We start from the raw sequence: 65,220 nt of genomic DNA on the forward strand, positions 1-65,220 counted from the left end.
TCTCCTCTATAGAGGAAGGGGAAGAGGGTTAAGGTTGTAGCCAGAATAATGAGCACCCAAAGATTTTCATGTCTTAACCCACAGAACCTGTGAATGTGTTACCTTCCGTGACAAAAGGAACTTTGCAGATGTGATTAGTTAAGGACCTTGAGATGGAGAGACTTTCCTTGGTTATCCTGCAGGCGGGGGACAACATAAGAGAGCAGGGGGTCTTCAGGGTGAAAAACTTTTCTTGTTGTCTGAGGGAGATGTAACTATGAAAGTAGATTTGGTAAGAGATTTGACATTGCTGACTGTGAAGACAGAGGTCAATGAGCTGGAATGCAGGCAGCCTCTAGAAGCTGGAAAATATAAGAAAGTGGCTCTCTCTGAGAGCTTCCAGAAAGAAACGTTGCCCAGATGACACCTTGATTTTAGTCCAGGAAGACCTGTGTCAGACTTCAGAAAATAAATTTATGCTGTCTTAAGCCACTAAGTTTGTAGTAAGTTTTATGGTAGCAATAAAAAAACTAATATAATAAAGGACTCAGTTCTGGGAATTTTCAATATTTAAAGGCCAACTTAAGGAAAAGTCAGCTAAAATGCCTGAGTACAAGGAACAAATACAAGAATAAAAAATCCAGGAAAGGGTGACATCATGAAACCAAGAGGAGAAAGAAGTGAATAACTGCATCAAATGTGCCTAAGAGGTAAAGTGAGACGAGGGCCAAAAAGAGACCATTGGATGTGCCAATATGGAAGTAGCTGGTGATGCTCACTGGTGCAGTTTCAGTTTCAGCGGTGAGGACGGAACCCACTTGTTTAAGAAAAGTATGCAAGAAGTGAAAATGGATGTGATGATCACCAAAAACTATTTTAATGTGTTTTCTTATGAAGAGGAGCAGAAAAATAAGGCCAATATTTCTGGCTGAGACAACTGGGTAGATGGTAAACTTGAAATAAAAGGAGCAGTTATGGGAGAGAGATAATGACTTTGTGTGAACATGTTGCATTTGACGTGCCTAGTAGAGCTGTCCAGGCGACCCTTGTAAATGGCTTTTGGCCACTTGGAATTCACTGTGGATCCAGAGATAAAGATTTTCAAATCACAGAAATAGAAATTTTAGTTGAAGTCCGGAGTGAGCATATGAGGCCAGTCCGAGAGACTCAGAAGTAAAGAGGAAGGAAAGCAACATTGTATATAAACGGTATTAACCTGGATAGAAATTTACAATTTATAAAGCGGAAGTATATGATCTGGCTTTTAAAAAAAGATATCAGTGCTGTTTTAGAAGCACTCTTCAGAGCTTTGAGATATGAAGTAAATGATCAATAAAGCACAAAACTGGCGCTGAGGCAAGATAAAGTAACTTCAACTATCAATATAGCTGCTGGAAGCCTTATTCTGCTAAAGGTAGAGCATCAAACAGTTCTTGACATGCCCTGCTGATAGTTTCATTGCTCAAAAGGCAGAGAGTGGTAAAAGCACCAACGAGAGTAAATGCTATTGGCACCTAATTCTGATCAACAATGAGAACTGATGATGGCAGTAGAAGTTATGGGAACCTGGAGAGAAAATGATTATGTCATCTTTGAGTTTATAACAATGTAAGAAGAGAGATAATATCGTGCAGTTATTAAGGGTTTACCTCTGGAGTCCAACTTGCTAGGTTCAAGTTCTACCTCTGATACTAGCTGGATAGCCTTGGGCATGAACTTAAATCATTCTATGACTCACTTACTCTTCTGTAAATATGAATAACAAAAGTACTTAATTCATTGGGTTGCTGTGATAACTGAATGAGTTCCTACTCATGAAACATTTAGGACAGTGTACAATAAAAATATTCAATAAAAGTTAGCCAATAATAGTAATATCAACTGACATACACCTTAGATTTCAGGAAAGTTATTTTTGGAAAAAAAAAATGTAGAGAACGTACAATGAATTTTTCAGGAGATGGTCCCTCTTCACTTGATGTCAGAGACTATTTACTTATGATATCAGCTAGGTCATCTAACATTGGAATCAAGGAGGTGTAGTAACCTGCAGTAGTCAAGAAAATGAAGCACCAGAAGGGTGCAAGGTCAGGGTAGAGGCAAGGGACAAAGCTAAAGGATGAAGAAATAAGTGGATTCTGGAGCAGAAGAGGAAGCACCAATAAGTGGGGAGGGAGGCTTAAGGGCCCAAGACAACTGAACACCTTGGACTTGATGTTTCTAGAGTCTGTTTTATGTCCTTAGCCGTATTGTGTGACTGAAAATCATGTAGCTTTTGATACTCAGTAAATCCTTTTAACAATCAGAGGATTTTACCATAATGGGCCATCAGTACTGCGTGGCATAGTCGCAGGTGGATGAGTGATGACTGCTCTTTCTGAAGGTGCATCCTACCCTCTCTAGTTCTCCACTATTACCAGCTGGGTCATTGCATGGTTTGAACCATGGTCTAACACCAAGAGTCAGGGGAAAGAGCCTAAAACCAAAAGCAACTGGCAAAAAACGAAGAAGTTATAAAAAGAGAAAAAAAGCAGTTAACCACTGTGGCTTGCGTGTGTATACTAAAGAGCATAGGATGGATAAATGGATTGATTTGGTTTAAAGGGCCACAAGTACAAAATCCTTTGTAGGTGCAAAGAACACCATTTGATGAACTCAGATTTTAAAGGAACATGGGAAAGGGATTCAAGGGGGAAGAAGGGTCACAAAACTCAAGAATAAATCAGAATATTGGTTGGATCTCTAAGAAGGAAGTTGAGGCAAAGTGGTGGACCATTTTTCTTTTGCTGAATTCAGAATAAGAAGATGAAGGAAGGCCGTCTGCTGGTAACAGTGCAATGACAATAAAGCAAACAAGACTAATCAACTAACTCCTATTTAGCTTTCGTCTTCTCCAGCCAGGAGAATAATTTTCAAAGTGGCAAAAGGAGAGCAAACAAAGTTAAGAAGAAATTGAAACCGAGTTAGGTGAAGAGATAGTATGAAAATATAAGAGCCTTTTTAATCCTTCAGTCTCAGAAAAGTCACATCTCAGGGGAGTGAAAGAGCTAGAGATATTATTATGAAACCACCACAATCTTTGAGAACACCTAAAAAAAAAAAAAAGAAAGAAATTGGAAGTAAAAGAAAAGCAATTTTTTCTTTTCCTTTCAATTATTACTATTTTTCTCTTTATTAAAATAATTCATCTTAGAAATAGAATATTTAGAGCATACAGAAAGATTTTAGAAGGAAAAAAGAAATCATCTCTAATTTTACCTCTTAGAATCAAGTCTGATTCACTTCAGCAGATTTTCTTTCTAAAGTTTTATACGCACTTTTACATAGTTAGATACCACTGAGTACTCAATTATTCATCAGGTTTTATGTATTTTAACATTAAATAACAAATATGTTTTAATGCACTGATAACTCTTCAAAAACATCTCTTTAATAACTATATAATCTCATATCCTATATATTATATACACACGTAAATATATATAATTTATTTAGCTCTTCTCTTCAGTATTGTTTACAGTTTTTACTGTTACAAGTAAAAGTGTGATGGACATCATTACATATAAATATTAGTTGCTTTTTCAGAATTCATCTTAGCATTTACTTCTTTAATATAATTTTGGGAAAAGTATATAAAATGTCTCTATGCATATTATTTAACTGCTTTCCAGAGATTGATTCAATGTATATGTGTGAAAATGAGTTTCCATGAGCTCCTCAAATGAATTATTACAATTAAGACTTTGCAACTTAAGGATTGCAAAAAGTGATATCTTGTTATTCTGATTTTTATTCATTTGAGTCTAAGCAAGGTAGAAGAGTTTTGATATGTTTATTAGCCATTTGTATTTCCTCTGTTAAATGTCTCCTCTTGATAAATGTCTCTATAAAATACTTTAAAATTTTATTCTGTTTTAGAGTAGAAAAGGTTATCAGTATAAAGAAAATCCAATCTCCCTTAATGATTTTTTTACTTGGATATTTTGTCTGATATCAGGAATTGAATTTCTTCTTTTAGGTATCTGACTTTCTGGTATATCTTTGGTCTCTCTTCTTGTAGCCATTCTATTAAGTGTTCTTCTAAGCAGCACAGAGACAATTTTTTTAAACCTTCATAACCATTACTAAAATGATTGCTATTATATCTCTTAATTTGTTTTATACCTTCTAGTTTGATGTGTTTTCATACACTTTCAAATTAAAAATAATTTTTAGTTTTTGCTAAAGTATATTTTTTTGTTTGTTTTATTCTGTAGTAGTTTGGAACGTGGTTTATTTTTCTTTTACTAAAAGTAAGAAATGTGATAACATTTCCTATATATATATTTCTAAACCTGTATTTCTCTATTTTTCTAAGGACAAAAGGAAATTATGACCTTTAAGTCACTTCTTTGCAAAAGGAATTTGACTCTCCTACACTATTCTTTTCATAGTCCTTAGTTTTGTTTATTTTTTTTTAATGAGTTACGAACCTGGCGTATTATTATCTATTGCTTTACAACATAAAACACCATTTTTGATAATTCGTTTGGTATTTTGCACTCATACTATTATAGCTATTTATAGTTCATCAAATTAGTTTGCTTTAAATTTCACAAGTAGTCCTTTTATTTTACCAAATGGCTATTCTTAGCTTATTAAAGTGACTGAAGAATGTCTTTTTCTGAAAGGATATGTAAGTCTTATATTTAATGGAGCTTTTAGTATCTAAGAAAATTATTCTGTTGTCTTTACTGTTGAATGGCATTTTAGATGAGTATATGACTCTTGAGTCTCTACTACCTAACTTCAAAAAAATTCAATACCAAACATTTTTCTATCTTGAGTTATCCACTTAAGGATATCTTCAATCACAAGGAAAGGAAAATAAGGAATACATTTTCAGAGTCTTTAAACACAGCTATTCTCTTTCTTCCAAACTAGATTGGCCATAGTGCTACACATTGAACTATTGGGGTATTTTTTTCTATAAACTTAACATTGTTGTTTACAACTTAGTACCATATAATGAAAGTCTGAGACAAGTATAATTTTTGTCCTTTTTTTTTGTAATCTTTGAATTCCCTGACTATATAATTAGAGGTTTTAACTATGTAAAAGTGTGAGCTTCTTACTATTCATTTTACCTCAAACATATGAATCACTCTTAATTGACAGGCTCATGTCAATTTTCACCAATGAAAATATTATTTCTCAGGTCTTTGATTAGCCCTTCATCCATTTTTTTTTCCTTTGCTTTATCATAATAAGCACAATTTTTAGTCTATATTCTCTGTTTTCCATATCTTTTCTTTTTTAACTTTCCAAAATTTCTTTAACCTTTTGTTCAGCACACTGGGACAATTTCTTAGCTTACAATCACCAATTCATTTTTTTCAATTTTATTGCTGCTATTTACTGTTTCCAATGTGGATTCTAATTTTTCTATTAGGTAGTTCCCTTCTATAACCTATTACTTCATCCCATCTTTTTCTCTCTGTATGTCCCTGTAATAAATGTCATAATCTCCCTGGATAATTTACCTAAGCCAGTTTTAGTTATTTTATTTTCTATTTCAGTAATTGCCTGAGGAACAGTCATATAATTCAATTTAGGTCAATGTGAAGAGATTTTGACTGGGAGCTTCTGTAAAATGCTTTTTATCTTTTAAGATTGAAACTTGGGAAGACTAATTCCTTTTTATCATGTGCATGTTAATATGTGTGGATGTGACACATGGAACTGCTGCAGCCATCTCGAGATCTTGAGATAAACCAGACTCAAAACAAGCAACCAACACAATTAGCTTGGAAAGAAATAGAGGCCCTGAAGACAATTTGACTGCTCTGATGAGCCTACATGAGAATCCACTCTGCCTCTATACTTCTAGTTATGTGACAAAATAATGTACTTATTGTTTAAGCCATCCCATATCAGAATTATTACTTGCAGCTGAAGACATCCTAATTAATACTGGTCTCTGTTTCTACTTTACAGAGGCTATGTTGTTAGACTTTCCTTAGGAAAATAAGGCAAATATTCTCAAACATTTCCCCTTTGTTCTCATAGAAAAATATTTCAGAAGTATATCCTTTCTCTGAATCTTCAGGATAAATCTTTATCTTTATGTTGAGAAACTTCTCCATAAAACCCTATGACATACTGTTTAATACCACTCTGTTTATTCATCCTTGAGATTTCTATACCGATGTTTTATTTTACAAAATTCAGGATACATATATGACTCCTAATCAGATAGCCTTTTGTGTACTGAATTTTTGCTTTTAGATCTAGACCTGCCTGGGGTAATGTGTTCAGTATGAGATAATGTGTTCAGACTCTGTTGTGCTTATAGAGATGATTAGATAGATGATAGATAGATAGATAGATAGATAGATAGATAGATAATAGATAGATAGATAGATAATAGATAGATAGATAGATAGATAGATAGATAGATGATAGATAGAAGTTCCATCAGTCTACAAAAGAAAAATTTTTTTCTAATTAGCCTATTTAACTATGGTAAAGACTTAGACAGTACTATAGGTCTTTTCGTAAAGGGAAGTACAATAAAAACAAACAAACAAACAAACAAACAAACAAACAAACAAAAAACTATACCTAGCAGTGCATGCTTTCTAGATGATCCTTACTGCTCACCTAGAATCAGTATATAAGACTTTTCCTGAGGTAATTGTATAATACCAAATATAATGCAACACTTGCTTTTTGTTCTACTCTTAGTCATGTTGTATGCTGGGAATTGCAACTTCTGAATGAAATTAGAAAAAAATGATTGCTGGAAGAAGTAGAGAAAGGTGCATGACACTATTTTACAGCAGAAGATCATTCCCCTAGAATGTCAAGGACTCGACCCTTTCCAGATTAATGCCATTTCTAATATTAATTTAATGTCAAAGAAGTAAAAATCATGACAAAAATAGTTTTAGCATATAATTATGAAAATGAGATATAAAATATGGTACAGAATGAATAAAATTTAAAATCAAGTTTTAGAAATCTTGTTTGAATAAAAAAATTGGTCACCCAAATCAGCTGAAGACTAGATCACTTATCTTTTGTTTGTTTACCTGAAAAGGGAGGAAAAACAACAACAACAAAATATCTGGTATGCATATTCTGGGCTTCTGTGTATCATCACAGATGGTTTATTTACAGTTTGCCTATATTCTACCATCATACATCATTCGAAAATTTTCTTCAGTTATTATAATGGTGTGATTTTATAGGTTGAGGTTCATTTAGAAAACAACTTTCGCTTGTCTCTTTTGTATGTATTGGTGTTAGCATCTTGAATAAATTATCTCATACTGAAGTTCTCGTGCATCAAGGTTTGGTTAGCTCCCAGATTTTCTGGTCAACATAATTCTTAAGTCACAAAGTTAACAGCAGACATTGGAGATACATTTATCCATGCAATCCTTGTACAGTGAGTAGACTGGATCTATACTAAAATGTGTATTTCACATCATTGGAAAGTCTCCTTACTCAGTAGCATATGGTCCTTTTTTATTTTTAGTTTCCTGTGCCATTACCATTTTTGTCCCTAAATAGAACTTTGTGTTTTATCTAAGAGTTGTAAGAGGATATAACAGACACTAAGATCTGGCCTCTGCATTAAATATAATTCCTCTATTAGAAAAGGAAAATACGTAGATTGGGAGCTCGAAAGTATTTTTCTTAGACATTCTATAATATAATAAAATTATTAAACAGATTCTAAGGAATACTTCAAGTAGAAAAGCATTTGAGTTCAAATACTCAAAAGTATGAGCATGTGTGCCTTTTGTTTATACCATACCTATTTCCACTTCCTTTATGGTAAAGCTGACTTTAGCTATTATGGGATACTACTAATCAATGTCGTCAAATGTTTCCCTTGGAGCTCTGAGGTTTCTGGGCAGCTGTGGCTTAGGAAGGACTTGAGAGGGGGTGATGAATGTAGGTGTTCTGTCTTTCACTTGCATTTCAACCACAGCAGGTTCACTTTTTTATATTCTATAAATTATAATTCTATATAAGACTGTATTTGAAAAAAGTAATTATATTGCTTTAAAAAAATCAGATAACCTTCCTATTGATGAAGTATTTTTTCTATAGGAAGAAGTTTAATCAAACCTCTCACAATATTCTTGAGACTGTGATAATAAAATGTGAACTAGACAAGAGTACAGTTAGCTAGTTTGCAGCTAGCTAAACAGCCTCACCCACCATGTCAACCTTGTCTTTGATAGCGATATGGCACTGGGATACTGACCATTAATATTTTGTTTATCAAATTGAAAGGAACTATAAATGACATACTATTTAAATTTATGGATAATTAAAAACTGAGTTAACCAAGTAATATATTGAGTAGTAATCAATATTTAAAATTATTTTAACAGACTAAAAACTGATAATATTAAGTTAGAGATATATTTCAGGTCCACCCTTAGCCTTAAACATAATTTTCTCAATTGAAAAATAGATGAAGTGTAGTTAAGCAGTTCATTTGAAAAAAAAAAAAAAACATCAACATGTATTTATGAACAAACTCAATGTGAGCCAAAGACTATTCTAAAAATGTAAATATAATTTTAAATTACATTATGTGTAGAATTTATAACATTCCCTCTGGTCTCTATGATGACTGGTCTACATCTGGAAAGTATATTTGATCTGGGTTTGTGAAAGTCAAGCATCTATCAAGAAAGGTGAAGAAAATGTTGAGAGATCAAATGGGTTCTGTGAAAGAGGGCTGTAGGGATTGAGGATTGGGACTAGAGAAGATGAAAGACAACATAAATTGACTTCGAACACCTGAAAGACTGCCACACAAAGTAATACTTTTTTGTCAAAAGGACAAAACCAGGACCAGTGGCAGAAATAACAGAGGCAAAGATTTGGTTCAATACATGGAAGAAAATTGTAATTAGGACCATCCTGAAAGGAGGGGCCAGGCTCACAAAACAGACGTAGATCTTCGTAAATCTTCAAGTATCATTAGATAAAAGATCAAAGTAAAAAATCCTACAGCATTTCTTTTAGAACTTAAGCGTCTATAATTTCATACACAATAGAAGTGTAAGAGAAGATCTTAATTTCTCTGCAGCAGTTTGTGCACATGAGAACATGGGAGGCCACTATGATTCATTCATGGTTAAAGACACGAGATGGCTGCAAGCTAGAATAAGCTCATGGTCATTATTTATCACTTTATTTATTTTTAAAGAAAATAAACCATTCTAAACTATATAACTTTAGAAGAAAAATAAACTCTTGATTAATACGTTTTGAGTCTATAAATTATTTATGACTCCACTTGCTGTTTTTTCATTTTTGTTTTATTGAAAGATGACACCAACTATATTAGACATTTTAAGAGTAAGAAGTGTCATCTTCATCTCTAACACACTATTTTTTCATGTCATCTGACTATTTTTGTCCTCATACATTCATATTTTTGTTTTCCATAATTGAATACACTTTGTTTTCACATATAGTATTAAAATCATTATCATAATGTCTAAATGACCAATTAATAACCTCTTTGCACAATGTTTCATAATTTACTACTCAATAATAGAGATGGATTTTTTTTTTGCTATATAATGTAAAAAGAAAAAGCCTTATGAATTCTAAATTTTTCTTGACTATTATAAATCTTTACACTTCCAGAAAAATCTTTAGGATCAATTTGTAAAGTTCAAAAAAGTTCCCATTGTAATGCTGACTGAAATTGCATTGAATAAGTATGGTAATTTGGAATAAATATTACCTTTAAAACATTGATCTTTCTTTTAAGGAACAACATACATGCCTTTAGTTAATTAAGATCTTTCTTAGAATTCTTTTTATATAATTTTACAGTTTTGTTCATGTAGATCATAAATATTTCTTAAACTTATAATTTTGATGCTATTGTGAAAGATATCATTTTAATGAAATTTTCTAGTGTGTTTGTTTGTTTAAGTACAAACCTTTTGTGATCAAAGAAGTTAACATAAATAATTCTATCCTTTAATCTATTAAAAGAGAAATTATATTAATACATTTTCTACTCCTGAGCTGACCTTGCATTCCTGAAATAAAAATTATGGTTGTTTATATCATGTTATTAATTTAAATTCATTCTTAATATCTTTTTAATATTTTATTTTAAATTTTACCTCCACGTTGATAAGAGAGATTGCTCTGAATTTTTCCTGCCTTGTTTTAATATCACAGTTAGGCTACCCTTTTTCCTGCCAGACTTTTTCCAATAATAATGGGGATTTCTTTTACCTTTTTGGTTTCTTCGAGCAAAAGGGCAGTTCTGTATTATTTTTATGGTATTGTATAGAGTATCTTAAATTTATTTAAAAAAATATATTTTAAATGTTTCCTCTTAATTGCAAAACCAATAATATGTATAATCTCTTACCATCTTACATAACAGGAGCTCCGACAAACTCATTTTCCCTGTCCATCTCCCATATTTTGTTAGATTCATGTCAAATTCTAACTCCTCATTGATTGTAATTTTATTGTCTATCTTACCTCACATATTTCAGGAATTCCTTCTTAATCATTTTAAATTTCATAGCCATAATATCAGCAACTATCTAAATTTAATTAAAAGTTTTAGTGTTTACCTCTCTTATCATTGCTTTTTGCACCCAATATCTTTCCCCTTGAATTCCTTTTGTTGCTGTTTGTTTGCTTTGGTGGAGCATTATCTTGAATTACTTTGTTTCTGGTAAGCACCTATGCAGCACATTGATTTTATTTTGTAGTCATTTTTTGGTTTAGAGTTCTGTGATCAAATCCTTTTATGTAATTGTAAACATTGCCCCATAATTCTTTAACATCCACCTAAGAATTCATTTGTAAGAATTCTCTTTCTTTTAGATTTTCTTTGCAATTTAGAATTTACAGATTTTACTAAGATTTACCAAAATTGTATATTTTTCTTCTCTTTCACAATATTATTTGCAGGGCTCTTTCAATCTGAAGAAAGACTTGAATTTCTTCCATTTAGGAAAATTTTCTTCTAATATACTCTTTTTAAAATTGCTCACATATTTTCTTCTCAAACTTCTGTTAAACTGATATCACATTTTAGATCTGTCCTCATTGTCTTTTTTCTCATAATTTTATCATTTTTCATTATTGCACTTATACTCAATGCATTAGCCTCAAATTAATAGTTTAGCTGTCAGTCATCATGTCCCTTTTGCAATTCAAATTTTCTACCGACTTCTTAAAATGATAATATGCTTTTAATTTCCCCCAAATTTCTCTGTTCTCCAATTCTTTTTTTTTTTTTCCTTTTTCAAACAGCTTATTCTCGCTCTATGGGTATAATATCTCCATAAAACATTCCAAGAATATCAAATAGGTGTATTAAAAGTTTTTGTTCATTTCCTGCATTAACTGTTTCTTCAGAGATTAGATCTTTTGTTTGTTCACATTACTTCTTCCTTTTCCTTCAAGTGTTTTTTGGTTCTCTCTTCATTTTACTTATTAACTTCTGGAAGTTATCAGTTTGATAGCTCATATTTCCTCAGCACTTGTGAAAAATCATGCTTCTCCTTTCAGTGAATATGACTCGAAATTGCAGGAGACCTGCAGTTGGAATGGAGATGGAACATACAGACAGACAAGCTTCCTTTCATGCCCAAGACAATTCCATGACATGAATTCTAGAAACCAAGACATACCAGTCCTACTTATTTCCCCAGGCTCAAAACTCAGGCTAGCAGTCCACTTTGGCATATCCCTTGCTTTATTTTATTTAGAGGTCTATATTCACTAGCGATAATCTAGAGGCAGAAACCTAATCTAGGCAACTCTGGAAAAAATGAGTGGTTAACTAGAAATCTTTCAGTGATTTTTCCTGTAATTTTCCTGTGCTTAACATCATGCTTTGCTTACTCTAATCTTAGAGTCTCAGTGTTCTTTTAGAAATGGTAACACCCCCTCTACAATGATCTTTCAATACTATGGCTCCCCTAATGTCAATCCTAACAGATTTTTTTTTTCTAATTTTTTCAGAGTTTATGATCTACTAATGGTATTCTTCTTAGTTTTTCAGTATTTCTATGGATTTCTTTATATCACTTCAATGAAATTTGAGAAAAAAATTAGAATTAAACTTAGGTGCTGAGATCCTCGACTTGAACCTGAAGTCTCTGTTAAATTTTATGTTCATTCTCAAGATTTTTTTAATGGTCCCAGCGATAATTACTTTCTATTTCCTTTGGAATTCTACTATAGCCATAAGTAATAAGAATAGAATATAGTGATTTTTGATAATAATAATGTAAAAGAATTAAAACTAGAATGACTCTATTCTTGTTCTGTCACATTGCATTGTAATTATGTATATATTTTTCCTCTCAAATTGACTATGAACTTTATGAAGATAGTGACAATTGTAGTCATGTTTGGATTTTCAAGGCCTAATGCAGTATCTGGTGTAGAGTAGGTACATAATAGTTATTTAACAAACAGATGAAGAAATGCATAGTTATTGTAGGAAAAGTGCTAGCATGAGATGCCAAGATAATAGTTTTGGAAGATTTCTATGAGTATATTTTGAGGCTGCTGCAGAGAGTAGAATTCAAATTTATAAACCTGCTTATATCATAATTCCTTATAATTTTAAATATTTATGAAACATGAGTGTCAACTGCAGTTACCTGGACTTTTAGAAGAAAGAATGATTGCCTCAAGCCCTTTCCCTATTGATGCCCTGAGGGAAGATGAGTATTCCACCAAAAATTTGTGCAAATTTCTAGGGAGCTCATATTTTCCTAAATACCTCTGACCCTAGCTCTTGCTTCTATAGATACGTAAGAAAAATTTGCCTGTCTTTTGTGTGTTATACCTTTTCTTCACTATATCCACACAAACACATCACTTGATAATGATTATTACTTAAAAAAGCCAACAGACAAAAATCATCCATTGAAAGCTATTGTATGAACATTAGTCCTTATTAAATGTTAGGGTTTTTCTACTTCAGAAGACCCTTAATTTAGCCTGTAACTGGAAATTTTTTATTAGTTACATGACCCCATGGAGCACACAGGCTTTTGTGACATTACTGGCTCCCACCTCCCTTAGCCCACGTCTTTCTCTCCATTGCCTGATCCATCCCTCCCAGACTGCTCTTAACTTCAACTTTTCCTCTCTGTAATATTCATCTTTCTTTGGTTCCATCTTTTGAACTCAACCCCAGGAATGCCTTTGAATATCTAAAACTGATCCAAATGTTCACATGAAGGAAATCTATTAGCAGCTCAGAGTCAGCAATGACCTTTAGATTTATTTAAGGGTTCATTTTCCTTAAAAGGAAGCTGTGCTTTTAAATAATAAAGTTTTATATTTCCATTAAATATAAAAATGACTGGCATATTTAATTATCTGCCTATTTCTGAAAATTAGAATCTTTACCTAGAACATAAACCCTTAAAATCAATCATCCACACAGTAAAATTTGTTGACATTAATTCACATCACAGGCTACATAACATTAAAGAAGACCAAGAAATATTCATATAATCCATACATAAGAAAGGTAGCTATTTTAGATTATTCATGTTTAATTTTTCCACAAGCTAATCTGTCCGCAAATGCCATAAATTTAAATAATTGTACAGGAAAAATATAAAAATCACATTGTCATGTCTTTAGTTGACAATGATAACTCCTGGATGCCAATGCACAGAGAAAAAAATAGTGCTATTTTATTATTTAGAACATATATTCATCATGATATTTTTCTACCTAAAAAAAGTGTATGAAATAGTATGCTCAGGTTTATAACAGAAAATATTCTTTTATGCACAGTGCTACTAATTACTATAAAACAAAGAGCCTGTCAATGATATTTACTGTTTAAAATTTTTAATTAATAAAAATCAATTCCTTTTCATTATTCTGTAAAGCAAAACATTACCCAAGTGTGATCTGTATTAAATATATTCTACATCTGTTTACAATAAATACTAATGGAAAAGGAGTGTTTCCTCTCTGTTCATAAACCATTTGCTATCTCTAGGGAAAATACAAAATGGTATGCTATTTCACTGCAGTATAGAAGGAGAGAGGAAAATTCAGCTAGCCTATGCTTAAAGATCTTCCATTTTTCCATTAAGCAGTAATTACTTTCTTAAGAAATGTTATTATCTATATTTTTACTGTTATAAAGATAATATTTATTTCTTGTTAAATTTTCAAATAGTGCAGAAGTAGATAAAATAAAAATCATACCTACTTCTAACTTTATTTCATGTAGTCTGTTGTGCCCTTATAATTTACCATTTTCAGTGAATAAACACATAGTTAACATCATATACAAAATACAGTTCTAAACTTAGCAGTAAAATGTTAGTTTATATCTCATTAGAAAGGGTCTTCTTTAATTAAAAGCAATATGTTCTTTTTTTTTAAGAAAGGGTTAAGTATTCATTTATTACCTGTGATAAGCAACAATTACTCTTAATCTCTTTTACTCTTTCATTTTGATAAACTCCTCCAGAAAATTCTAGGACCCAGTGAAACAATAATAACAGGAGTGCCAAAACTATTGTCTCTCCTATCATACTATCTTTGATGTTGAGATTTTCTTTGCATTGGATAAACCCAGCTTCAGCTCTGCATTTAAGAGTTTTGTATATAATTTTCAATATTACATGTATTATAATAGACTTTCATTTTAATGTATATTATTGCCCTATAGGACATTATGTTGGAATTTGACAATTGTTTTCTATTTATAAAATTTCTCACGTAGTTTGAAAAAAATTTTTTATTTAATTAAGTAATTATCAATTACTTACTGTTACTGACCAGTTCTTAAAGTTAATTTACTGTTACTGACCAATTCTTAAAGTTAATTTATTATTCAATATATTTCTTAAAGTCCTTGGCTATTTTAGCTAATATAGTCTGTAAGTAAATCTGTTACAAGCATTTCCACTCGACACTTTCTTCTTCAGATGACAAATTAAATTTTAGAATTTAGAAAATAAAGCATCATTTATTGTAATCTCCACTCAACTACATTTGCAGCAAACTTATGTCAGGTGAGTAGAAAATAAGTCTTTTTATATTCATCTTACAGCAGCATAAATGTGTACACTTTTCATACAAGCAGGATGAATTTGGAGGGGGGATTTATTTAGTCAATCAGCTAATATGAAGAGGCAATTAAAATGCATAACTTTGGTCTAAAATATGCACAAAATTAAACGTGAAACAAGAATACAAATTTATTTTATGAGAGCAGACAGAATTTTGTGTGACAAAGATATATCAAGCTTTTCTAATAAAGATTATGCTATAAGACTTCGCTGAACAAGTAACTGAGAATAATTCAAATCTATCTTCGTAACAGAGGCATCAAAATATATCATACAATTCATTATTCAGTATTGTCAAGGAAAAATCAAGGTTATATAAATTGGGCCTGTATAAAAAACACTCTGCTAACAACTGCATTTTCCTTACATAAAATGTTATTTTGATTGCATCTGTGTAAAAAATAGCACACCTCTTTTTAAGCACCCACACACATGTAATATAGTTATGTGCTATGTGGTAACCTGTTTAGGACTCCAATGTCAGAAAACAATATTAGCAACAATAAATGATGATTCATCAATTGTGATCATAATAACCCGATTCCTTCATTTTGTTTTCTAGATATCTAGGCATATAGGCCCAAACAAGACAATCAATGCATCTTTAAATAGAAAGATGAACAAGAAATGACATTGAAAATTCCTTGGAATAATATGTAATTATGAAACAAACCAATTTTGCTAACAAAATTCTATTTTATTAAGTTAAATGTGACCAAGTTATGAAATTCAATGAAGTCTTTTTATATATACACACTAATATTTGATTAAACATGTGTTAAATTAAGAAATAAATAAGGCCTGCCAAAGAACAACCAGTCTGTCATCTTATGAAGCTTCCAATACAGGAAATAGTCTTGACTTACATAAGCAGAAACTCTTTTGCCCAAATTTGAAGAATCAGTCATGTTTTAAACTCTGTAATAGGAAAGCATAAATAGAATTAGGTGAAGAGAATATCACTGCATATTAAAATAGCTTTTTCTTTTCCTTAGAGGATTTCAGCTTATTTTTGCAACCTCTAGATACATGGTTTGGTTCCAGGCCCATGTAGAGTAGCAACATATCCTTTCAAATAACCCAGGAGAACTATACTCATTTATCTCATTTTCATGGAGAAATCCAAGTTCTTCTACTTTCCCCACTTGCCTTCACTGACAGGCCTTTCCAAATCCATCTTCTCCTTGTGACCAGTATAGCTCTCCTTAAAATAGTAGGAAGACTAGATTACCATCTAATAAATGGATTGGTTCCTACTGTCATCATCTTCATTTTACAGAGTTAGAAAATGCTAAGAAGGCATCATTTATGAGAGGATAAGTTCATTATTGGATAAAGAAGGGAGAGGTTTAGCAAATACAGAATTTGTAAAAGAGTGAATGAATTCTAGGTTACATGTAGAGTTAGTAAGACTAATAGAAGAGATAGAATGAAAAAGGTTGCACCATAAAATAATTGCAGTCACAAAAGTGGAATGAATTAAGCACAGATTTTATCTAATGGAACAGAACCACTCATATTATCTTTCAAAATAACGACAATGGGTATCATCATCCATTATGATGGCAGCATATTTCTGATATTACAATGAGAAAAAACACATGCAAATAGAATGCACAAGTAATATGATGCAGTAAAATATTAGGTCTAGGAAACTTCTTGATAAAAGGCCTAGAGAAAAGTGTAGGAGGGGTTTGTGCTACAAAGAATGACATCATGAAGGGTAAGAACTTGATATGTGGATAAAAGGTTAATGTAAGTATTCTATTCTGGGTACTACTAACCTCTTGTTTTTTTCCACTGACTGTAATCAAGTCAGTACAGGAAAAGAATTATGCAGTTGTTTATCTGACACATCTGGCCTATTCTACTTATTTGCTTGGGTGTCCAGGAATGCATGGGTGCTCTTTCTTCTTCTGGTTCCCTGGATCAGATGGCCTGGGATGGTATAGCCCTTAGTATCACCCTCTATATTGCTCAGAAAGGTTGGGCCCACCCATAGAGGTAATTAAACAGATAGTCAACAGAAAATGATTCAGAAATTTATTACCCCAAAACAATTCAGTAGTGAAATCTTTGCTTAGATTATGGTGTTTGATTTGCATATCACCTAGATTTTCTGAAGCACAGAGCCTTGCAGAGTGTATGACACCTATGAAAGACTCAGGGCATCCTAAATAAAAGAGTATCATGTTTCCCGAACTATCATTTGCTCCCAATATCTTACCTAATAAAATTGATGTGCTCTATCCCAGTGGGCTAAATTAAGCACTAAATTAACTTTCCAATATTGTCTTTCTCAGTTTTGGTATTGAAATATTTAATTTACATATCTCCTGAAAGGATATTGTAATACTACGTACTCCTCATACCTTTTTAAGTTGGTGTTGAAAAATTTATTATAAGTTTAAATAGTTATAAAGTGTAATTCTAAATATTTACATCTTTAATAAGTGTGTTATATAATTATTATACTACTTTTTATGTAGCCAATGAAATCTAAATAACATAGTAATTTGATAACCACCATGCCCATTTAAAATGCACTTGAACATGATCTTTAAAAGTCAGAATTTTTACATCACTCACTTTTTTCATTGAACTCATATTTCCATTATTCTCCCTTGAAATTTTATCCTACTTTAGTTTTATGCTTGAAAGTCTTTTATTGATCATCTCATTATATGTCCCTGCAACAACTATCTATCTAGATATATAGGTTTTTTTTTTCCCTTGTGACCACAAAGGACTAAACATTAAATATTAAATATCCAGTAATCTATCCTTTTGGTAAAAGTAGATGGCAGTACTTTTCTGTGAGTCTGAATAACTTTTCAATGAAATACAAAATACTAATTTGACTCTCATATGTGTTCCTTTTTCTCAAATACATAACAATTTGTTAGAAGTAAAATTTTAGGTTTTTCTCCCTTTCCTTGAAATGATGCAAAATATATACCTGAGACTCAGACAGAAATAAAAGTAGATTAAAACCCTCGCCAAGTTTTCGACTGAGGTTGGCAAAAATTCAGGGAGGGCACTCTGAAGAGATTGATATTTTCCAGCATATCTTTCACAAATCTTGATTATTTTAATTCTAAGATAAGCGGATATATTGAGCATTGTCATGAGTGTGTTGCCTGGATGAAGAAAGATGCCATAACCTTCAGTACTTCTTATCACCAGGACTGATCTTCAAGCAAAATGCAGTATTTGACATTTAGGGGATGGAAGAAGCTAGCTTGTTAAATAAAATGTGTCACCACTAATTCTGCTGGCCAATTCTATACTATTTCTATTCCTATCATCTTGACCCAGGCCCTATTATTTTGTTTCTAATGTCAAGCTTTGCCTTAACCCAAATATGTGTTAGATGGGGGAAGATAGGTAGCCCTACCACAAACCGACGATGACTTTATTACAGAAAGTTTTCAGACTCCAGTATTTAAAGCATTTGGTTTGTTTTCTGTTTGGCACCTCAGAGTATTTTCACTCCAGGGCAATGCACTAGAGTAAGATTCAGGATGGGTGAGAGTTGACCTTTCTTTGTCAAAATAGATGTAAGGTGATTGTGAAAGAGAAGGTGAAAAAAAAACCCAGCACATTTTCGAGAAAGACTCATAGGTGCTGCAGATCTGGCAAATTATTCCACCGAAACTGTCTGTGTCTGTAATGCCCTGGAAAGCCTTTGTCTATCTCAGGAGCACATATACTTCAGTTTAAAAACCATAATATAATCTATGTTTGAGTGTACTGGTTTTCTGTTGTTGTGTAACAACTTAGTACAAATTTAGCAGCCTATTCCCATTTATTATCTCACAGTTTCTATGAATCAGAAGTCTGGGAGAGGCTTAGCTGCGTCCTCTGCATAAAGTCTCACAGGCTGCAATTGAAGTGTTACCCAGAAGTAGAGCTCAGCTGAGAATCAGGATCCTACTCAAAGATAACCTGGATTTTGGCAAAATTCATTTTCCTGGAGTTAAAGAACTCATGGTGGCTTGCTTCTTCAAAGTCTGCAGGAGAGCTTCTGTGCTGCTTTGATTTCTGACCGCTAGACCCGCCTTTAAAGCCCTCACCTGATTAAATCAGACTCACCCAATATAAGCTCCCCTTTGATTTACTTAAATTCAACTTATTAGGGATCTTAATTATATCTGCAAATATCCCTTTGTCTTTTCACGTAATGTAACCTAATTACAGAATGACAACCATCATATTTGTAAGCTCTATCCATACTCAAGGTAGAAGATAATATAGAGCATGGACCCAGAGAGCATGAATTTTGGTGAGCACTTTAGAATTTTGCCTATGACAGATAACCAAACAGAATTTCCTAAATTTCAAAAATTGCTTATATTCTCTAATGCTATTCATTTATAAATAGGTTCTATACGGGTTCTTTTTAACCAAATACCCTGTTTCTTTCTTCTCTCTCTCTCTTTCTCTCTTTCTTTCTCTCTCTCTCTCTCTCTCTCCTCTTCCCTTCCTCCCTCCCTCCTTCCTTCCTTCTTTCTTTCTTTTTGTAGCTTTTTAGCATTACCTATCATCTCATCATCAAATAATAATAATAATGCCATAATAATAACTACAACCACTATATATTAACTTATATTTATGAATTGGCCTGGTAAAAACTTCTCTATGTGGGACTGCCAATGTGTTTTAACATCAAGCTCTCCCTGTCCTTTTTTTCATTCCTTAGTCTGCTAGTTGTGTTTAGTCTCCACGTAGGATTGCGATATCTTCCTCTCTTTTAGGGTAACTATCAGCTTCTTCTCTGAATCTATGGGGCTGTTTCTGTTTTGTTTATTCATTTGTTTTGTTTTGTTTTCAGATTCCACATCTAAGTTAAATCATATTTTATTTGTCTTTCTCTGTTTGACTTATTTCACTTAGCATAATACCCTCTAGATCCACCCTTTTTGTTGCAAATTTCAAGATTTCATTCTTTATTGATGAGTAATGTTCCACTGTATATATACATACCTCCTCCTCTTTATCCATTCATCTATCAATGGACACCTAGGTTGCTTCCATATTTTGGCTATTGTAAATAATGCTGTAATGAACATAGGGTGCATGTATCTTTTGAAATTAGTATTTTTGTCTTCTTCAGATAAATACCCAAACGTAGAATTGCTGGGTCGTATGGTAGCCCTTTTTAAAATTTTTTGAGGAAACTTCATACTATTTTCCATAGTGGCTGCATCAATTTACATTCTCATCAACAATGTATGAGGGTTCATGCCCTTTTTCTATTTGATCCAGCTTTCAGGGCCTAGTTCAAATTCTTTCTTCTTTTCACAGCCCTTTATCTGTACTTCCCAGACAGTAGTCTTGTTATTTGTGTAAATATTTTATTCCCTTTATGGACAAGTAACTGTTTGAATCATGTCTGATTTATCTTTACATCATACACAGGATCAATGCAGTGCCTTGAAATAGGAGGCACTGAAAAATGTGATCAATGATTAAATGGATATATAAAAATGTGCAGTGTCTAAGCCTGACAATGTTTCTAGCTCTGACTTCTCAGCTTTTCTCTATTCTTATATTTAGCTACATTTATGACTAGGTTGTCAATGTATAGAGAACAAGGTCAATGTCTTATCTGTCTTTCTTAATACATTTCATTACAAATCTTAGCTCTAATTCCTAGTTTCATGTGTGTGTGTGTGTGTGTGTGTGTGTGTGTGTGTGTGTGTTTATAACCAAGCAAGTTTATCTCACTGATATAGACTAATTCTAAGAGCAATCAAGCATTTGCCTGGTGTGGTTTATGGTAACATGTTTTTCATCGGTTCCATTTATTTTGAAGTGGAAGAAATTAGTTTTGTTCAATATTATGAAGAAATAGAGATGTTTGGTGTTACAGGTCTCCAATATTTAGCAAGTATCTTCCTACTACCAGATTCTCATTTGAATAGAATACTCACTACTGCAAAATATCTCTCTTCATGTGGCTGTGGCCACAAACGTTCTGTGGAATCTCCCAGCTCTGGCGAGATATACCAAATCACTTGCAAGCCACAGTGAAAATATTTGGCCTTTAGTCTAAAACCCAGATAAAACAAACAAAACTGAAGACTTCTTGGAAGATTTATGACAGACTCACATCCTAATCTTTACCCTCACAGTCTTGTCAGATGGCCATTGGGAATACCAAGGTTCAATGGAAAAAAAAATATATATATATATATTTTGAGCTAAGAGCAGAGTTAAACTAATTTACACATTGCTGAGCCTTACTAGCTCAGGAAGGTTCCTTCCTCTGGGAAGGAGCCCAAGGCCTATCTATAACAAAAGAGGAAGCCAACAACCATTGCAAGTAATTCCAAAAGAGAAGCATTTTAAGGGAAGCAAGTCATGCAGACATGCACACTTTAAAAGTTTTTGTCAGGAAAGAGAGGGAAACATACTTGCTCTGAATTTGCAGATTAATATTATACCCGAACATTGCAATTGAACTTGCTCCATAGCAGTCACTGCTTTCTTGGGTAGAGAGAAAGTTTGGGGGATATCTGTGAGAGGACTCCCACCTGCCTAGTGATCTGAAATGATAAGAAATCTTCCTTTATACTTCATGAATCATGATTTATTAGATGTTTACTGGTTTTGGTGACTGACTCCCTCCATTTCCTGTTTTTCTAAGCACCTGTCAGATATACATGAAAAAATTGAGTAAGTTTGACCAAACAAAAAACAACTAAACTAAATAAAATATTTTAGGTTAAATACACCACTCTCTATGATACAGGAAGTTGCACATCAAGTAAATATCCTTGAGAGAAAAAAAAAGAGAGAGAGAAGCATACATGCAGGATTTAATTGCCAGAGTCTAATTAGCTTTTGACTAGTGCTATAAAACTTAGAGAGAAGCAAAGATAAATATTTCATCTAATTTCCCTATGTACTGTGAAGAAAAAAATGGAAATGATTCTCAAAATTGAATGTTATGAAGTCATTTGCAAAGTATATAAAGTCAGTTCTTCTAGGTAATGAAGTGTCCTTTACAATTTAAGAGACTTTCCAAGATCTGACATTTCTCTCATAAAGAACATGGCTCTTGTGGCTTCATTACGACTTCTTGAAACAATTTGAACTTTAGACCTTTTCATCTGCCAGATGAGGACACATCCACACACTAACTGGTGTTTAATAGCAGCACCAGGCACCAAGGCTTAAAGTTATTTCAACTGTCATGACCTAAATCTCTGGCCAGGTGACAACATGTTGAAAGCCTACTTGATAATACTTAATTTCTTTTTTCTCCTTTCACTCACTGAGAGAGTTGCATGTTGTCCTGATTTAAAAAAAAAAAAAAAAAAAAAGTCAAATTGCATGGTGGAAAGTCACCAAGAAATCAATGTCATTATGAAACGATGCAATGAATCACTTTCTTTCCTTTGATGGGTTTGATTTCCTTCGTGGGATGCTCAGATACCTCCCCAAAAGTGATCTCCTGTGCATGATACCTTGAGGCAATCTAGATAATGCTATATTAGGAAGGTGAGAAAGAGTGAATATCAAAACAGAAATTACTGTAAGTTTACAAATGAGTCAATAATGCCCCCTTTGCCACTTTTACTAAGAAATAATTTTTTTTTTTCCATTGAACCTTGGTATTCCCAATGGCTATCTGAGTGGCAAGATCGTATTTTATTTTGAGGTATAGAAATTCTGTTGCTCCTTCCTTTAGCTTGGTGGCTGATAAACCTATCCAACATACTATTTCATTTTATATACTAATTACTTTTAATGGATCTGTACAGCTCTTATATTAGTTTCTAGGGCTTATTCCTACATGTCTGTGGAGCAAAAGAGTGTATTTTCTCTTATAATTCAAAAGGCATTCATGGTGTATTTTATTCTGGAATAATATGTTTGATTTATAATAAGTGTTTTCTCATATTATGTATTTAGACATTTATAATTTGTTGATACCACCTTTTTTTCAAGTACAATTCATTATTTTTATCTAGAGTAGAAAACAGAAGACAGAAGAACCTGCTACTAGGCTATGAGTTCCTTAGTGGGATTTAGGAAAACCTCATTCCTAACATGATGCTTGGGAAATAGCAAAATCTGAATAAATTCTTCGTTAAATTAGTAAAAAAATTAATGTAATAGAAATACTTTGATAATATATAAATATACACAAAACTTTTACTAAGTGAATTCATTGTACTTAGGAATTAACTATATAAATTAACTGTTGATAGCAAGTGACTCAAGATTAGACTTTCCTATATTTGGAAATATGAAATGCAATTTAGAGACAATTAAATGCTATTTTTCATAAATATTTTAGGAAAAAAGAGAAAAAGTTAAGAAAAAATGACATAGTTTCCAATAATGGAAATGCATAAAATCTTGGCATTTACCTCCTAATGTATTCATAATTTCACTTTTATAATTTAATTTCTAAGGCAAGTAGACAAGTACAAAAATTGTCATCAATTCTTAGATAATTAAATGGAAATATTATATGTTAACATTATTCATCTATTCATGCAACAATATATGTTGTTTAAATTGTATTAAGTTGAATAAATTGTTTGAAACAAATTATATTAAACTACCTTCGATTTTGAGTGTCTATAATTCTGTGATTTTTATTCCCCGAAACAGACTTCCAACATTAAAAAATGAACTTCTTAAGATCTGGGAACACATTTCATTTATCTTACTGTTCTCTTCACCTTGCACCTAAATTTTTATGAAATAAAAAACAGCAAAATGCTTATTATTCTGAGAATTGAGAAAAATAGTCTAGTCTTCTTATATAGACATGAAATTAAAAAACTCGTTTAACAAGTTGTTAACATGAAATCCTCACATCATTATTTATTAGGTTACCCAGAGAAGCATGAGGATCATGCCTGCCATTATTTTGTTTCTAGTAGAAACCACTTGATAAATGCAGTATCAGGGTTAGCGGGAAGAGTACTGGCCTAGGAGCTGGAAGACTTAGGCCTTTATCACGGTCTTACCTACTTAACTTCTTTGAGCCTCTATTTCCTCAAGTGGAGTTAAGATAGACTGAAGCAGATATATAGCTGTCAATATTTTAATTCACAGTAGCACTTTTTCAAACAAAAGTCTTTTTAGAACTTACATAGGCAAAACAGATAGTGGCTGAGATGCTGCTATTGCAGTGGGGTGAGGGTTCCCTGCCCTTCATAGCTCACCCCTCATTTACCCATCTGTTTTTCACCTACCCTAATTTCCTTTGGTAGTCCCTTAAGTGGTAGGGGATCTCAAGGAACTCTTATGCACCAGATAGTATCCTATGTCACTGAATTGCTAAAATCCCTTTTAGTTCTAAAATTGTGATTTTACATTTTCAGACTAATGTTATCCTAGGATATATCTCTATAAACATGAGATAGATATAGTCAGTTACTCAATGTGGCTGTTATTCAATACTGTTGTTTTCTAAATCACATATGCTCACTTACTACATTTTGACCATTATGAGAAAAATAATAAAAAAGTATATGAGAATAGAGAAAAGTGATAAAACTCAGATCCTTTTTATTTATTAATTCTAGTAACAATTCAGTAATGACTGAATATCTCACTTTCACCTTTTGAAGGGTAGCTAAAACTAACCAACCCAGGCCTCCATTCTGGGATGACCTGCTATAATCAGATGTGGAGTCTGAAATTCTCACCAAGAGAATAAGAGACAGTAAAGCCTTAGAAATAAGTAAAAACTATGCAATAGTGTCAAGGTCCAAGCTGACAGAGAGAGAGTCAGAAAGATCATTTAGCATTCTGAGACCAGAGGTTGAAATGTAAGAATAAATTTTGAAGTCAATCTTCATAGTCATAGAGATAAGAGTAAAAGAAAAGAAGTCAGAAATGCTTGAATTATTCCAAAGTCAGAGACAGCATTTGTGAGTTATAAGTAAGCTGTGCATTTGAATAGGTTTGGCTTAAAGAACCAAGAATGTAGGAAACAGTTTGATTTTTTTTTCTATGGCTAAAATGATTATCAAAGGATACTAAGTGTCTTAATTTCCCCCCTTTCCCTATTACCACTGATAATTAAGAATCAGTGCTAATTAAATATACCAATTTATAATTCAGCAAAAACAAAGATGTCCATTATTTAAACAGGACTTATCAATAGAGAGGGAGATCATGAAAGATGGTTTCATTTTCTATCAAGGGTCTTAAAAAGTAAAAATACACATAGTTCTTTTAAAATTCTGTCTTTAGGATATGGAGACTTAGAATAGCTCAGTCTTGACCTTGGGTTATAAAATCTCAAATCTCAATACCCTGAACTTTTGCATTGGATTCAAACCTAATCTTTTTCTCTTTTGCTAATGACTACTTATAAAGTGCACAGACATAGGGCTTCATCACCCTTAAACACCCCTTATCATTGCAGAAATTTAACCAGCTCTGTCAAAAATTCATATTTTAGACTGGATCATATATTTCCCCCCTCAGGTTAAAATGATGTACTAGAAATTCAAAAGAAATAAAAGTAGATTGCACAAAATATAGCTCATTTCCCCAGAAGGAAAATGTTAAAGGCTGATTTTCTTTTTAGTAAGTGAGGTGACTCCTTTTATGATATATATGTGCCTTTGCAAAAGCCTTTAATCTCTTCAAGTCTTGATTTTCCTGATTGAAAATGAAAAATCAAAATTAAAGTAGTAACATCTCAGCTTCAATAAGAAGTGGAGATTTCGGGCTTAATTTCAGGCTAGACTAATAACTGCCTCTCCCCAATTCCCTCGAGGCACATACCCACACAAAGATAGTCTATTATGGTGTCCAAATGCGAACACCTACAGACAACCACTGGAGATATTCCTTCCAAAAATAAGGCAAATGTCAATTGAGAAAGAAAAAATTAGTAGCCTAATATATATACACATTTATTTTTTATTTCCTAAAACAGCACTCTCACATTTCTCAAAGAAGGTAGGAAAACACTCATTGCTCTCTTCCTAGATCAAAAATACAAGGTCCTTACCAGCAATTCTCAACACTGGTTACATATCAGGAGCCCCTGTAGATGGCCTGAAATGGGTAGAATTTCAAAGATTTTTCATCACTACTCCAATATTCCCATGCCCTGATTATCTACTCAAACAGCAATCTAAGTATGGCTGTGAAAGAATTTTGTGGATAGAATTAAATCTAGTTAATTTAAAATCAACTAATTTTAAATTAAGAAATTATCTTGGATTATTCAGGTATATCAGTGTAATTACACGGGCCCTGAAAAGCAGATAAGAAAGGCAGAACAGTAGGAGATATATTACAAAAAAGAAGGCAGGAGAAATGAGAAGTGGAGATTAGAATGATCTGAAGCATTTGAAAGACTCAACCATCATTACTGATTTTGAAGACAAAGAGGACATGAGCCAAGGAATGCAGGAGGCACCTGAAAGTTGAGTATGAAACCTGAACACAGCCAGCAAAAAAAGAGATACCTCAGCTCTATAGCTACATAGAAACGAATTCTGCCAACAACTTGAATGAGCCCATAAGCCATCTCCCCAGACCCTCCAGAAAGGAACATAGCTCTGCCTACTACTTCATATGTCACTTGTGAACTTGGAGCAGAGAAACCAGTTGAGTTTACTGGACTTCTGACTTATGAAACTATGAAATTATAAACCAGTGTTTTTGCAAGCGATTCAGTTTGTGGTAATTTGTTACAGCAGCAATACAACAGTATTACATGGCTTTACTCAAAAAAAGAAAGAAAAAATCTTAATCAGTATCTGTGGTAATAAGGTCAAGCACCAATACTTTTCAAAAGTTTCTTCGATCAGGGCTAATCAAACTTTAATGTGTATAGAAATTCCAGGCATCATATAAAAATGCTGATTCTGATTTTTAGGTCTTCAGTGAGACCTGACCTTCATAGAAGCTCCAGATGAATGCTAATGCTTCTGGTTAGGAGACCATAATTTGGGAAGGCAGGCCCTAGGCGATTCTAAATTCACCAGTCTTCTCTCTACTTTGTGCATAGCACATTTAGAAATGCCTAGAGTAGTATTATTTCAGGAACCCCAATCTTTCTACATTAATTTTTAAACTCTATATTGGCAGAGTAGAAGTAAAAGCTAGGTGATATAGAGGGTGAAGGCAAAGGGGACAGTAAATACATTCTGGACTGAACAAGCAAACCAACGCAGGTAGGATTTGTCAAAACTGAATTTTGGCAGTGTGCAAGTAGAAATTCTAATTTTTGAGTCCTTAATTGGGTCATATCATCACAAAAAGAGGCATTAGGAATAATGAGAAAAAATCACACCACTCTAGGGCAGAAAAACAATAGATAAAGAACATTGAGGTTCTGTTGGTTATAAGCTGAAGACCAGGGATATGGATTTAATAGGCAGGCAGCCTACTAATATGAAGAGCCACTAGAAATCCAGATAATTTATCTGAGTTTGGGCTGATACTTTCTCAAAAAAAAAAAAAAAAAGATAAGGACTATGATAAAACATTAATAAAAGGGAAAAAGCAAACACGATAAAGATGGAATAAAAAAGCATTTCTGTGAAGATAACCTCTTGTAGGAACCTGGAGAAAATTTTAGAATAACATTTTGCATCCTTTCCAGGATATAAGAAGACATAGCATCAATTAAAAAGAAGGAGAAGAAGGAGGAGGAGGAGAAATGATAAAAAAAAAAAAAAATTTTTAAGGAAAAAAATAATAGAGTGACCCTTGAGGAAAAGAGTAACTGGAAAGGATCATAAGGGGATTTCTGAGGCTGGTGATGTCCTGGATCTTGAACTTGGGGCTGACTGCACAAGAGTATCTACAATGTAAAAATTCATCAGAATATATTTTTTGATACATGTACTTTTCTGTGTATACATATATATATATATATAAAATATGTTTTAGTTTAATAACAAAATTTAAAAGGAGGTAAATGACTAATGAATCAGCAGAGAAAAAAGGCAATAGGAAAAGATGAAAAGAAATCTCAGTGTGGAAATGAAGATTTGCAATGAAATACTAACTACTGAAATCTGAAAACGAAACATTGAATAGTAAAGTTGACACTCAAAAATCTAATGAGTTGTATAAATAACTAATTTGTAGAGCTTTTGGAATGCAAAAGCACATGAAAAGTTTATAAATTTTTTAAGAGGCAAGATGACATTAATACTGGAGAAAAAAATGCAACTGAGAATCCTAGGTTCTCCCAGGGAAGAAATTCAAAAATTTGAGGCATAAGTAGAAAGAACAGTCCAAAATTGAAAATACATTTTATTTTTGCCATTTAAAGAAAGTAACCTTAGCTTTAGTTCATGGAAAATTTATTTTAAAAATTGCTTAAACAAGATACATTCAAGAACAAAAAAATAAATAAATAATTTTTACAAGCCTGGCATATATTAGTCACCCAATAAACATTTGTTGAAAATGAATAGAAAAAGGAAAAATATTTCAGAATTTTATCACGAAAAAAGAAAATTTAAAATTTCTCCTTAGAAAAATAAATGCAGAAGAAAACAAAATGATATGTATTCACATTTAAGGGGGAAAAAAATCTCTTGGGAACGACTTTCATATGCAGTTAAGTTTCTTTTCATAGATAAAGACAATAGAGACATAATTTCAGTATAGACTCAGGAAATAGATCCTTTATCAACTCTTCTAAAAAGAAAACAATTTTGAAGATGTATTCCAGCTTACCGAGTTATCAGCATAAAAATTCATGGTTATAGGTATATTTAAAAAGACAGTGATGAGCCCTCAAATATGTTAATCATAGAGCTAAAGCTAATTAAAGTTTTAATATAAGTTGATAAAATAAATATCAAAAGATTTCTTAAAATAAAAAGTAAGTAATATAAGAGTGATGTTTTATCAATAATTATCTGAGTTCTAATTATATAAAATAGATACTAAAAAGTGAAGCAGGGGAATTATGGTGGAGAAATGAGAGTAAGAAGGAATCAAAGTAGAATAAATTCCTCATTTTAATTACAGAACCTTTTTGAATGCATCATTTAATCCTTGAGTTTGATTATTATACGAATATACAATATTTGTAATACTCAAAGGTGACTTTTATCAGAATTATAAAAAATAGAGCTTGCAGTTGAAATCACAAAAGAAAGTAAAAGTGAACCAAATATCTATATATAAAAAGAAAACTATAAAAGGAGATAAAGTATATAGCATTTGAAAAGATGAGCAAATTAAGACCAAAATATCAGATATAATAATAATTGTGAGTAGGCCGAGCCACCCTCATAAAAGATAGAACTTTTCACAGTGGGTAAAAGCAAAATCAAACAATATGTGCCTCTTCCGAAATAATGACTAAGAATTAATGTGAGAAAAGAGAAGAAAGGATGAGATATTTATCAACAAACAGACAAAAAGAAAATGAAGAGGGGATATTAATTCATAAAACATACTATTCAAGACAAAAAACATTAAATTAGGAAACAGTATTGATAAATGAAATAATAAATACTTTAAGACAAAATAACAGCAAATTTTATAATTTATAAACTCTAGAACATATTGACAAGAAACAATTGTACAAAACATTAAGTTAAAAATAAAGTAAAATAAATTTCAGTTTAATTTGCACACTACAAAAATGTATGATTCCTTAAGACTTGGTTCCTAAAGCAAACCTCCTACTTCTGGATGACACCTGGAAACATGCTATTATTACTATCACACCAGGCTTTGATATTCTGGTACCTAAAAACTTCTTCGATGCATATTAATTTGAGGCAAGGCTAATTTGCTTTTAATCATTTGATACTCATTCCAGCCCTGGCCGACCATTTATAGCTATGTCACTTTCCTCAGAGAAAGGTCAGCCAGGCTTTTTCTTTCCTAGTGACCTGTATACTGAACTTCCAGTAAGTCTCAAGTCTGAGTCTCCTGTGTTACGATCAAGATACAAGAGGCAGGAGTTACATACAGGCATACCTCATTTTATTGTACTTCATTTTTTTGTGGTTTGTAGATATTGTATTTTTTACAAATTAAAAGTTTGTGACAACCCTGAGTAGAGCAAGTTTATTGGCACCATTTTTCCAAGAGCATTTATTCACTTTCTGTCTCTGTGTCACATTTTGGTAATTCTTATAATATTTAAAAACTTGTAATTATTATTATATTTTTATGGTGATCTGTGGTCAGTGGTCTTTGATGTTAATATTATAATTATTTTTGAGGCACCATAAACTATGCACATATAAGACAACAAACTTAATCGATAAATGTGTTTTCTGACTGTTCTACACCTGGCTATTCCCCCGTCTCTCCTCCTGACCTCAGGCCTCCCTATTCCCTGAGACTCAAAGTTAAAATCGGGCCAATTAATAACTTTACAATGGCTTCTAAGTGTTTAAATGAAAGGAAAAGGCACAAATCTCTCACCTTAAATCAAAAGCTAGAAATGATTAAGCTTAGTGATAAAGACATGTCGAAAACTGATATAAGTCAAAGCTAGGCCTCTTGCACCAATTAGCCGAGTTATGAATGCAAGGAAAAGTTCTTAAAGAAAGTTAAAAGTGCTACTCCAGTGAACACAAATGACAAAAAGGTAAAAGCCTTATTGCTGATATGGAGAAAGTTTTAGTTTGTCTGGATAGAAGATTGAACAAGCCACAACTATTTCTTAAACAAAGGCTCAATCCAGAGCAAGGCCCTAATTCTCTTCAATTCCATGAAGTCTGAGAGAGGTGACAAAGCTCAGAAGAAAAAGTTGAAGCTAGCAGAGGTTGGTTCATGCGGTTTAAGGAAATAAACCATTTTCATAACATAAGAGTTCAAGGCGAAACAGAGCATGCTGATGTAGAAACTATAGCAAGTTATCCAGAAGATCTAGCTAAGACAATTAATGAAGGTGACTACATTATAAATAACAGATTTTCAATGTAAGCAAAACAGCCTTACATTGAAAGATGTCATTTAGGACTTTCACAGCTAGAAAGAAGTTTTAGCCAGGTCTGTTATATAGATTCTTCTGGTGGTGTTCTTAGGCTGATAAGGTTCTAGAATTGTCTTCAGTGACTAACTCTATCCTTTCTGGTAGAGAGGGGAGGGGGGTACACCTTTAAAAATTTATGTCCTGCTTTTAGGCAAATAGGGGGAGGGCAGAGAGCTTTTCTTGTGTCTGCGTCCTCTCAATTACTTTTAGATCAAAATAATCTTTATGCCAAAGTGGGATGACATAATCTGCTGCCTTTCACTTTCATGCTGCCTCTTAAAATGTACTGCAGGTACACTGGTTGCCTCTTTAGTTTCTCCTTGGCTTGCATCCCTGGGAATTGACATTTGGAGGGAATTCAGTGGTTCTGCTGCAGACTATTGCTCTAGCAGTAATAGGTCACAGGCTCTTAGCCTTGTGACAGCTGAAGTCATTGACAGGCACAATACTATGAAATAATTTCTTCAATCTCTTAGAATAAAGAATCTGAACTTTGAGGAACACAAGGGATCCCACAAAGATTCGGCCCAGCTTGAGATCAGTCTGTTGGTCTCTGGAGCAACAAAACAAAGTCATGACCTGCCTCTGCTTCAGCTGAGAGGACTAGCTCTGCCTGATCTGTTTACTGGCATGACAGCAACATCAACTTCAACTTTCATTTCCATCTTGACCTCTGCTCTCAGTGTGTCACCAGGAGCCTGGTAATGTGAAGACTGATATTTGACACACATTTAGATTCTGAGTAATTCTTAACTTTTTCAAATTAGAAACATTAATCAAAATTTTAAATCATTATATGTATTAGTGACTGAGCCACCTGGTGAGTCGGCAATATTTAAGAATGTAGAAATGAAAGATCTCTTGGAGATCAGTTGATTCTCTTAAGCACTCACTTATTTGTAACTATTATCAAAAATGGAAAGTGTTTAATTAGGAGTTTGAAGTTCTAGAAGGGAGAGAAAGACTTGAAAGAAATGAGCTCCAGTTAGATTTTAAACCCAAACCAATGAACTTACTGTGTAAACCACCAGGGAAAATAATTACCTGGCTTTTGTAGTTTTTTTTTCAGGTTGTTGGTACCTGAATATCTCTTAAATAGAAAAGGTTTTTGAATTTTTTAAAAAGTATTCTTTTTCTAGAGTTCTTTAAAATAATAAAGTGTTTCAAGTTTTATTTAAAGGGCCTCGGAACCTTTTGAAAGAGATAAAACGTCATTATATTCTTTGTTTTTATCACTAAGTAAAACACGTTGCCTAATTAATAAGCTTTTTAGATTAAGGGTTATGAAAGTAGCTTAATCGATCTAATAAAATACAGTATAATATGTTTGTTTTCAAACTACAGTGTAAATTATCTGAAAAAAAAAAACCACTGGTTATTGAATGTGATTTCTTCCTCCTAGATATTCAAAGTAAATGTATACATATTTGTCATAAGAACATATTCTAGTGAAAGAAGATGGACAGATGGGAATAATTCTGCTGTTCTATTAAAGGCAGCTTCCACTGAAATGGAGGAGTGATTATTTCAGAATTCTCGTGACTCGTATACGGAGTTGACAAGTATTTTAAAAGATTAAATTTTGTAATGTATTCAATTTTAAAATGTAGGTGTTAAATTATTTTGGCTTAAGTTTCTAATACACATTAAATATAATTTATATCTTGACTTTAATTTTAATTAAAATTTTAAATTCTTTATTGAAAAGAACTGTTTAAAAACATAAGAAGCTTTTCAATTTTTTTATCTCTTGCATTGTGTTAATCTACATTTTGAAGAGAACATATTCACATTATGTACAGTTTGAACAAAACTATATAATTCCTTTCCAATTAATTCAGATCAATGTTAATTAATACATCAAATCATAGTCAAAACAGAGAGTATTTGGGGGCTGAGAAAAGAAAAGTCTGTAGAGAAAACATTAAAAACTCCAAAGAAATAATTAATTTAACTTTTTAAAAAATGAAAACAATCAAAATTAAAAGACTTCTAGTAAACAAAATGGTATAACATATTTGAGCAGAACTCTATGAAATCTACATTTTTTATTAAAAAAATATGGATCAAAGCAATGACAATGAGTAAGGGAATTGTCTCATCAAATACAAAATTTTAATGGATCAAGTGATTTCTTTAATAAATGAGGATTATATTTGCTGATCAAAATATTGGGAATAAAAAAAGTATTAGCCATATCAAATTCCCAACTTAGAATTAACAAATGCAACTCTAACCTGCTCACTAAAGCAAATTACTTTTATGAAATCAACAAATTAGACATAAAAACAAAATTTAGGACCTTACTATGTTTATTAAAAAATTATCCTAGAAAATTATCATCACATCTTTCTGACAATAGAATATTTTCTTAAAAAATACAATTTGATTCAAATCATTCATTATAATTTTTCATTGAATGAGCATTCTAGAAAATTTTATTTGACATTACAATTATTGCAAATGAAAAACAAAGACAATAAAAATTGCCCTTTCTATTCTCAGTTCAAAGACAAAGTATTTTGCTATTACTCTTATATGTTTCACAACCAATCTTCTTACATGAGTTTTGACCAGTGTAACATTTGCGACTGAAAACATTTATGTTGTTGATAACAAAACATAAAACATCATTTGCACCCACAAAAGTAAATGTGCAATTATCTGAACTGAAACTATCTGATTAGCAAAAAATGGATAATTTTAAATAAAGACTAATAAATGTGAATATTGAACACAGGACTGTTGTTCTGTGGCACATTTATTTTGTGGTCTCATTAACACAATATTACATAAAGTAGTGGAACGTTTCTAGATTTTATAGAAGTCATTTTAAAGGATGATATTAGAATGACCAAACATGTGAAACATCTTCAAAAATATTGTACTAAATGTCACTATTTAGGATCAGCTACTTAGCAAACACTCTTAATTAATAATTGCCAATGCCTATTGATGGAATTGGCTCCTTTTTTATTCTTCCCTAGGACCAGTTGTGTGAATTATAAAAATTATTACATATAACTTTAAGATGTATCATTCAGTAAGAAAATAACAAGCCATTATTCATTGTTTAATTATATGATTACGCTATTTACAGTAAATGTAAAATGTATTTTATGGAAGTAGAAATCAGCATATAAGACTCTATAGTATATTTATCACACCTAGGGAAAAAGCCAGACTATTTCAGTTTTCTGTTTAAAAAGATATCTTCTCAATTCACAAGAAATCTATAAAAGTAACTGTTAAACATATGAATAAATGTTCGACTCATAAGAAATGCAAATTAAAACTACACAAAAAGATGCTATCTCTCTCCTATCAGATTGGTGAAAATTAAAAAGACTAACAATACTCTTTTTCAAGGTTATGGAGACATAGATACTTTCACATATTGCTGGTGGGAAAGAAAATTGGTACAACCGTTACGACTGAAATTTAGCAGTATCTAAAGAAATTACATATTTGTTTCCATTTTGACCCAATAATCCCACTTCTAGAAATTTTTCTTGAGCATACATTTCCAATAATATGAAAATACATATACATAAGATTGTTACTGAAAAATATTGGGAACAACGCAAATGTTGAATAAACTATGGGCATTCTTTCATTAAAAAAAAAAACGAGGAAGATATTTACTAATGTGGAGTCATTTTCAGGATATTCATAAGCACAGCTTTGCCTCTGGCAGCTAATTAATATGTGTATGGTAGGTTAAAACTTTTTAAAAATGTATAATTCGTTGATTTTTTTTCCTATTCTAAGAATAGAAAAAAAATTCCTTTTTAAAACAAATTTTATCTTCATAATTATATTTTCTTTTTCTTTTTAAAAAGTCCCTTGATTTGTATAAACTTCTGGCTACACAAAATGTGGATTTTCTTCAGACTTGTGGACTATAGTGTGTAAATAAAATATATATTGTCTTTTAATTGATTTTTCTACTAGGTTTTCCACCAAAACTACTCTAAAGCACTTTTCTCTAAAGCAGCATTTCCCATACCTAACTGAGCATCACAATCAACCGTGGACCTTTAAGAAAAGAAAGATTTCTGGGCAATGTATAAGTCTGGATGCCGCTCAGAAATCTGCATTTTCCCAAAGCTCTGTCACTGATTCTGTACATCACCCAAGTTTAGAACCTCTGCTGAGAGCGTGTTTGCAAAATGGGGAAAGAAGTGGATTGGTTTTGCTCCGTATTTTCGGTTTAGAAGTTTGTGGTAATTATCAATAATTTTTTTCAAGGCTTAACTATTTGACCAAGAGTTTTTCATTCTTGAAATTGGAGGATTTTAAGAAAAAAACAAACAGTAGTGAAGAAATTTACTTGCCTGGCACAGCAGTTTGTGCAACGCTGCCTGCACTTGAAGCCATGGCCCAGGATCGATTCCTGACTCTGATACATCCATGGCCTGTTGAGTCAGCAAGGCTCTTAATGTCGCATCTGGTTTCTCCTCTGTAAAATGTGTTCAGTTCTGTCTTTTTCACATAGCAATGAGGATTAATGAAGAGATACAATATAAAATGTTCTTATAAACTAGTATTATAGTTCTGAACACAGTTTTTATTATGTATTTAAAGCCTAATTGTGTCTCCATTTATTATAATTTTTTAAAGTTTAATTCTACATTTAGACTATATCATTTTTTACAATACCTTCTTCTTATCATCTATCTATCAATTTTTCTAACATCTATCTATCATCTATCTATCTATCTATCTATCTACCTACCTACCTATCTACCTACCTATTATCTATCTATCATCTATTTATGCCACCATCTTCCCTTTGAATTAAAACAAAAATAAACTTAGGTAACTTGGGAATACCATGTTTGCCCTTATTAATGCTACTGTCGGCATCAGGCAACTCGTAGGTTTTTTGGTGGAATCTTATACGGAATATGTAAGGCAATATAAAATAGCTCTCCTGTGGATGAACAGGAGTTCCACACTTCTTTAAAAGGCAGATGAATAATTATATTCCATATGATCTAATATAAACATTTACATCTGTTAAATATATCTTTCATAAATTCTGGCAGAACCAAATACAATTTAGTTATATTATTACGTAATTGCCTTATTTTCTGATGCATATTGTGTGTTGTTATTTCAGAAAAACATACCGAGTAAAATCATATTTATCTTAGATAAATACATCCTGTATATTTTAATAAAGCGATAGAAGTCATCACAATAATTTAAAAACCACATATGCTTGAGAAAAATGCCAAAGGGAAGAAAATTAATTTTGATTTTGGTACTATGTTTCCTAAGCTGGAACAGAATCTTGAATTACCAGTGGCACTCACACCTCTTCGCTACCACTGTTAGCAATTCTTTATCTACTTCTGGAGTTTATAAAAGCACAGGATATCAGAGAGACACCAAATTCATATATAATTCCAGATGCAGTGTTATGAAAATGATTCATTAATAAGCAATTTTCAGACCTCCATGATGAAACGTGGAGTCCAAATCAGTTCATAGAAGGTGGTTGTCAATCTTCTATATTTCTCTCCACATTCTCTTATTTTAAATATCTTCAAAGTAAAATCATAACTATAATTCTATAGCACATTTCAAGCTGAGGGCATTATGTTAATTTATTTATCATCTAATCATCTTCTATATTCTGGTTCTTTGAACAGGTGGTTTTCACACTTTTTGATTGAAAGCACCTATAAGAAATACATTTTAAATCCTAACATAGTATACAAACCAACCTCACAAGAAACAGGCACATATACAAAAACAAAATTTTTTAAATAATACATTCCTTATTATCATAATTTTTTTTTCCTTCTATTCTATGTTTATAAAATACTGGTCACTCAATTAAATTTATTTAACATTTCACCGATGTGCTGCTGGAAAAATTGCCTTATCAGTAATATTCAAAATCATTTGGAGAGCTCAGTTTGGCAGCAATATACTAAAATGGGAACAAGCAGAGAAGATTAGCATGGCATCTGCATAAGAATGACACACTAGTTTGTGAAGTAGTTCATATTTTAAAAAATAAAACTGTCCATTGATGGATAAATGGATAAACAAAATGTGGTATATACAAACAATGGAATATTATTTACCTTTTAACAGAAAGGAAATTTTGATACATGCTACATGAATGAATCTTGAAAATATTATGCTAAGTGGACTAAGCCACTCTCAAAAAGACAAATACCATATAATTCCACTTGTATAAGATAAGTAGAGTAGTCAAATTCATAGAGACGGAAAATAAAATAGTGGTTGCCAAGAGCTGGGGAACAGAGAAATGGAGAGTTATTATTTAATGTGTATAGAGTTTCTGTTTGTAAGATAAAAAGAATTCTGGAGATGTATAATGGTAAAAGTTGCACAAAAATTGAATAGATTTAATGCTACCAAAATTTACACTTAAAAATGGTTAAAATGGTAAATTTTATTTTATGTATATTTTACCACAGTTACAAAAAAAAATTAAATTACTTGAGGAAACAAAGATTCCATTGGTACACATCAGATTTACTGAATTAGAGATAGGGACCCTGAATCTGTGAATTTTTAAGAGCTACACAGGTGACTCTGATGCAAAGTAGTTTGGGAACCACTGCTTTAGAATATAACTATGACTTTCTCTTCCAGCACTCCAAATTTTTCCCCATTTCTCTGAGAAACAAAGAATGTGGGACAAGACCCTTCAGAAGCCTAACTTTGATCTTGATCAGGATTTAAAAAAAAAATAATTACGAATTTTTCAAGCGAGACACTATTTAGAGTACATGATTATGGGTATGGATATTGAATAAAGAGAAATAAATTTTTCTAGAAGAGACAAAAAAATAATGTTAAAACACACAAGGCCAAATGCTCATTGTCCTATTTCTTTGTAGTCATATTCAAGGTCTTCTCTCTATTGAAAAAAATCTACTGTCCTACTCTGTTTAGGCTGGCTGCTATAACAAAGTACCAGAGATAGGGTCACTTACAAACAACAAATCTTTATGTGTTCTACCAAGCTACTTGAAAACAAACAAACAAACAAACAAACAAACAAACAAACATTTACTTCTTACAGTTCTGGAGACTGGGAAATCCAAGATCATGGATTCAATGTCTGGTGAGAACCTGCTTCTGAGATCAATCTGCCATTGAATGGCAGATTCAATGTCTAGTGAGAACCTGCTTCTGAGATCAAATCTTTTCTCTGTAACCTCGCATGAGGAAGGGGTGAGGGAACTCTCCAGGGTCTCTTTTAATAAGGACACTAATTCCACTCAACGGGGCTCTGCCCTCGTTACTTAATCACCTTCCAAAAGCCCCACATTGGAATACTATCACTGGTCATTAGGATTTTACATATGAATTTTGAGGGGACACAAATATTTGGACCATAGCAGCTATCATTTTTTGCCTTTTTATATACTATGTCCTTTACATACATCAATTTATCTAAATCATATTTCCCAATTAGGAATAACATTTTTTATTTTAAAGATGAGGAAATAGAGGCTTAGAGATATGAATACCTTGCTCAATGTTATAAAGTTTGTACTTGGTGGAAACAACATCTACCTGGCTCCAAACCTTTAGTCTTTTTGTCGCTACCCTGCTTCTCCTCATGGTTACATTCCATTTTCCCACACACGATACAGTGGAGTAGACCTCATTATTGTCATTTTAAAAATAAGAAAAGAACCTCAGGGAGATGACTTTATGAAGGTCAGACAGGAAGCTTTCCACATTTTTTGATTTATTTCCATCCATAAAATAAAGCTATTTTACTTCTGAGAAATATATTGAAGAAACCAAATAAAATTGAATGTCATAAAAATAACATAAGAATGAATAAAATCTTGGTTAATAAGAAAGTTCCAAGCAGCTATGGTTAATTGAAGGTTAACTAGAGGCTCCTTTTTGTTTTAACCTTTAATGTTAAATATCTTTTCAAAATAGATTGAGCCACATCCTGGTTTATGTAAATATAGTTTAATGAACACAATTAAATCTTTCTTTGAGGTTTTTGTTTGTTTTGTTTTTTGCAACTTCTGTATATCCTTGCAGATGTAGCTCACACGGAAAATTGATTTGAATTTTTTGATGGAAGACATGAAAGAAATTAAAAAGTGACTCTTTTGACCAATTCTCTAAAAGGATCTTGTATAGTCTCTTTCCTTAAAATAAAGCACCAAAAACAGTTCCAGGTCTGGTTTGTTTGTTTGTTTGTTTGATTCGAGGAGGTTGGTCTATAGAAGATAATTATATATTTGAACAGTACTCTATGCCCTTCTTCCTCTAAATGGAATATTAGTCTGGAAAACTATTAACATTTTTCTGCTTACATGGGGTATATACATATATCAAGGAAAGGTGCATTTATAATACTGTAGATTGCTCGGAGATTTAAAAAATCTCCAAACTTCTTCACTTATTAGGAAAAAAAATTAAAGGTACATATTTCTCGCAGGAAATCAGTGAAATCTCTACTCCGAACATTTGACCTCAAGCTCCCTTTGCCCAGCCTGACACTCATCAAAGTTCTCTTTATGCAGCACCTATCAACCTCACTATTTCAATGACAGACATTTGTTGAAACAGAGGAAAGAATAATTTGACGTGGGAATGAGTTAAATCATAATCACAGACACATACCAGAAGTGGCTACTACACGTGTTTTGAGTGTCTTTATTGGCTAGTCAACACTATAGTCATTATTAATAAAATAATATTAGAAATAGATTTTATTGCTGAAACTAGTGATTTTAAAAATAGAGACTAAACTACTTTAGAAACATTTACTCTATCACAGAATATAGTTTAAGAATCTAACTAGACATTTACCTTTAAGAATGGCACCCTACATTTGATTCCCATGGAGGCTTCTATCTAAACACTAAATTGGGGTTATTGGCTTCTCAACTCTAACCAGTTAGTTAGCTGAATCCTATTGCTATAGTATTTCATTTGTCTTGAGTGAAACTTCATTCTAGGTGCAGGATGAAACAAATAAACAAACAAACAAACAATGCTAAGACTGGGTAGAGCTTGTAGAACTATTTTGTGTATGTTTGCTAATAAATTACTGTGTTTGCTGAAGAATATCATTTTTAATTACTTAAAAAGCTTGCTTTTTTTTTTTTCTTAGAAAGATGATAATAAAGCAGTATATAACCTCCTCCTGAACAGGTATAGTTACCTGAGAGAAGCTGAGAAGCTACCGCAGTCAATGTGGAAAGCTACCTGAAGTTCTGATGCATACAATCATCTTAGAGAAAAGAGTAGAACTCTCCTCTTTCCCTTCTTTACATAGCCCTCTCAAGCTTCCTGCTGCAATTCAAGATTTTTGTTTGCAGGGTGAACTTAAATTTTACTGGCATCTCTCATTACAGATAAAAAGAAAATTGTGGGGGAGATGCCAAATAATCTAGATGGGAGATTCACAACCAAGCACCTAATTCAAACAGTTTGGCACACATAGGATTCTCATGTCTAACATATTACCTGGAAAAGCCAAGTGTCATTGGTGTCTAGTTGCAAATAGTTAACAAAATCTATGTAAAGCCCAAAATTATATTTTCCAGCAGAAAATCTGGCTCCATGATTGTGAGTGTTATTTATGTTATTAAGAAGGCTAAATGTCATTTATATTTATCACCAAATTTGGAGAGCTGGATATTAGGTACCTTATTCTTCAAAGCTGTTATATTTTGTGGTTGGAGACACATTCTATCTACCAAACCACCCCTGTCTCTAACAATTTCCAAGGTGATAACAGGGAATGTGAGAGTTGCCTAATCTGATGAAATTTTATTTCCCAAATTCTTCTACCACATCTAAGTGAGTCAGAGTCAGGATCTATCTTTCCTGCTTTTTTTTCCCTTCTGTTATCTTTTAACATTTTCCTAATTTATCACTTGACTGATACTCTGGCTATCTACCATACTGTTTAGAAGAGAAAGAAAACATTATATTTCAAAATTTTTAATAAAATAGATTTAAATAATTACAAACTCAGTGTCTTTCCAAGCCCATAGCCTATGCAAGAACATAGTGGCTTCCTCTGTATTTACTAGATATCTGAGCAGTTGTTTCATAGCTTCTGCAAGACATTAAAACAGAAAGGAAGTACAAGCTTGAGGAGGGAGCTAGGGAACTAGTAAAAACACGGTTTCAAAAGTTTGTTACGCACCTCCCATTGTACTAGCATTAGCTGAAAGCTTATTTTTTCTTGAAGATGTTAAAAGATGCAAAGCAACTCTCCTTCCCTAACCTTGAGAAAAGCCACATAGTCTACAAAATGGTAATTATTCTTAAGCTCATCAAAGAGCTGCGGTCACAAGGCACATAAAGTAAACTTCTAAGCAAGGACAAGCCTCATCCCAAAAGAGCCAAGATATAGAAACTTGTTCACCTTTGGCAGAGCATGAAACATACAACAAACAATTGGGTAAAAAAAATAAATCAGCTAAAGTTTAACGAATTCTTCAATTCCAAGTATAGATCACTGTTTCAGTTTAGAATAGCTGGTAGAGCCAGACCCAAAGGGAGTTCGCACTCATATTCTGTATTCAACAGGCCTCCATCAGACGTGTACAAAAAAAATTGGTGGCAGCACAAGTGACAAGGTAGAGCATCGCCTCAGTGGCATAAACATAAAGGAGGTCATTGTAAGCTGCTGATGACCAGGCAAAAAGCTGCATTATTTCCCTGAATTATTCTCTCCTGCTAAACAAAAGCCTTAATCTGCCAAAAAAGGGAAATAAACTCTCTTACTCCCAGAGCATGGGTAGAGATACATTGCTTCTAGTATAGGAGTAGAAGTAAAATCTGTCTGCTTCAGGTAAAGGGTAAGGAAAATCTCTCATTCTGAGGACACAGCCAGAGATCCATTTTTGCTGAGCTGGAGGTAGTAGCAAAACTCTTACTAAAACTTAGCATCCTACACTCTTGATAAAAAAAGATCTGCTATTACTGGAGGGAAGGCAGAAAACCTCTGCCTAAAAGCACCTAGAATGTGGCTGCCACAGGAAAGAGGAGCAGGAATGGAGAGAAAGCCCCAAACCTGAGGCCCAGGCACACAAATCCTGCCTAAAACTGACCAGAAAAAAAAAAAAAAATGCCTACACCTGTGACAAATCTATCCATGAATAAGAAGCACAAGAAATGTATCACTCTCAAATAGCTATGATTAATATGTTAAAGTACCTAGTGGAAAAGGTGAAAATTATAGCAGAGAGAAAAAAAGCTATTTTCAAAAGCTAAGTATGGGCTAATTAAAAAAAAAAAAAACTATTAAAGATGAAGATGTCTTTCACAGAGCTTGTCAGCAGACCATATACTACTGAAAAAATAACCAGTGAATTAAAAGATAGGTAAATAAAAATTATCCAAAATGAAACATAAATAGAAAAGAATGTAAAAGAAGGAAGGACGGAAGGAAGGAAGGAAGGAAGGAAGGAAGGAAGGAAATAAGGACGAAGGAAGGCAGGCAGGCAGGCAGAAAGGAGAGAAAGGAGAGAAAGGAAAGATGATAGCTGATTGCCTAAAACAAAAATTGAACAATAAATTGTAGGACTTTAGCATCCATAGAAGCTAAACAATAACACACGGAATGGAAGAAGTAAATAGAATTATACTGTTGTAAGTTTCTTGTACTTACTTGAAGTGGTGTAATACTATTAAAATGTAGAGCATGATAACATAAAAATATGTTATAAACCATAGAGCAAACACAAAAAAAGTATGTAATTTATGTCTTCTTATAAGTAAAGGTAAAATAGAATAAAAATACTCAAGCCAAAAGAGAAAAAAGGAAAAACAAAAAGCAGATAAGACTGCAGAGAAAAATTATCAAAATGATAGATTTAAATCCAAACAAACCAATAATTACATTAAATAAAATTTCTGAAAACCACATTAAAAAGTAGATATTATCAAAATGAATAAAAAGGAATTCCCAACTATACATTATCTATAATAAATTCTCTTTAATATAAATACATATATAAGTTAAAAGAAAAGATATGGAAATTATTTAGTAAAAATATCAATAAAAGTAATGCTGGAATAGCTACATTATTGCCAGAAAAAGTAGTATTCAGAACGAGAAATATTGCAAGAGATAAAGAGGGACATTACATAATAATAATTTATCAATAATTCATCAAGAAGATAGGACAATCTTATATGTAGTTATATCCAAAAACAAAGCATATAAATTCATAAAACTAAACCAACATAATTGAAGAGAAATAGGCAAATCCACAGTTATAGTTTAAGTCTTCAATACTTCTCTCAGAAATAAATAGAATAAGTAGATAGAAAATCAGTAAGGATATAAAAGACCTAAATAACACTAGAATTCAATTTGATCTAAGTGAGACTATTTCTATGCAATAGTAGAATTCACAATCTTTTCAAGTGTACATGTAATATTCAGTAAGACAGATCATATTTTGTGTCATAAAACAAACTCTAACAAATTCAAAATAATTGAAATAATACACAGTACATTCTCTGACCAAAACAGCTTTAACCAACAATCAGTAACAAAAAGATATATGAAAAATGTTCAAATATTTTGGAATTAAACATGATATCATATAGATCAAAGAGAAAGCCACAAAGAAAATAATAAATATTTTGAATTGAATAAAAAGGAAAACCTAACTTTGGAAAATATATTAGATGCAACAAATGTGATGCTTAGGGAAAAAAAAATCTCTATTTTTAAATGCCAAAATTAGAGAATTACAGAGTGTTTGAACTAGAAAAAGAGGGGCAAATTAAATTCAATTAAAACAGAAGAAATAAAATAATAGAAATAAGAGCAGAAATAAAGAGATATGAAAACATAAAAACGAGCAATAAAATCAATGAAACCAAAAGCTAGTTCCTTTAAAAAAAAAAAAAATCAATACAATTTATAGGTATTTAGCCGGACTCACCAACACAGAAAAATCAAGAGTGAGAGAGAAGTAGGGGGGAAAAACCAATATCAGGAATAAAAGAGGGGCCATAAGCACATATCCTTCAGTAATTTAAAGGATAGCAAGGGAATATTATGAACAACTTTATACCAGCAAGTTTGATAACTAAGATAAAATAGGCAAAATCCTTGAAAGAAATTACCAAAACTTTCTCAAAAAGAGGTTGATAACCTATATAGTTATATATCTATCTAAAAATTTGAATTCACAGTTAAACCCTCTCAACCAATAAAACTTCAAGCCCAAAGGGCTTTATTGGAAAATTCCAGCAAACATTTAAGGTAGCAATATTACAACGTTTTCTTACTTTTTAGGATATAGAAAAGGAGGAAACAGTTTCTAATTCACTTAGAGGCCAATATTAGTCTATTTCAAAACTTGACAATTTAAAACGAGCTATAAATTTAAAAAAATGATTTGATTAAAGAGAATTTAAAAGTAAATCTGACTATAAATCAATATGATGCTAAATTTTTTTAAGACAGAAAGATTTAAAAAACCAAAAACAAAGGAGTTTATAAAAATTGCAAAGTGTCTTTCTCATAGAGCTCATTTTTAATGGACTAAAAAGAAACTTAAGAACTTAATATTTAATAGACTATGTAATGGTAAATCTAAGAAAAATAAATTAGAATGAGATTATAAAAAATTCTGAATAAAAAGATGATATTTACATATGGTTTTCAAGAGAGCTGCTTTGAGAAGATGAATTTGAGCATAGACTCCAAGGAATTGAGAATATGGGATCTCAGTGAATCACCCAGTGTTGCAGAAAGAGGGAAAGAGATAAAGCACATGAAAGAGAAGAGAAATTAAGACACATGGAAAATAGAGTAAAAGGTCAAATATATTTCTATTAGGAATTACAAAAAAGAGAGATAAAGAGGATACAAAATAATATTTCAATAAATCTTACCTAACAATATTTCAGTATTACTACATATGAAACAGTTATAAGCTGTAGGATACATAATGCGTAATACAAACAGGATATATAAAAATAAAGCCTTAGCCAGATATATTTTAATGAAACTGCAGGATAGTAAAGACAATGTTTTAAAACAGTGAAAGATTTATACATTGACAACTATAAAACCTTGATAAAAGGAATTGAAGACACAAATAAATGAAAAGATATCCAATGTTCATGTATCAGAAGAAGTAATATTATTAAAATGTCCATATTTCCCAAAAAATCTAAAGAGTCAATGCAATCCCTGTCAAAATTCCAATGGCATTTTTCACAAAAATAGAAAAAACAACTCTAAAATTCCTATGTAAACACAAATACCCTGATAGCCAAAGCAATTCTGAAAAGAACAAACCTGGAGTCATCACATTTCCTGATTTCAAGCTATCCTACAAAGCTCTAGTAATTAAAACAGCATAGTACTGGTATAACAATAGACACAGAGTTGACTGGAATATAGTCTAAAGCTCAGAAATAAACCCTCACATAGATAGTCAAATATTCGACAAGGGAACCAAGAATACTCAATAGGGAAAGGATAATCTCTTTAAAAAGATTGGAAAAACTGAATAATCACATTCAGAAAATGAAATTGAACCCCTATCTTAAACCACTCACAAAAAAATGACCTTGAAATGAACTTGAAAGAATCAAACATAAGATCTGAACACGTAAAACTCCTAGAAGAAAACATAAGTAAAAAGCTCTTTGACATTGGTCTTGGCAACAATTTTTGGATATGACACAAAACCAAAAATAAATAAATAGGGCTACGTCAAACTAAAAATCTTCTGCAGAGCAAAAGAAACAATCAACAAAATAAAAAGGCTATCTATGAGTGGGAGAAAATATTTGCAAGCCATGTATCAAATAAGGAGTTAATACCCAAAATATATATGAAACTCATATATACTCATATATAATCAACTCAAGAGCAAAAGAAAAACCAATCTGACTTATAAATGGCCAGAGGAACTGAGCAAACATTTTCCCAAATAAGACATACAGATGGCCAACAGGTGCATGAAAAGATGCTTAACATCACTAATCATCAGGGAAATTCAAATCAAAAGCACAATGAGATATTGCCTCACACCTGCTCCAATTTTCAAAAGGACAAGAAATAACAAGGATTGGCAAGGATGTGGAGAAAAGGAAACTCTAGTGCACTGCTGGTGGGAAAGTAAATTGGTACAGCCACTATGAAAAAAACAGAACAGGCAGTCCTCAAAAAATTAAAAATAGAACTACCATATGATCCAGCAATCCCACTTCTGGGTATATATACAACAAAAATTAAATCAGGATCACAAAGAGATATCTGCACTCCCATGTTCATTGAAACATTATTCAGAATAGCAAAGATATGGGAACAACTTAAGTGTTCATCAATGGATAAATGGATAAAGAAGATATGGTACAGTATTCAATAGGATGGTATTAAGTGATAGGAATGAAAGAAATCCTGCCATTTACAACAGAGATGGACCTCGAGGGCATTATGCTAAATGAAATAAGTCAGACAAAGAAAGATAAATGCTGTGGAATCTTAAAAAGCCGAACTCATAGAAATAAAGACAGAATGGTGGTAGCCATTTGGTGGGAGGTGGGGCAAGTGGGGAGATGTCAGTCAAAGGCACAAACTTCCAATTACAATAGAAATAAGTTCTGGGGATCTATTGTACAGCATAGTAATTATATTTAACAATTGTTGACCTTAAACAGATAGATAGATATTTCTCCAGAAAAGTAGATTTATTTAGAAAACAGCAAAGAATTATAATGTGGCTTTTCATAGGCTGAGTTGTAACAGTTTTTAATTGGCTAAGTGGTTGATAGATGAGAAGATCCTCCTGCTTCTTGCTGAAGAAGTAGAGTAGAAAAACATCTTTCCACTGGAGATGGAAAGTGTGTCCTTCCTATTTGGCGTAATTGGTGCTGAGAGGTAGGGCATGAGAACTCCCCTTACAAGCCCTCCCAACTCCAATTTAAATGAGGTTTCTGTTTATTAATCTTCACACAATATCGTGTTACATACTTGAAAGTTGCTAAGAGTAGATCTTAAATGTTCTCACTACTAAAAAAAATGGTAATTAGGTAAGGAGATAGAAGTATTAACTGACCCTCCTCTGATAATCATTCCTCCTATAAGGGTATCAAATCATCACTTTGAAAACCTTAAACTTGCACCATGTTATATGTTAATTATATCTCAATAACAATGAAAAAATTAAATAAAATGTAGTATGTTTTTTAAAAAAGTAAATGGTATACAAAGTATTGGAAAGTGTGGAATGTACTCTTTCAAGAATCTTGGCTCTAAAATAAAGGAGAAAGTTAGGACTAGAATGAGAAAACAAATCAATTGACTTTTTTGGCTTTAGTCGAGAAGAAATTTGAGTATGTTTAAGGCAGATTGTGAAAATATTGGTTAGGAGAGATAATTAAAGGTAGTATCAAAAAGTGGTAGGGCTAGTTTTAGTGGAAGGATTGTGATTCAGAGCCATAGCAGAGGAAGTAGTCTAACACTGAGGGACAGACACCTCTTCTGTGGAAACAGAGCAAAAGCTGTAAAGCATAGGCACACGCACAGATGATTGTAAGTGAGTATTATAAGTTTTTATAGGTCTGAACATTTAGATAGTATGCTACTATCCCTCATGGTATTTTTTTAAATGTTCAGTAGCTTTTATAAAGTAAGTTCTGAAAAGCTGAAAGCAAAATGGCAAGGTTGCTAAATAACTATTGAATAATAATATCATAAAAATAATACCAGGCATTTCATTTTCAAAAGCAAAAATCGAAAGATATGTACCATTTTTATCATCTGACACCCATCAAGATCAGGAACATAATGTTTCACTTGACAAAACACATTTTTTAATTAAAAAATATATATTTGTGTGAGTGTGAATCTATACGTCTCTTGAAAAAATAAATAGTTTTATGTACCTTGTGGTTCAATATCATAATGTAAAAAGAAAAATCAACATTTTATTCTAGGTTTTAAAGCCTGCCCATCCAAGTAAATTGGTTAATTGTGTTAATAAAAATCTCCAAAGACTATGTAATGTTATTTCTTTCTCTAGATATCTTGATTTTTTTCTCAGATTTTCCAAATGAAGAATAACACGTCATTGTTGTGACACAATGAGGTAAGACTTCAAAGTGTGAGTGGGTGTCAGGCAGAAGAATACTGCTAACAAATTTTTTTTAAATGTAGGTTGGAGTCCCACATACCATTTTAAAAAGTCATATCTATTGCTCTCAATCACTTCTTGCTAAAAATGAAAGTCACAGGATATAAAGTGTCAGAGAGGCAGTCAAGAGACTTCCTTCAGATTTTTCATTGCATAAAATTAATTGGTTCAATTGAAGTTGGAAGATTGTCTAGGGGTTTCTGATAAATGCTCTTTAAAACCCTGTAGCAGTAGGTTTTGAAGTGAGAAGGAAGAGCTATTTATTAGTACAAGCTGTTGCATCAGAGGCATTTATAATTTGGTCAAACTAATTCTAGAAATAAATGTTCCCATCAGAATGTGCATACATTGCCAATAAAATAAATGTGAAACAGAACTAGTATGTAGAGGAGAATGATGCTCTTAGTGGAAATACTTTTTTTTTTTTCCCCACTTTTTATGTGGGACCAGAAACTCTAAGTAAATCTATTTTTCTTGTTATGGTGCAGAGTAAATATAAGGCTCTCATCATGGTCAGAATCTTCATTAAGGGGAAAATCCCCTACTGTCATATGGTCTTTCTTGAGATTAAGGTTTGATAGAGGCATGTTGTTTGTCTTTAAACTGTTATACCAGGGAAAGCCTGTGAAAATTCCAAGACAAATCACAGGGCAAGAAAGAGTTGTGAGCATCACGATTCTACTTTTTCATCAATAGTTTAGAGTATATTATATTACAGTATCTAAAATGCAAACAATCCTCTAGAGTTTACTATCATTACAACAGCATGAGTTGCTTGGGGTTCATTGGTGATGTAATCACTTGGCTTGAATTTGCACCTTAGCACTAAAGCTTTTGAGTCAAGCTGACAAGTTATCTTGTTGGGGCCTTAGCTATACCTCACAAAATGGAAATGATGAAAACATCCTCCAGGCCTCCATCAAAGAGTTGTTGAATGAATCACCCAAGAAAATGTATGTTAGAACATTCTAAATTGCAAAGATATATATAACTTTAAGAAATTTTTCGTACTGAGTAAGAGCAGGCATGGGGCAAAGCTGCTTCAGATAGCAGGGTCAACAATGAATGAGAAAATTCCTCTTAGTCCTGTTTTGGGAAATTTTTTTATCAATCAGGACAGTTACTCATTTAACAGCTTTAGTTCTGTGCGCTTTTTAAACATGCTTGACCAAATAATACGAACCCTTTTAAAGAGCAGATTTCCGATTTTAAAGACTTGCTAGGACTTAATGAACCACGATAATCAAATATAACTGATCGTTATCATGTTTATATGTTGTTACAGGTAACTAAAAAAATTGCTTATTCCCTGGGACAAAGAGAATTGTATGTTTTTTTTTTATCAGAACCTTACACCATGTTTGGAATGGAGCAAGAAGCACAACCAGCCAGGCTCAGAGACTAGAAGCCAGGAGGTAATAAGCGTACTGTTTTTTTGTTTTGTTTTTTGTTTTTGTTTTTCAAATAGAAATTGGACATCTGTTGCCAAATATTGATAATTTTTAATGATTTCAATTTTTCCTCCAAATGTTTTCTTCTCCTACTCTTCTAAAGTTATATCCTTTAATATATGGCTATTTTTCAAAATGCTTGTCAATGGATGTTGCTAGGATATAAAAGAAAAAAATCAAACATCACAGTTCTTTAGTGCCTCTATTTATAAAAACATATAGACATATTTTTTCATATCCCCCCTGTGGAGAGGTTATGTGCTGGCTTGTGAATGTGCACCCACTCAAAGATTTTGTTGCAATGAAACAGTTAACTGACTTTGAAGATGTGGTTTAAATTCCTTCTGAGAGAATAGTGCTGGTACATCACATAAGCATTTGGCATGACTGGGGAGCACTGGAAAAAAAAACCCAGTGTCATAGTCAGAGTTTGGAGCATGCCCTGGGCAGTGCAGATGAGGGATCAGAAAAATAAAAGCTCAATTTTGTGCATTCTAAGTTAAAAAAATTAATCCCATTTCAGAAGCTTTCGTTGTGTAGTTATCATGTGTCTACATTACTCTATCTAGGCAGTGGGACCTCACTGAACTGGCAGAAATTTCTAATGTCCTATGATGTGATGGAGAGATAGATGATGGATTGCATCATCTGCATAACCCAAGTTGACAGCTGAGTTCCCTACAAAATGGTGAGTAGATAGATATCAGCCGTATCTGCAGAGCATTGATAAAGAGCATAACCCAAGGCAAGTCAGCATCACAGGGACATAAAACATGAGAAAGAAGGGCAAGAACATGGAGAAATAAGCAAGAGTCTTTATTAAGGGATTGTCTTCTCCATTAAGGAGTAAAGAGTTTAGACTTTATCCTGCAGTTATAAGTTTTCAAAACTATCTTATCATCAACTAGACCTGGAAAGGTTCTCTTTCATAATACGGGTTTATATCCCACTCCCTATCCTTCACAGTTATTAATTTAGTAGGCCTGGAATAGGGTCTGCAATATATCAAATACAAAGGAAAAAATATTGTTAAAAAGAAAATGAAAAAACACAATATAGAAATAAGTCTATCTATCAGCACAATAAATATAATTAATTTTGCTTTAATATGTTGATTGATTTACTATTTAATATTTATTCAATATTTTTCATGATAAATCAATAAACTCTTAACATATAATAGATGAGAACTTTAACCTGTTCAAATATATCAAATATATAATCAATCTTTCCCATTAATTTCAGCGACAAAACTGGGACACTCACCATCACTATTATGCAAAATATCTCTGTACCCTTCTCTTACCCACACTTCTCTTTATAATTTTTCATAACTATTATTTGACATCTCTTTGGAAAAATTGTGCCCAAATCTTTACTTCTTATTCCATCAATTTTTAGAAAGTATTTTTATTGTCATTAAGTACTGCTGAGGATCTCTAGCGCAAGTTGCATAAAAGTGGTGATAGTGGCGATTTTAAGTTCTTCCACAATATCAAGAAGAAAAATGTTAATTTTGACAATTAAGTATGAAGTTCATCATTTGTTTGTTTTTGTTAGATTCTCTGTATCATACTAAGGAAGTAAATTTCTATTCCCAGTTTTGTAATGGTTTATATCATAAAATGGTTATTGAATTTTACCAAGTTCTTTGTCTTCTTAGCTAATTAAATTATTTTCACTTTATTCTATTAATGTGTCCAATTAAGTTAATTAATTTTCAAATGTTAAACCAAACCTACTTCCCAAAATAAATACAACATAGTCATAATGTATTATCCTTTTATACATTGCTGGATTTGATCTACTAATATATCATTTGATTTTAACATTTCTATTCCTGAGATATTAATTTATAATTTTCCTTTATTGAGATGTCCTTGTCAGGTTTCGACATCAAGATTGTGCTGGCCTTTTAAAAAAGTTGGAAAGTGTTCCTCTTTTTTATTCTTTCAAAGAGTCTGTGTAAGATTTGTGACATATTTGGTAAATTTAACAAGTAGAACCATCTGTGATTGGAATTTTCTTTGTGGAGTGATTTTTAATTACAAATGTTATTTCTTTAATAGATAGAAGTCCAGCTATTCCATTTCTTCTTTTGTCAGTTGTGGCAAGTATTGCTCTAGAAATTTGTCTGTTTTATCTAAAATTTCAAACATTTATTATTTTTCTTCAATTTTTGAAGGATGGTTTTTCCAAAGTGTTTATACAGCTGTGTATGAGAATTCCACTTGATCCACATCTTTGTCAAGACTCAGTAATGTCAGATATTTTAATTTCAGCATTATAATGACTTGTCGTGGTAACTCATTGTGGCTTTCATTGGAATTTTTTTGATCATTAATGATGTTGAACATTTTTATATGTGCTTATTGTCTGTTACATTTCCACTGATCTTGAACAGGTATATATTTCTTCACATAATTCTGTCAAGTTGTGCCTTAGTATTTTAAGGCTCCATTAGAGAATACAGTATAAACATATTCATAAAGTTTATGTCTTTTTGATGAATCACCCCTTTTATATTATAAAATGTCCCTTTTTATCTTTGGTAATACTGTTGTGTTGCCACATATTTTATGCGACATTAATATAATTACACTAACCATCTTATGTTTGCATGATTTATCTTTTTCCATCCATTTACTTTCAACCTCTCTGCCATTATATTCAAGGTGCATCTCTTATAACATATAGTTGGTACTTGGTATTTTATTGACTCTAATAAACTGTCTTTTAAAATGTTTACTTCATTAATATTTAACATAATCATTAATATGGTTAGAATTAAATGTATCATTTTATTATTAGTTTTCTGATTATAATCTCTGATTTTGTTCCTCTGTTTTCCTTTTTCTGTAACTTTTGTCTTATTTAAAAAAAATGTTATAATATACCTACTAAATGTTTGCTGTTGTCTCTTTATACACATTAACTTGTCAATTATGTTACTTTAGTATTCTGTTAGTTGTTTTCTTGAAAATTTCCACATATATTCTTGACTTACTGAAGTCTATGTAGAAATTAGTACTGTTACAACTTTCAGAGAACTTAGAATATCTTAACTGCTTTTATATTCTCCTGTTTAGTTTTTATGTTTTATTATTGGATATTACATATCCAATATTATATATTCTATACATAATATATACATTATATATTTATAATATGTTATATATGACATATACCCCATAAAACATTATTTTTATTTTTTAAAAAATCAACATTTATGTATACTTACCGCATATTTACTCTTTTTATTCCTCTTGTTTTCTTCTAGAATCTCCAAGATTTCTCCATATGAGAATTCCCATAGTATTTTATTTAATGTAGTTCTGCTGCTACTGAATTATATCAGTATTTTTGTGTGTGTTTTGTTAATCTAAATTTTTATTTTCTCTCATTAACAATATTGTTAATGATTACATAATTTCAAGCCTAAGAGTTTTTATCCTTCTCCCCTGCACAATTCTTTGAAGATATTTCGTTATCCTTTGATTTTATCATCTGTGTTCAAAGTCAGCTCTCATTCTTATTGTTTCCTTTAATGTAATATATCATTTTCCTCTCACCGATTTAAGGTTTTCTTTTTCTGTTTGTTTTTAACACTATGACTTTATGGCTTCAGTGTTTTGTTTTGTTTAATGATTTTGTTTAGGATAACAGAATTTCTTGAATCTGTGATTTGATGTACAGTTTTTGGAAAATTCTCACTATCTTTTCAAGTAGTTTGTACCCCCTCCTCCTCCTTATTGCAGTACATTTATAAATATGTTAGACTTTTTAAAAAATCTTATCCACTGTATCTTATGCTTCGTCCTTTTGTTTATTTATGATTTAGTCTAGATAATTCTTTTGATAAACCAGGATTACTATCACTAATTTCTTTTTTGTATATCTATTCTGCTGTTAAACACATCCATTCAGTTCTTAATTTCAATCGCATTTTCCATTTTAGAATTTTCACTTGATTTTTTTTTATAATTTCAGTTTGTCTGACCAAATTCTCCACTTCTCCATTTAATTTCTTTTAATCACATTTATTTTTTGATTCTCTATTATTTTTCCCCAGGTCTCCTTCAAAGCTGTCATTTTTGCATCATAATTGTTTTATTTCAAGGCTAGTTTCTTTATCTCATAACATCTTTCTTGATTTTATACCCTGTCTTTCTGGTGTACATCTTTAAAAACTTTCTCAGAAAGGGTGAATGAAATGTAAAATTTATGAATTCTTACATGTCTAAAAATATCTTACTCTCACCATTGATCGACACTTTAGTTGAATATCAAAGTTGTGTTTAAAATGTTTTCCACATGAATAGTTTTATTTATCAACATCCAATGTTGCTAATAGTAAGTTCGATACAAGTTTATTTTAATCTTTTAATTTACAGATGAATTAAGGATATGTGGGAGGGGCCACCTGGATTAGTTGTCCAAAAAAGATATAATCAATTAGTTCCTTGTTTTCAAGCCCTTGGTCTCTTTTGCCTTTGTCCAGGAAGTTAGACTCATCTCCATTTAAGTTTTGTTGTACATATATTATGAATACAACTCTTTGCTTTATTTTACCATTCAACACACCAATATGTTTTCAACTGCTTGCAGTCTTCTAGAAATTTATTTATCTCTCTCCCTTTTCCCTCCTTAACCCTGTCTCATGGTCCACTTTACTGCTTTGGGTTTATACTTTAAAAATAGGTTCATTTCTATATCAGAGGAATGAAAAGTGAATGAGTATTTTATATTTACTCTCTTGAGTCAGAACTCCATGTCACTTTTAAATGAATAAATGAGCAGATAAATGAAGGGACATTTCATGACAACTACTTACTTATTTTAAGAATCAGTGGTAACATCATGACATATTCTAACTTTGTCTTCAAGATATTTCATTCTACTTTTAATTATGCTACTTTGATTTTTATTTTTGGATATATAATGAATATAGTTTAAATAAAAAGTAGTGACCTGATACTTTGTTTACATTTTTTCATACTTCAGACTAGGAGATTGTGTTTCCTAAAGTTGGGATAAAAGGCATTGACCAGACCAGAAATTCACTAACATAATTTTAATTTTTTGAATCCCTATAAATTCTTTAATACAGATGAGTTTCAATGTCTTTAATGATTGGCATCACAGAATTGAAAGAACTTCAAAAAAACCAATGTCATCAATCATGCATGGCAGTTCTTTACCCAGACACGTGCTAAAGAATTTAAAGAGTCTTATGATGTGTGCACCTTGAAATTTCTGAGTTTGATTTAAAAGAGCTCACTAGGATATAATTAACTCAGAACTTGGAGCCTTGTGCATAATTTAGAGGCAATTACAGTTCAAGGAAATAATAAGCTAACTTTTCAAATTCAAACAAAAAAACAATCTAGAAAAAATAGAATTAATCACTGGCAATTACTGAGTTAAAATATCTAACTTATTACCTGAAATACTCCCACATAATCATGCATTCAACTTTAACTGAGCTAGTAATTATAATCATAATTAGGGATGTGCAGGCATTAAAAACTCAAAAGATCATAAAACACAGGGGAAGCTACTATTTAAAAGAATAACTGCTCAAACTTTCCACCTACAAAGTTTGTAATATAGTTTAAAGTCCTTAGTTGTGCGTTATAAATCTGAAAAATTGTGATAATTTGAAACGGTTCTTAGACAAAATATAATCTTGTACAATTTAGGGAAATTGTATTGAAAAATCAATCATAGGAATCCTGTTTGTTCCCTTAAGTATTTTTAACATTTCTTCTGAGATCTTCTTCAGATATTAATTGTATTTTAAAGCAACTAATATGCTAACCTTGAATCCTTTGCAGTGTCTCATTAAGAGAGCCTGGAGTTAGCCTGTTTTATTTATTGCTACATTTGAAAATGGTAAAAAATAATTCTAGACTTTTTATTTAACTCAGTCTAGCTTCTCTTCCTTGATTAGTTCAAATAAATGGAAATCTTACTAAATCTAACAGTAATTTTAAAGCCATTTCTCATATAAATACTCATTAAGACTATAAAATGACATTTCTTCTATAATCCAGTGATAAGGAAAATTAAAAGATTTGAAGATAATTTGTGAAGATTTATTTATCAAGAGGAAATATTTATTTCATTTTAAATAAAAGTCAGTTTTATGAATGCCCATAAATTGAAGAAAGCAGCATCTTTGTTTATCTCTTAGTTTCCATGCAAGTAAATCTCCAGTTTAGGTGTATCTAAAATGTTGCCACCAAAATTCCCCATTGTCCTTTACTTTGTAAGTTATTCTACAAACTTCCCTAAATTGAATTTTGGAAGGTTACTTTATGATTATCATAAAAAGTAAACATTAAAAACAACAAGTATAACAACTAAATTGTTCTTCCTATATAAAAAATCATCAAAATTTAAAATAAAAGTCATTTTAGAAATATCAGTTACTTAATATTATGGTGGCATATTGTAGACATCAATAAATAGCTCTAGAATGAGAGCAGTAAAACCTCAACACAAAGAATGAGATTAACCTTCGGTTAAAAAGCATAGATTTTAACCTTGTTCATATATCCAATATTTCTCAAGTACTTAATATTTGCCCAATATTGTACACTTAAAATTCAGATCATTATTCAAGATGCTACTGAATAGCACCTCTTCCAGGAAATCTTATCTTTTTTAACCTTTGCTTCTTTGTAACCAGTCAGATCTTTCTCTCATTTGTTTTGAATTCTAACTACCTGTTGGTCCACCTGCTCCCTGACCCCATCTTTAAAATATATTGTATTTATGTCTCTATTTTCTGCACGCAAAGCATAATTTGTTTTTCACGTAATAGAGGCTGTGTTTGTTGGTAGAATTATATTGATTAGAGAGCCATAGTAAACACTATAATACCTAGGTAAGTATGCAAATTCCCAATAAGAAATATTCACTTGGCTATGAGTTTAAATATATTAAAAATAATTGCAAAGAAATTATAAAAATTATAATTGTAGAAATTAAAGATACATGTATTTCTAAGTGCCGATGCCTCTTGTAATATGTTTCCTTTTTGAATGTTTCAAATATTTCCATTTAACTGATTAAGTGGTTCAGTTTTGCAGTGACTCAGGGAAGCATTCAACCAATGCAGAAAATTATGCTTCAGTAAAGAAAAAAAAACCTAAACCTCAATTCCGAACCAAGCCCCAAAATTTCCAACAACAAGAAAGAACGGCCTTCGGGCAAGTAATTTCCGGAAGTTCAACAAGTGAACCTGAAGAAGAAAAGTTCCTGGAAAAAAAAAAAACAAAAAAAATATCCTAAGATGAAACATTAATCAAAACTAAAACAGTCATCTATAAGAGTCGTATCATGTGCTTGGCCCTGGAACTATTACTGGTCACTGAAAGAAAGGATCAGTTACATCAGTAATTTGTCATTAGCCCCTAGGAATTCTACCAGAGTGTTCTCACAGCTGATTGAAGTGGAGTGGAGACAATTCAAAGAGATGGCTTTGAAGAATACAGTTTCGGCAATTTTACACTGTTTAACTATATCCAGATTCTGTTATGAATGAGGCTGTGGCACTTTGAAAAATCAGCCCATTATTAGGCATTAAACCTGCAATTAAAGTGAGAGGGAAAAACTTCAGTGTATATGATATAAAGAGAATAGAAAACATGACATTTACATAAATATCACTTTCTGAATTTAATGACCTTGGGCAAATTCCCTAATCTCAGTGTGCCTCTGTTAACTCTTCTGTAAAGTGAGAGGAATAATAGTTCCTACCACAGAGTGTTTTGGGTATTAATGTGTTAATACAGATAAAATGGTTTGGATGCATAATAACTATCAATAAGTGCTGTTATGTTGTGGTGGTTGTTATTTCTCTGAGATGCCTTCAGTTTAATTTAGTTAATTTTCTCCTACAATCTCCAATTCTTGTAGGGTCTACAATGGGGTGGAGGCCAGAATGGTTCCTCTACTTTTTCATCTTATTCTCCTTCATGGCTCCTTAGCAAGTTTGAGTCCTTATGTCTCTACTTTTTATGTGTGTTCTTGGGGACATGTCTTTCCCATTCATTACAAAACAACTGCCCACTATGAATGTCTTTTCTTCCTTTTAACTTCTGTCCTCTCAACCCCTAGTCTCCCATTAATTTCTCATTTCCTGATATGGGTGATCCTCATTTGGTTCCATTGGGTTCCCATCTATCTAGATAGGCCTGAAGAATGGGGAGAAAAATCAGTTTTTTCAAGTTGAGTGTTTTCTTACCATTCTTAAAAGTATCTCTGTCTTTTCATCACAATGGAAAAAAAAAAAGGCTGATGTTAATGCATAAAGAACCCTCTTTCAACAAATCACAAAAAATCTTGAAAAATCCCAATCAAAACATGCTACCTCCTGTTTAAAACACACTCATAGCTTCTCATCGTATTTAAAATAAAATCTAAACTCTACACTATGGCCAACCAGACTCTGCCTCTGCCTACTGTTCCCACCTCATGTCTCACCACTAACCTCTTCTGCACATCACTGGCCTTTCCTCAGTTTCTGGAAAGTTTAATCTCTTTGCTACTTCAGTGCATCTGCCTGAAACAACCTTCCCTCAGTCCTTTCCTTAAATAACTCCTTCCTTTGTCTCCATCAGGTGTCAGCTTGTCACTTTGGTTGCAAGGCCTTTCATGATCTCTCTACCTAAATTAAGTCTTATGCACTTTTCATAATTCCTTGTATATTTCTCTGGAGAATTAGAACTTAAAATTACATGTAGTTTGATAGAGTTCTAAATGTCGACCTCCTCCAGTAGGTTCTGTATGGACCGTGTCTCTCTTGCTCACTGCTATATTTCCATAGATTCAGGTACATATATATTAAATGAATGTATCTATAAATTCACAGTGGAGAAAACACCTAAACTCATAGTGTTTAGATTCTACAGACAATTATCATCTATGGGACCTGGAGCTGTTACTTCTCTGAGCCTCGGATTCCTTATCAGTAAAATGAAATCACATTTCTCAAAGTCTTATGATAGACTCCTTTGTGAAGTTCACAGCGTTGGAACAGGTGCTTAGGAAAACACTCAGGGACTCTCATCTGGCCTTCCTACAACCACCATGTCTCCCACAACCTATTTTCATAGTCAGAGTATTAAAAGAGAAGTTCAATCACACTATTCCTTTGCTTGCAACTCACCAATGTCTCCCTATCTCATTCCAAATTGTTTGGAAACACAGCCCCATGGTCTGCCCTCTCTCTTCTTTCCCTCTCGTTTGCTTCCCCAGTCACCTCTTCTACTACTCTCTCTCTCTCTCTTCCAGCCACACTGACCCCTTTAATCATTTTCACACATACTAGGCATATTTCTACCTCAGACCCTTTGCATGCTGCCTGTTTCTTCCATGGGAAAGTTCTTTTCAGGAATCAGAATGTCTGGCTTCCTCATCTTTACCGAATAGAATAGAAAATAATCTATTTTAATTGCAATCACTCCTGGCCCTGAGCACTCCCAATCCTCCTTGGACTGCTTTACTTTTTGTCATCTCACTTATTCAGCCTTCAAAAGACTCGAAAATTACTTATTTATTATATTTATTGTCTTCCTTGCCCCAGAAGAACATAAGCTCTATGAGAACAGATATGTCATATTAATTGCTGTAACCCTCACACCTGGAACAAGTTCTGGCCTGTAGTTGGTACTTAATATTTTTAATTAATAAATGTAGCTATCATATTAGGATTATTATTATAATTATATGGAAATGAAATCTATTTTCCTAAGGCACCCTGCTATGGATTCTATCCTTATTTCCATTATAAAAAAGTCTAATTACTTGTCATCTCATGACACTTTCAAAACAATTTGTTCCTTCAGAGAATGAATTTGGGCAAATAATTTACCCAAAAATTATCTTGCATTGGGCTTTTGTCATTCTGCCATTTACTTGAAATACTCAATTTTGCAAAATATTTTTCAGAGGATGTTCTTCCTTTCTAATTTGGCATTCAAGCTATCTTCATCAATTTCTATATCTTATCAAAATTGAATTTTTGATAGCATTAGGACATTTCACTCTCTCCTGCCCATAGTCCTCATCTTCAGGCTCCATTAGGTGATTACAAGGCTTGTCTCCTTTACTTGTGTGTCTGATCCACTATGCTTCGGTATATCTTGATTTCCTGATTTTGCCTTACATAATCCTACTGAGTCTCAGCCGCTCACCCTGATTTAGCTACTTAGTCTGATTACAGCTTTGATTAGCATCAATATTTGTCTTTTAGTACTCTATCTGATCTAGCTTTTCCAATATAGTCCTAGTATACCTTGTTATAATTTCTAATTTCCCTTTAGGGATGTCATGGGCTTGAGATTGGGCACAAGAGCCAAGAAGGAGCCATGACGTAGGTAATGGGAAGACTATTATGTATGTAATATAAATTATAAATAATATAATATAATATAATATTATATATATATATATATATATATATATATATATATATATATTCTCTCAAGGGATTAATTTAGGAGTCAAAATACCTTCAACCCTTCCCTGGCAGGATTTTCACATGAGAGATACAGGAGTAAAAAGCCCTTTTGAGATACAAAATTATGAAAGCGAATAAAAGCTGGTGTGAAATGAAGATTGTTTCTTTGCTTAGTTCCTCCAAGGCAGAGAAACCATGTAATGGTTTTGTATCCTAATGGTTTTTGTATCCTAACTACTTAACATGTTGTTCAGTATATTGCAGACATTGAACAAATGTTTCTCGTTGAATACGTTGGTAAAAATACATATAGGGCAGAAGCACTTATTATAAATCTGCAATAGATTGTCCCTATATAGTTGCTTTCTATTAGAATTGTATTATGACTAAGCAGTTAGCATAGTCTAAGGATATGAGAAAAATATACAAACAATGCTTACAAGGTCATTTTACCATACCTTCAATAGCAGAAAAAGTAGACATGAGTGAGACAGAGTAAACTAGCTCACTAGTGGTTAAGAAAGAATCTCTTAGGGTTGTAGGGAGAATAAACTATGTAAATCCATTTACAGTGCTTAAAAAAGGATGGCCATAAGTGCTCAATAAATGTTAATTATCATAAATATTAGTTGCTATTTTTATTACTTGTAGAACTTTTAAGAATATATATTCCTGATTCTCTTACAAAGGACTCATTTATTAAGTCCAGGCTTGGATGGCCACTGTTTTAAAAGCTCTTCTGATGGTTCTAAAGCCAGTCATTGACCTATTCCCTCTATGTTCCAGGGAGACTTGTATGTTAACAGAGTGAGAAAGACATGGCAGAGGAACTCTGAGCTTCGTTCTCACTCTGCCATTTCTTATACCAGTCCTGGAGCCAGAGGGAAATAGAAGCCATATTCATTTTCATATTCTGTGTGTCATTAGTCTTAAAAATCTCAATGAGTCTTTCCCTAATGTATTTCAGAGGTGGACAATCATAATGTTTAAGGACACTGTCATTCATCTCACTTCAGACACCAGGTCTAGACTTTGGAAAAAAAAATCATAAAAACATTTTTATGATTCTGGAGAATATGAACCTAAAAGATAGTGAGCTTAAAGAAAGATACCCAAATGCTTAATATCTCTAGTACTTCATAGAAATTTTCAATGAATGTTATTTTCTCTCCTCCTTATTTTGCTTTTCTTACAATATCTCTTTTCTTGGTTAAATGTTCCTACAATCCAAACAGTCTCCCAACTTTGAAAATTAGGGTTCATCCCTATCTACTTTACCTTATTCATCCCAAACAGTAAGTTATTCAGATAAATAGAAGGTAGATAGATAGGCTATAAATGATAGAGAGATGATAGATTGATGGTAGATCAATGATAGATAGATAGATATAGATAGATAGATAGATAGATAGATAGATAGATAGATAGATAGATAGATAGATAGATGATAGATAGATAGATGATAGATAGATCATGCAACAGTCTTCTGCCTCAGCCTCTTCACCTGTCATACTGTCCTCTATACAATATCACTCCCTTGCTCAAAGCCCATCACTGACTTTCAATGTCTACAAGATAATGTGCAAATAGTTTGGCAAAGACCAGAAGGATCTCCATAGCATATGGGAAAGCAATAAGCTAAGCGATTCAGAAATTGGGCTTTGGTGGGCTAACTTATGACTTCATCACTTACCAGCTGTGTGATCTTGGGAAAGTAATTTTTCTATGGCTCAGGTTTTTTTACTTATAAAATGGAGATGTTAATAATGTCATCATGGAGCTCCTGAGAATATTAAATTATATATGGTGTTTATCACACCTAGTAGAGTAAGTATTAAATAAATGGTGGAAATTGTTATTGATGCTGTTATGATTTGTTGAGGTAACATAATCCTGTTCCAATTTATCTTTTTAGGCTATCTTTCTACCTCATTTCCTTTCTTTCCCTGTGTCCCTCTTTCCTGTGTCTCTACTTCCCTGCCTCCCTGTATTCCAATCACATTGGGCTTCTCACCATTCTCTGAATATACCCTTCTCTATCATAGCTCTGTGACTCTGCACATGTCATTATTTCTGCCTGTATTTCCCCTTTCCACATTCTCTAGCTAGTAAATTCCAATTCATCTTAAAGACCTGCTTCAAATAGCACCTCTTCTCTGAAGCCCTTTTAGCTTGTCCCTCTCTTTATGATAGCATTCAGTTCACATTTTTGTTATAGGTGTAAGTACAGAGTGTGGGGTTGTCAGGGATGCTCTATTTAATCAAAGAGTAAATAAACTTTGTAAGATGTAATAAATGTAATCATTTCAAAAATAAAATACTCTGTAAAATTGCAATAATTTCTATTGCAATTTAGGAGAGTAAAGACTTCTAAGAAAAATAATGACCAGCAATGATATAGTTTTGTTATTTTTACTGAAGCTCCAAAATAAATTCTCCTTACTGAAGTTTCTTTAGGAGAGTCTATACAGTGTCTTGGAGTCTGATTCATCAATAAAGTTACTCTACAAATATTTGCAAGATACTATTTCAAGTCCTATTCAGATAAGTAAAATTGCAAAGACAAAACTGCATCCTGTAATATCACACTGACAGATGGTTTTCTCGTAAGAAATGAGGACTATCAATAGCATTCTTCATATACACAGATTTAGGATAATGGGAATATGTCAGCAGATCCATTAATGATTTTTTTTTTCATTTTGTGGCACGATGTCATAATTCAGCATTAATGGCATACTTTGGACTCAATAAGCTGTTATATAAAATCCTTGCTCACAAGTAATTGACAATTGTGAACAAACATTCTGTTCAGTTATTTGCCATTTGTAGTAGTGTGTGGAGCAAACTCAGAGATACACGGTGCTGTTGCTCCCTCCACCTGTACCAATGGATGGGTGATTGCCTTCAGGAAACCAGCCAAGGTGGGTACTAATCAGTACCATTTCCCCATAACATAAAGGACTTTCTCAGCCACTCAGCAGGCAGGAGGATGTTTTAAAACAGTTCCACTGTAGGCATTTTTTTCCCGTCAAATATCATCCTAATGTAAATGGTTTTTTTCCTTTCCTCCTTCTCTACCTTTCTCCCTCCTTCCTTCCCTCCCTCTCTCCCTTCTTTTCTTCCTTAACAGAAAATAAATTTCTTGGCGATTTAAAATTAAATTATGTTCAAGATTACTAAAGACCATTTATTCATTTCTTGTCAATCTGTGAGAGGTAAAGAATATTCCAAGGGATTTTCATGGAGTGATTATTTAATGGCCAAGAACTTAGAAACAATTTGAGAGGTTTTAGGAATACCAACCAGCAGTTGACATTGGTCTCAAAAGTAGGCTTGGGTTTTCTGGATTGTTAGATTTATACAATATAATAGAGTAACTCTGAAAGTTACTGGTTCTACAATCCACTGTAACAGAAGGTTTTATGGCCAGCAGTGTAGTTGCTTCAAAATGTCCCACAGCATATGCTGGTATAAATATCTGTTTCTCCTACTGTATTTACTTAAAATAATAATAATATTATCTGTTAATACCTGTTTTGTGCTAAAAAACTAAATCAGACACTTAAATGCATAATCTTTTAAATATTTAATACATTGAAGAGAAATGGAGGCTTACTGATCTAGACCTAGCCAAAGTCACACAGCTAGTAAGTGATGGAACTGAGTTTAGAATCCAGGGATACTGGAATCTACATTCCCTACTCTTGTCTTCCTGGCTTCCTGCCTCCTATGGTGAAGAAAATTTCACCCTATTCTAAAAGGAATTATTTTATTTCAATTTAAAGAGATCTATTATTTTGTGGTTTGTTGTAGCCGATATCCATTTCTTTCCCCATGGATATTTTTTTGACATCAATTTCAAGGAACTATAGATTAAGGATAGAATATAAATCAACTAGCTCTACTTCAGTAAATAGAATTTTCTTAAGATCTATACGCCCTTTTTTATGGCTTTTGTTTATGAGAAAGCAACAGCTCGTTTATTCACAGTTTAGCTTTTGTGTTTTTTATTGTACAATGAGGTGGAATTGTAGGAACTTATCCTAAATATGTTCCAAGCAAAGAGCTTTTTGTAGTCGAGAATTAACAAATATTTGTGGATGGTGATATTAATGATGTTTCATGAGATAATACCAGAAAGGACATTTAATGAATATGTTACCTTAAAATGTCTTGATATATACTATCTCTTTTAATATCGTAATAATTTTAAGAAGGCATTATTATCTGTTTTATGTGTACAAAAACTAACTCATCAGTAAAGTAACTTGTCCAAGATCACATAGCTAATAAGAGACAGAACTGGAATTTGAAAGCAGGCATGTTGAACTCCAAAGATTCTCTTTCTATTAAATGGCCTGTCCAAAGAAAAGGGAAAAGTAGTTCATCAGTTAGCAGTGCCTTCAGTTAAAGGTAACAAAACTCATCTGCAATGATTAAACCAAATAGTGACTTGGTAACATAGACCAAGAAATCCAGAACTGAGCAGTCCAGCACTAGCATGGTTGATCAAGGAAGTCATTAAGGATGAGGCTTCAAGTAACTTTTGATCCACTTGCCCTAGAATGTGGCTTTAATGTCTATGGTTGTAGATGTAACTCCTCTCTACTAGTCATTCATCTTCCACTTCAGACAAAAAGAAGTGGCAAAAAGTGAAGGGCAAAAGGCTTATGCTAGCTGAATCTATCCTGTTTTATCAAGAAAATAATAGTTGTCCCAGAAGTATCACCTGGTGACTTCCACTTACTAGGACAGTATTATATGAGCTCCTCTTATTATAAGAGAGCCAAGGGAATTGATGTGGGTTTAGCTTAATACCTTGACGCCATAAACAAAAATCAGGGCTTTCTTAAAAAGAAAGATCTGAGGTTGTCAGGTGGCAGTATCTGGCATAAAAACCGACGTCTTGGAAAACAAGAACTAAAGCCCAGTGAAAGACTAAGAGAGAAATCTATGAAACCTAGAAAAAAACTGAGTCATTATTTCTCACAGAAAAATATATTGGACAACTAGATAAAAAAAAGATCATAAGGGAATTGTTTACTCAACCACATTTTCTATTAACCTCCCTATTGGTCTAATTATTTGGGTA

At 32.4% G+C, this 65,220-nt stretch overlaps 1 non-coding gene across 1 annotated transcript; it reads left to right on the top strand.

Annotated features, from left to right (window-relative positions):
• Positions 1–36,972: 36,972 nt before the first annotated feature.
• Positions 36,973–37,076, top strand: LOC111734375. The gene has a single exon (XR_002778425.1). It is a non-coding gene; the product is annotated as a U6 spliceosomal RNA (small nuclear RNA).
• Positions 37,077–65,220: the final 28,144 nt, after the last annotated feature.

Source organism: Pteropus vampyrus, unplaced genomic scaffold (assembly GCF_000151845.1).
Source record: "Pteropus vampyrus isolate Shadow unplaced genomic scaffold, Pvam_2.0 Scaffold14, whole genome shotgun sequence".
Taxonomy (NCBI): Eukaryota; Metazoa; Chordata; class Mammalia; order Chiroptera; family Pteropodidae; genus Pteropus; species Pteropus vampyrus.